The sequence below is a fragment of the Ochotona curzoniae genome, unplaced genomic scaffold (genome assembly GCF_017591425.1).
Source record: "Ochotona curzoniae isolate NIBS_2020 unplaced genomic scaffold, NIBS_Ocur_1.0 contig_43, whole genome shotgun sequence".
Lineage (NCBI taxonomy): Eukaryota > Metazoa > Chordata > Mammalia > Lagomorpha > Ochotonidae > Ochotona > Ochotona curzoniae.
In genome coordinates, this window is record NW_024466218.1 from 31,231,263 (window position 1) to 31,303,351 (window position 72,089).

The following is a 72,089-nucleotide window of genomic DNA, read 5'->3' on the forward strand; positions in this document are numbered from 1 at the left end:
TCTCTAGACTCATGAGGTTAAAACTTGTTCCTCTAAACAAGCCCTCATTACCCATATTAGAGCCACCATTTCTTCTTCAGAGATCTCGTATTGAAGATCATGTGAAGATCCAATGAGAACAACAAAGCCATTGACCCTGGATAGTGCTGATCTGTTGTGGCCTCCTCACACCTTGACCAGCATATAAAAGTGTTTCCCTGATGGAGCTGTCAATTTTTGTTTTATAGTCCTTTTGGAAGTAATCATGCTTTCCCTTTAATTTCTGATTCCTGAAAACTTAAGTTCCTTACCAAGAACTCTTATCACTCTAAGTAGTTTATTGCTGATACCTTTTAAGGAGCAGTCCCTCTGTCTCTTAGGTTGGGCGCAAGTTCACAGGGAATGGATTTTGTGATGTCTGCACAGTGACCTTTCTTGAGCTGAGCTCAAAAATCTCGATCCTCAGCTTTTATTCTCAGGTCCACATTTCACCCTGAATTTGAGTGACTCTGCTAAATGCTTCTCAGCCACACCTACAAGTATATTTTTAGCAAACTTGCCCTATATTGTTTAAGTTATAAAATAGTCGAATGCTTCTAGTTTAAGAAGTTATATGGTTGTGTGGTTCATTTTGATATTCCACTGTGCTCAATGTTCATGTGATTTTCTACTTTGCTCTTCTCAAAAGGTATTTGTGAGTAGGGAACGCTTTCTGCAGCCACCCCAGGATATGGTGTCAGGCTAAAGATCAGTTCCGAGTCAATCTGTTGGGCCATTTGTGACATTAACCTTTGAAAAAAGGGTTAATTTCAGTGTTGGAGAAGTGTGGGTAAAACACACAATAAGTCCAGATAGCCAGCAGGTTCTTGAACGCCGTCAAAATGTTTCAGGGTGTTTATTCAAATATGCCATTTTCTCGATGCATACACAGGCACTTAGAGTCAGTGTGCCCTGGGAGAACTGGCATTCAGCAAGGTTTCCAAGCCATTACTTTTCCTATGGACCCTGGCTGATGTTTACTTCAAAAAATGTGAAAACCTGCTAATTTCTTCAAATGAGGGAGCAACAGAGACACGAGAGTTGAAATGAGAAAGATCTTTGGGCACAACATATGGGAAGTGCAACCCTGAAAAATGAGACAATGAGAACAAATTCATCAGGTCCTAATTTTCTACTAATAGATAAGTATGAATATTTATCTCCCATCTGAAATGAATTTTTTAAATTCAGTATTTGCTTTTAATATATTAAAATGCTTAGATCCCTTCTTTTAAAAAAATGTTACTTAAAAAATGATAAACTATATGTCATGAAAAAAATCTTTATTATTGAATCCCTTGAAGATGAAGAAAAAGCACATCTTCTTATGGGTCTGAGAGGGTCCAGTAGAGAGAGTTTAGTGGCTTCTCCCTGCCAGACTGAAACATAAGCAGAGGCTGTGGAATGGGCATTTGGAACTCAGGAAGCCAGAATGAGCAACCTAAAGTGGTTTGTGCCATTTACCCTGCTTTTAAAGCTTCTGTATATGCATGGCTGGGAAGGTGTAACATGAAATATTCTTTATCTAGTGGAGATAAGAAAGCATGAAGTTAAAGATAAGATCTACACTAACTTCACTGCACAATGTAGAGACTTTCAAAGCAACCTGTTCCGTTTAGTTAAGTTACCATAGAAGCAGTCCTCAGAAAAAATAATTTCATAATATATTATCAATTCACCATGTTTACAAGACTTTCTGTATTTGTCGGTCAGATATTTTGCAAGGGTGGGCTTAGAAGACCCTCAGTGTCAATTTGTTTAGACAGTGAGTAGCTGCTTAAACTTGAGATGTAGATCTACTCTCTTCCTGAAAAACTGCCCAGACAGCTCTGCGCCGAGATTAGTCTAAGTCGCGGCTAGAGAGTTGCAGTTTTCATTTTTGAAAACACAGTTATTACATGCATTCTGTGATGGGAATGATGCTCTTAAACTGTTAACAATGCATTCCTTTCATTCTTGATGGACCCTGATCCGTTGTTACCACTGCTGATGCTGGCTTGGATTCCCTTATCCTTCTGCTCATAAATTATGTGCATGTCAAGTACTGGTTGATCTGGAGAGGATGTGGAGGCCTTCAGCGAACAAGTCTTATGAGTTGGTACTGATAGGGTTTGATTTAGTTTCTAAAGCTACAGTAAAATCAAGTAAAAATATTGTTTCTTTTCTTTAAAAGTATAGAAATGTCAGTTGTCATGAGATTTAAAATAAATTTTAAATAAAGATGTTTTCCAGCCTTTATTCCCTCTGACGTTTCTAGGGAAATATCCTTCCTCAAGGATCTGATGGTCCAGGAACTGATATTCCTGGAAATCCTGGCATGCCTTTCTCTTTTTTTCCCTTTTGTTATTTTAACTTATCTTTATTATTTTGGGGATAGCACTTTTAAAAGATTTATTTATGTATTTGGAGTCAGATTTATTTCCAAGTTCACAAATTTTATTGGAACTTTTGATATCGGCAGTGATTTGACTGAGATGTTTTGTGGAGAAGTATGTGGCTCTCTGGGAGGAAAACCACACTGATCCCCTGTCCATGCCACCACTGACACTGGCACAGCGTCTCTAGTCAGTTGGTTCAAGGAACCCTCCAGCAGCCCCGTGGCCGACCTTATCCTCCAGTGCCAATCCTCAGGGAGGCAGGCATGGAGAATGTCGCCAGCCACTCTTTAGGAAACTACTAGGTTCTCTATTTCGCTTTTCTTTCCCTTTCAAATCTCATGTTTCCTGTTGGGGAGACATTGTCCTTTGCCCAATGCAGACACCAAGTCGCAATGAAAGGCACAGCTGCTGAGATGACTCCAAGAAAGTCTGGATCAGTGTTTTTCAAATTACAGACAGTGACATGAACTTTTCCTTTCTGTGGGTTACAAGGAAACCAGATTTCCCCAGTTGTCCGCCAAGGGTGAGGGCAGAGCTGAACCTGCTGCTGCCCTACTCTCCTTCATGCCCAGCTCTGCCGCCATCTTCACAGGACTTTTCCCCTAATGTGTCCTCTTCCCCTTCTTTTAAGAACACCAGCTATTGGACTGATGGATTTTGCTAAGTTAGAATATCTTCTGACACCACAAAACCAATTATGTCTGCATATCATCCATGCAAACGAGATCACATTTCAAGTTTCTGGGTGGACACAAAGTCTTAAACATTGTAACTCACTGCAATGTATGATGGCTGGGATTGGAACCTAGGTGCCAGCCACAAAATAAGACAAACAAGCATTAAATCAACTCAGAGCCCACAAACTGGAATACTACAAGCTACTAATCCAGAAGGAGGTCTTTGCGAAGTCCTTGCATAACTGGGGTTCTACTTCCACTTGCACAGGTTCCACAGTAAGAGCGTCTGTGCATGGAACAGTAAGTCATAAATATTCTTTGGGTCACACACAGCATCTCCAGAACATCCCAGAACATTCACTTCTCTGGACTTCATCCTTCCTCTGGGAACTGCTAATGACAATTGGTAAGAAAAGTTTAAAAAGACCTATGTGAGAGGGAAACATGCAATGGCAGAAGAGCAAGACAGGAAGCTGCAAGCCATAGGATTAGATGATATACATCCGCATCAACTTGTTAACATGTGACGTGAAGAAGCTTTGATGTTTAGGCTTTCTGGACAAATCCACCTTTTATCTAAAACATTTACAAAGGAAGTTCAAAACAACCACAGTTTGCAAGGCATTTATGGGAAACTTGAGACAGATGTAGAGTGCCTAAGTTGTTTTGACAATGGTATTAGTTCTCCACAAGTTCTTTGTGGCAGGAAATTTTTTGATCTATTTGATAATTGTTAATCTCAGTTTCTCAGCATTTCATTCCTGCAACCACTCAAGAAAGTCTTATGAAGGCTGGGCAGCAGGTGGTTTTGAGGTGAAAAAGTACATGTTTTGTTTGTGCTAATTATTTAATTGCAGCATATGGAGAGAGACAGTTAATTAGGCAGCTAGAATACTATCCACCAAGATCTTTACAGAGTCACATTCTTCTAGCATCCTGATGGAACACAAACAGGAAGCTACTTATTTAAGAGATCCTAGCAGCTTAACTGCCACCAAAATCTAGTCCTTTCTAGAGTGAAAACAAAGAACCGTCTACTAGCCCCTCGCATCACTAAGCAACAAAAATAGGAAGCAAAGAGCATGGGGTCCAATTTTGACTCCAAAGGTATTAATTCATGGAAAGCAAGGGACACTGCTTGTAATTTGTTTGGTTTTGAGGGGCTGACATCCTTTGCTCGCTGCACAGTTCTTTGTTGCATTGCACAGCTTTGACATGCTAAATGCTTACTAGCAGAATTGTAAAATTTCATACAGCAAGGGTCAGCAGGCTAATCCTCTGCCTGTGCCATCGGCATCCTATATGGGCACTGGCTCAACTCCCAACTGCTCTACTTCAGAAACAGCGCCCTGAGAATGGCCTGGGAAGGTAGTAGAGGATGGCACAAAGCCTTCGTCCTCTGTACCTATGTGGGAGACTGAGAGGAAGCTCCTGGCTCTCAGCTTCAGACCAGCCCTGCTCTGGCTATTGCAGCCACTTGGGGAGTGAGCCAGCAGACAGAAGATCTCTCTTTCTGCCCTCTCTGTCTTTTCTCTCTGGCTCTTTTCTCTTCATAACTCTGATTTTCAAGTAAAAACAAATTGTTTTTAAAATTTACATAAAATAAAAAAGCCAGTTTTCAATCAAGGAGGTGTAATTTCCTATGAAACATTTCATAAGTAGAAATGATTGATTTGAAAAACATGTGTAATTGAGGAGCAACAGGATAATTTGGGGGTGAGGTTTAGCACTGATATTTGAAGTGCTATTTGCATGGCAAGGCTATACTGGGATTTACACATGTTGGACAACCATGGTCATGTCAGTGGGTCAATATGCTCCACCATGTGCATTTGCACGTGAATTGAGGCTCTCAAGGATCCAAGGGAGACCTGACATCCTGCTCCAGCTGCGAAAACCTCTTGGGTTGAACAGACCTGACCTGAGCCCTGATACAAGCAGTATCACCTTGATTAAAGAAGTAATGATTAAATGATTGTCAACATCTCAGGTGTGCAGGGATGTGACTCTTCTTCATGGGTTATCTCTGGAACATCTAGAAACTTCCATTACTTGCTCTTGTCACTCAGTAGGCTTTTCCTTGCAGCTACCTCTTAGAAAGTGTTTTGAATTTACTTCAAAGAGTAGAATAAAATTGGGATTGAAAAACAGCTTGTTAAAATTTAGGCGTAAGTTTTGCAATTGAAGCAGAGGCCATGGGTGCCTGACCATACATCACCCATGGACCGCCCAGCTTGGAGCACCTCTAACTCGTGAATTCAGACTTGCTCTGGACGCAGCTTTTCTTGTCCTCACCCAGGGCCAATTCACATGCCACGCGATGAACTCCCACAGCAGCTCTCAACAACTGAGTACCCGGAGCCAGGGATCACAGGCTTCAATTCCGTCCTGGGAATGATTCTTGAATGCATGAACTCAGACTTGAACTCTCCAGAGAGTATTAACCAGTGATTTCCCATTAAGGCAATGTAGCCAAGGATATGAACTTCGTTGTGTACCATCCATTCTTGCCTATCTCCCCTGTTCCTTTTTTCTGACTTTTAAAGTATACACAGCTCATAGCTATGCCAGGCAATGCTTTTAGGAGAATTTGGGGAAGTCCAATATCAGGTGGTGGTGAGTCATCTTTCCTTCTCTTTTTCCTTGCCAGATTCATAAAGCTAATTTATCACGCATCAGAGCTGCACTGCTTCTGTGTCCTGGGAGTCTTTCACGTGCCCAGATTATGTTGGGAATTGCACATAGTGGATTGATTAGCTTCAAAACTTCTCCCTGATAGATTCGGCCCTCTGAAAAGCCAGGTTTCCAACACAAACCTTAAGCCAGTCACTGTGAATTCCAGTCTCTAAAGTTAAATATTTATATGAGGCATATTCTGAGCAATGATAAACAGCGTGTCTGTACCACGTGCAGGACTTTCTTCGCTGTCATCAAATGTCTGTGCCCAGGCAAAAAGAGGCTGTCTGCGTGAAGCTCACTTGAGGCCCGCAGTCATTCGCTAAAGAGGCAGTTAGGAATCAGAGAGCACAGGAAACCTCAGGCGAGGCTGGTTCATTAGTGCCTCTGCTGATTAATCCAGACCTGGCTGCCACGTTGTTAGATGCCTCGAGGTAGAGTTGGAGGCAATCAGCCCTGTGGAAAGTGCTTGATTGCTTCTCAGAGTGGCGGTTGGCTTTTGGGCACTGTGCTTGCTTCTGTCAGATCTGTACTGTGACCTTCAGCGAGGACAATGACCCTTTTCCGATTGCAGAGTCTATGGGTGCACTATCCACAAGTCCATTCTACAAACACATAAGGAAACAGTCACCAATTCCGGGGTGCAATTATATTTTAATTTCGTAAACACACTCCAATTATTGCATTTTCGTCCTTTTTTATTTTGCTTGGAACAGCCACTCCTCCTAAATGTGCCACTTGCTTTGTTTTCATCTCCAGTTGCACAGGGTCCAGCAGGGAAATGAAGTGAGAGTTCCCTCTCCGCCACAGTAAACAGCCAGATACTGTAATAGGAAGCGTTTTGAATAATTTATAATTTGCAAACAAAAATTCATCTGATTATGGTGAGATGACAGACACTTTGCATAACAGCTTGCGTTATCAAAGAGCTTTTTTTCTTTTTTCCATTTTGGGTTACTGATTAGTTTCACAAATTGAAGAGAAATAGCTATGCACACTATTACCTTTAAATTATTTTTTAATCTACCTTTTAATCTCTGGGAACTATGCAAAAACAATATCTTTACTCTCTGCCAATCACGGATGATGATGCATTCAGAAACATCTTCCTATGTGTCTGAGCAAAACAGACATTTATGAAAGCATGCGTCTTTCTTCCCAGGCAGTGGGTGCCTAAGGATTCTATAGCATTGGTGACTCATGACTATGTGATGATCCGTTTTCTTTTGTTACATGGGATAAAGCGTACTAGACATGTGTTTTCCTCTGTACTCACACCCCCTTGCCTGTCTCCTCTTGGCTTGGTGTTATTTGTGAAAGTGATGGAACTCTTGTTGTGTCAAGGTAAAAGTCCTATTATAACTGAGGGCTTGATTGTAACAAGTTTAGGGACTAGCCAGAAGAAGGGCGAGAATACTTCCCTTAAGTATTGATACAGGAAGACTGTCCTGTTTGGAAGGTTAGAGGACGTGTGGCTTAAAGTTGTGGTGCTGCTCCTGAACCTCTTAAGGGGCCCTCTGCTTACAACAAAATGATGAAGTTTCATATTACGTGATTGGTCTAGAAGTGCAACCGACGTTAGATGAAGGCTTACATTCTGTTACATTTTCTCAAGATGGTTACTTTTCTAAAGAATTTATTTGTTTTCTCAAATGACTATGAGTAGTACTCTGCCTTTCCATATTACTGGTTACCGCTCAGTTTCTCTTTAGGCTGTTTGTTGTAGATTTCATTCTTGCGTTGAAACTTGATCATCAGGTTAAATAGATATGGATAGCGTATATTTATGTTTCAGATATCTGTTTCCTCAGAACACTGTGCCAAACATTATGAGGTCTTAAGAAAGTTCAAAACTGTACAGCAAAATTCATTTACTTGTAAACAACAGAGCATTTACACTATCTGCTGCCGTGTTTTCAAAGGAATTGGGCATGGAGGCAAAAAGCATTTGTGAATGCACTGATTCTGAAGGGTGTGTATCTTGTGTTTCTCTGCAAGGCGACCTCTGCAATAGCACAGTCCATCTAAAAATGCTGCTACCACAATAATAACCACTTCTTTCCTAGTGAAATCAAAAGTGGGTGTGGTTAGAGGAAGAGCATGGAAGCCATGACATCAACACCAGTTAAAACCTGCTGGTTTCTGTAAGGTGAGGATGCTGTTGACCTCTCTCGATGCCTTTACGCTGTCTGTGATTAGCCACAGTCGTAGCACACCAGGCCGAACTACAATTCAGTTTGATTGACAGCATACATAGGAGCCTCCCGTTATTCCACTACCAGGAATAAGTTCTTTTGCACTGCAACCATTCTGACCAGTATTATATTTATAGATTATGCTAGGTTGGTATCTCTGTGTGTAAATTTCCACTATATTTTAGTTGGAAAGTAGCCACTATCTCTTTGCAAATTCTCTTTGCAGTTGTCATATGATGAAACTTTTTCAATCCTTAATAACCTAGGGTGGATTGAAGCCATGCCATATTTCCTAGTTTTAAAATCATCCAGTCTCTCCTATATTAGCATATTTCTTGATGGTTGAGAGTCGTCAGACAGCCCACTAAGGACTTTCGAAATAAAAATGTCAAGAGAAAAGACACCTCCACCATATTTAGAGATGGCTAATGCCACCTCTCTGAGTTTGAGGAATTTTATAATAAGCAGAAAACTTTTCTACACTGGTGAAAACTACCTAAATAGTAAATTTATATAATTTATTTGCCTTTACTCTGTCAAGGTATTTAATTTGAATGGAAAGGAATCTTTTTCAGGTGTATCTTAAGTGATGAAATATGTCAAAAGATTTAACATTCTCCCATCATAAGAGAATGCTGAAGAAGGCAGACTCAGAGATAGGAGAATGTCCCTTGTCCTGTGGTTTTGAGCATTCATCCCCAAATCAGGCATGTAGGGAGGCTGATGTTGGCATGTTGGCAATTTTCCAGGGCAACAGATAGTCCCGCAAAGAAGAATATGCTTATAATTTTGATCCTTCTATTACTGTCTATGTCTTTTTGATATAAATAAATGTCCTGTGAAGGCCAACAGTAAGCAGAATGGGAACAAGTCAAATTGTTGAATACAGATATTACATTCCAAAAACATGGTTCTTGAGTGTGCATCGATTTTTGCTAATGTAAGCACTGACTTCATATGCACAAGTGGTAGCAGTTTTCTTGATGTTTTTTACTCTAAGCCAGGAAAGATTTTTATATTTTGTATTTCTATTGGCCACCAATAAAAGAAGTCATGACAAGTCTAACAGTGCCAGAGTTAACAGGAATCCAGATTTTCTAACATTTGTTCAGTCATTTATTTGGATGTAATTTAAAGAAAAAGGAACAAAGCATCTTGTATTCCCATGAAGTTGAAGGTAGGTAAGAAAATAACATGTTTCTGTAGTGATAAGAATTGAAATTTGCAAATTATTTCAAAGTTAGTTTTTCCTTTTTGCATTTGAAACATAAATCATTGCTTCCGGGAAAGGGAACAAAACCGTATTTTTAGCCCTTGGTCATTTAAGGGAGCTGTATGAGTGAAGGGGGTTGAGAAGGACAGGGCGGGCTGGGTGGGTTGTGAGAATAAAATAAGATCTTAAAGGAATGGCCTCCAGCAAAGCACCTGACACAGGGCAGAAATTAAGGCGCGCTGTCTTTCTCTATAAGAAAAGAGAAGAGAGCCGTCCGCAGGGTCAGGCAGTTCTCTCCTTCCCCATAGAGCGCTGGTAAAAAAGATCTTTTGCTCTGGTAATTTAATATTTGTCTTTCCCTGCAAGGGCAAAGTTCTTTCTGATCAGAGAAGTCTTCTTGAATCGTGTCTGTTGCAATTTCAAAGAATAAATAAATTGAAACCGAGTTTTGTTGTTGACCTTCTCATGTTTTCTTCAGATAATAGTGGTGATGCATGAAAGAATGGAAAACACAGAAAACGGCGAGAGCAAGCAGATTCTTACTCATTAAAATAGAGATGGCAAGTGTCACTGGCGGGGCTCCTCCATCACACCACAAATGTTTTAAACAATGTTTTACCTAACACACTGCAAAGAGAGCCTTATTTTTCTTTGTTTCCAGATGAATGAAATGAAGCCACAGACACGGGGAAGCTGGGATTTGAACTGGAGACTTGAATACTAAGGCAGTATTGTGTCCACGGTGCTTCATCAGTCCTTGTTTGTTAGGCAGAAAAAGGTCTTCAGCCTTTGAAACAAACTAGAACACTCGGTGGAGAAAGGGGTCACGTTCTCTGAATCAGTGTGTCCCAGAGCTCTTTAGCTGTCGTTGTTAACAAATGGTTATAAGCACTGGCGTACTAGTTTGCCAAATATCTCTAATGTATCCCCTATTGATATCTGCCTAATAGATGTTCCACATTTTTTCGTTTTATTATTGACATTATTTTTGATTCTTAAATCATTAGTTGTATATATGGACAATGATCTGGCTTATATATCATGTATATAAATACATGTGTGCATATTCACATACACACAATGTGAAGTAATTAAGTCAAGCTGGTTAACATTCACAGCACCCTGGTGAACATTTGAGATATTATGTTATTACTGATTACCATTATCCTGCTATACAACAGATCTCCTGAACTTTTCCCACCTTCCTAGACGAAACTAGGAACTCTGAACACTTTATCAACATCTCCACACTGCCTCCCTTCCTGTAACCCGGATAACGACCTTTCTACTCTCCTATGGGTTCGCTGTTTTTAGACTCCATAAATAAGGGAGTGAAGTATTAGCATTCTGGTGTTTCTATTTCACTTACTGTAATGTCTCTGGATTCATTTGCTTTTTCTAAATGATAAAATCTCATTTTTTAAAAAATCCTTGGTACTCCACTGTGCATATCTCCTTTTCTTAATCCATTCATCTTGCTTATGTGGAAGGAACAGTATCTAATAATTGCCTCATTGACACTGTTTTATCGGAGGCACATGACTACCCAGTGTCTTTGATTTCTTAAGTGTTGCCCCTACCTTGGTAGCACTCAGAAAATGCCCTGGAGCATAACACCAAAAAGTCGGTGCTCAGGGCAGTACCACCTGCCAAGGGAAACAGCTCACGGTGCACCTGCCCTTTGCAAGCCTACGTGTCATTCATTTTCTGGTCTCATATTTGTTTTTTCCTGCAATTTGAATAAGGTTTCATCAGGAATTCATAAGGCGTCCCATAAGGAATTTCTTGTGGTGTCACGGGTGCTTTTAAAGAGTGGAATTGTACAATCCCAACACTGCAAGTGAGGACAATCTTGGGAAGGTTGGAGTGTTGACAGCGTGCTCTTCTTTGCCTTGGATAGTATTTCAAGTCCTCGTGCTGGACAGAGGAGTAGTAGCAGAAATGGGCATCTGGGAAACAGTTTGGAAAGGCTTGTGGAAGACAAGTGAGGGAGGTGATTTCTAAGCTCTGCTACTGAGCCAGCAGTGCCTCACAGCAAGGCACGGTGCTTCTGGGGGCACACCACACTGTTGTCTGTTTTGGATTCCAAGTAGCTATTCCGAGGAAATAAGCAACCCCAGCAGAAAGTGTGAATACTAAGAGCATGCAACTCAACATTGGTTATTCCCAACTCAATGGAATCTTGTCACAAAACAATTTTGAAGTAGTCACTGGCTTGAAAATCAAGGATAGAGAAAGTCAGAAATACACTTTAGGGTCAGGGTATCAATTTGTTTACAGATACAATTATGAGCCAGTAAATTTATGTAGTCATATGGAGTTAGACAATGTACAGTTCACACATATACATTCACATTTGGATTGTCAATCTGTGCTTGAACAAAGTATTTTCTAAGCTCCATTGTTGCTTGTAATATGATCACATTTAATTTAACACAATATGTAAGGCATTTTAAATTGCATTAGTTCCAAATCCCTCTTCACTTCAGTTTATTATGGGGCTGGGAATTGTACTTGAGAGTATTTTTCAGGAGGACTAAATTTCAGAAGGCAGCAGTGCCTGTTGCAGGGTATCCCGTTATTTGATTCCAGGGCTTAAAAAAAAAAGCACGGTATTACAGGGATCAGGGAAGAGGATCCATTTCATTTACAGATAACAGCTTTAAGTCGCAAGAAAAAGGAGAAATAATCATAGCCGCCTCCAAGGACTTGCTCTGTCTTGGTCTTCCAGTTGGTAAGTAATCTGTAGAGCATCTCTAGAGCTGAAACCAGAAGAAATTGGGTGAAGGACAAAAGGAGTGTTTGCTTTTAGAAAATCTGTGTGTTGAGGAGCAGAAAAATAATTAATTTACAAAGTCAGCTTTGTTTAACGAGTTGTCCAGGAAGGGCAGTCTGGTGTGGAATGGAGGGACATTTTGGGTTCCCACACTGACCGCTGTCTGATTGGATCTTGAGTAGGAAGAAGGCCTTTTGATTTTCAGAAATGTGGTATTTTTCCTCTGTGACATGCAGTGTTATCTGCAAAACTATGAACTGATCATTTAAGGAGCCTCCATCATCCATATGTTGGTTCACACCCCAAAAGGCCACAGTGGCTGGAACTGAGCTGACGTAAAGCTGGGAGCCAGGAGCTACTTCTAGGTAACCCTCGTGGGTGCAGGAGCTCAAGGACCTGAGCCATCCTTCACTGCTTTCCCAGGCCATAAGCAGGGAGTTGGGACTTGAAGCAGCATCCATATGTGATGCTCGTGCCACAGACAGAAGGCATCGTGCCTCTCCAAGAAGTCCCTGTTTACTCTGTATTGATTTAGGGCCTCTCTCCCATCACAAGTGAAATTACTCCCCAGATGAACTGGAAATCACCTTGAATTTTAGCAAAATAATTATAAAGAGAAAACTGATGATTTTAACAGGGAAATGATGCTCAGTCATGTTTTTATTTCTGTAGTACAAAACCAAGCAGGAAAAAAAAATCTGAATCTTGATAAGGACCAGGGCTTAGCTTTCAATGCTCTTTATTCCAGGGGCTTAAGAAATATACACCTGTAGAAAATAGGAAATGCAAACTGCTCCATTATGTAGAACTATAACTATGATGTTTTGCAACATTATCTGCTGCAAATTTATGTAATGTGCTTTATAGAAAATAAAAACAAATTCACTGTAGACCCTGATTCTCCTTAGTATAACATACATACACCAGCCCTGCAGCTTTGAGCAAGTTTTACCTTGTGTAAAGGAAGTACATTTGTTAGTTTGCAGAGAAGAGAGGGCTTATGGTAAATGGATATTAATATGCAAATATTCATTACATTGCCTGTCGTACTACTTGTATCTGTGAAAATGATGAATGGCTGTGACTCAAGGTCATTGGCCACTGACCTACCGTATTTGCTCACTGTTTTATTTTATTTTTTTTTTAATAATTAGAATATTTACCATGAGTGGGGCCAGGAATACTGGTCTGGGGATAGGGTTTCTCTTCTGGAAAGTTTGTAACTAATCTGCCTTTGCAATACGTTAACATTTTATTTGTACTTATCTGGAAGTAGGTTATGTATCTTCCACTTTGTTTTTATTTGCTTTGAGACATAAAATGGGGTTTTCTTTCCCTGAGGGCATTTTTAAAGCTAGAAATATCCTTGAAATATTTTCTGTCTTTATGATTTTGTAGAAATTTCCTTACCAGCCTGTCGCTGTGGTGACCTTTACCATAGCTTGTTGGGAAAAAAAAAAAAAAAACAGAAATATTGTGGGCCAGGCACAGTGGCCTAGCGGCTAAAGCCCTCATCTTGAACACGCCCAGGATCCCATATGGGCGCCTGTTCTAATCCCGGCAGCCCCACTTCCCATCCAGCTCCCTGCTTGTGGCTTGGGAAAGCAGTCGAGGACGGACCAAAGCCATGGGTTCCTGCACTCACGTGGGAGAGTCGGAACAGCTCCTGGCTCCTGGCTTTGGATTGGCACGGCACCTGCTGTAGGAGCCACTTGGGGAGTGAACCATCGGACGGAAGATCTTCTTCTCTGTCTCTCCTCCTCTATGTATATCTCACTTTGCAATAAAAATAAATATTTAAAGAAAGAAAAGAAATATTTTACACATATTGTACATTTTCACTGGTGCCTATGTGTCTGATTATTACACATTTTTAAAAGATTTATTTATTTTTATTGGAAAGGCAAATATACAGAGAGGAGGAGAGACAGAGAGGAAGATCTTCAGTCCACTGATTCACTGCCCCAGCTGCCGCAACAGCTGAAGCTGAGCCAATCCGAAACCAGGAGCCAGGAGCTTCCTCCAGGTCTCCAACATGGGTGCAGGGTCCCAAAGTTTTGGGCCGTCCTCGATTGCATTCCCAGGCCACAAGCAGGGAGTTGGATGGGAAGCAGAGCTTCCGGGATTAGAATCGGCACCCATATGGGATTCTGGCACATTCAAGGCAAGACCTTTAATTGGTATGTTATCGCGCCAAGCCGTATGTGTCTGATTATTAAATTACAGTCCAGATGCTGTGAATTTAGGTAATTGTTGGGTATAATTGTTATGCCCATAATTATGCTAGAGTTACCTAGGGTCTTTGTTTTTTATTTCATAACATTTGCATTTATTAGATAGAGTTTCTGAACATAAAATATGTCCATTATGTGTCCATTAACTATCACAAATTAGAGAAAATACAAAATATTTACTTTTTTGTCTGAATTATCTCACTAAGCATAATTGTCTTTAGTTAACAATTTATTTTGCTCCAAAATACAGGTTTCATTCAACTTTTATGACCGAGTAACATTCTATTGTGTACATGCACCATATTTTCATTATCTAGGCATTAACGATAAGCATCTTGGCTGAAAAAAATTAAAACCATATAAATCATTAGATAGGGCCCAAGCCCAAGTGCTCTGATATTAATTGCTGAGAATAATATAAAAATGCTCATAAATGCAATGGCAATTAATGATAACTTACCTCCAAGGTGAAGGAGAAAAACAGGAAAAGGGAGATAGAGCAAGGTTGGGATGGAGAGAATGGAGATGACCATATCCTTAGAATTGCATCAATGCAATTGAATCATGTTGAACCCATTGAAAACTGTGAGCCTCCATTAGCAGAAGCTGAACAGCATTTATTTTAACCCTAAGGAGATAATGCAGTTTTGGTCCCATTGTAGGAATGCATTCAATATTTTATGTAGAAATAAATGCATGCACAAATATTAAAACTTTTTTTGTCAGACATTTTATAAGTAGATAATTTATAAGGTGAATGATTAATAACTACATGACACAAAACAGTGGTCTATGGACAACAGTGCAATTTGTGTTATTTCTTCCAATTAATTCTCCCCGACCCATGCGACAGGCTGTCAGAGATCAGCTTCAGCAGGATTCCCTCTCCGCCCATTCTCCACTGTAGGCTTTGCCATACTTCTTCTTTCATCCGGAGACTACAGAATTAACGATGCTGGGTTGCTTCTGGAGCAGACCATAGCTGGCCTGGTAAGTCCTACTTCAGGCCTCCTGGAAGCTGTTGCCAGGTCCACAGAGGAACGGCCTGAGGTCAGCATGCTGCGAGACGATTAAGCCCATGGGAAGGCTCTGTTGTAAGAAATCCCCGGTGGAGAGACAGACCGAGGAACATGGAGCCATCAGACACATGGGTGAAGGAAGTGTTTGGAAGTGGATCCTCTTGCCCCAGCTATCCCAGATGACCCCACATGGACCAAAGATCTACCCCCCAGCTGATCACTCCCTAAATTCCTGATCCAGAAATCACTAGGAAACATAGTTTTAAGTCAATAAGGTTTACAACATAGTATGTTCCATAATAATAAATGATCAGCATGTGTTGTTTGACTTGTTAAATATCACTCACTAGAAATTTTGCAAAATACATTTGAAAACAGAGCTTTAAAAAATGAAACGCAGTGTGAGAACTGCCGGAGTGCTGCACTGTGACTGCCCCATGGCAAGGGGCAGACACGGCAGAAGGAGCTCAGTCCAGACCTGCCACACGAGTAGCAGAGACTTCATCACGTGAACCATCACTGGTTGCTTCCCTCTGCATACACAAGTCCAATACATGTGGAAAAAGCACTAATTTGTCTAGTGGCAGTCTTAAGCTAGGAAAATTATCATGATTGCTGTTTCCCCAGAAACATTGGCAGGAAGCTGGATTAGAAGTGGAGCACCTTTAACATAAACCAGCTCTCATATGGGATTTGGGTACTATAGGCAGCAGCTTAACTTGCTGTGCTACAATGCCAGGCCCTGGAAAATACACACTTAATCTCTGAATTTTGCTCCATGGCTTGAAAACCTGAAGCTACAAAGCAAACATGAACAGACCTGGTAAGCAAAGGATCGGAGAAGGCGGGGATGAAGTGATGCAGATCCAATGAAACAAATTGGCAGGCTAACAAGGGGAGGAAGAAGGGCTAGACTTAAAGCATTAGGGAAAAAAGATCCAGGAATTAGAGTGGTTTCCGGAGGGACAAGAGAAGCATTGCTAAAAAACATGTAGACACACACATGGCTGCCATAGTAAAATGTCACAGACCTGGTGACTTAAACAATGGATACCTATTTGAAACAGCTCTGGATATTATAGTCCAAGTAAGGTGTCAGTGTGTTTTAGCTAGTGCTTCTCTTCTTGGCTTGCAAATGTTCTAACAGACCCCTTGCTCTGTGGATGAGGAGCCAGATACTGCTTCCAACAAGAACATCGGCTCTCTCATGCTAAGGTCACACCCTTAGGACCTTATTTACCTTTCATTACCCCCTTTAATGCTATAACTTCTGCGAGTTAAGACTTCAGGCTATGAATTCTCAGGGAACACAGTTCAGTCTACTGTGGGTCCAAGCAGTCTGATTGACTGGTGACTGCAGTGCTAATGCATTTGTCAGCAACCTAATCAGGCAGCTTTCTTTTAGAAGACTGACTCTTAAATGCAGGCATTTCTCTGATATACAGGGGGTGATCAGAAGCAGAAGTGTGTCAGCATTTGTTGCTCCTACTCAGCCCTGCAGGACTCAAATTTCCTACTGCTGTCTTTTAAAATAATTCACTCTAACTAGGAGAATGAGACAAGTAGCCACGGGATCTGGTCAATTATTTGTTCCTAACAAGAACTTCCCAGTATCTGACAGGTGGATTTTTACTTCCTTAGAATCTTCATTATATAAGAGGGACGCTGCGTGTGGGAACAGAGATTTGACATACTTAAATAGTATTTGTCTGCTAGGTAGAACCCTAGAGGAAGGTGCATAGCATGAAGTATGTGTAAGCTATTTTTACATACACAAAAACAATCACTTTTTCAATGGCAATACTGTGGAATTCTCTTTCATGAACTATGATTTTCTTTTCAGTCCAAAAATTAGATTAGCTTGCCATCACCTTCTAGAACTTACTGAAATCCCGCCAGCAAGTAGACCCAGAATCCCACAAGCCGGTTAACCTCAGGCCTTACATTGCCATCCCGTGTGCCTTCTGTCCTTGGACCAGCCTCTACCAGACATTGTGAGACTCGGTATCCTGGCTGTCTGTTCCTGACACATGAGTTCCATGAGATGGATACTACCTGCTGCCAACAACGGGTACAGGAGGAATCCAGAACCAGGCACAGAAAACATTTCCTCTGCTAGTTTACGTTTTTTAAGGTGCATCGACATCAAGAAGAAAGCTTCTACTGTAGGAACTACAGTCCTTTTTCCTCTGTGAATTTTGGAATGAGGACTAAGATCCCCGCGCTGCATTTGTTCAGAAATGTAAACGAAAAAAATGAGTCTCCCAAGGTGTTCCCTTGCGCGGAAGTTCCAGAGCGCCCCTCCCCCACACTCCCTGTGCTATCCGTTCACTAACCGGAAGACTTTCTGCACAGAGGTTATTGCTTTCCATGACTACTTCTCAATTCTTCAGGTGCAAGTCACCAGAAAACTAGACATGGGAGAAACCATTCAGGTGTGATGAATGACGGAGAAATGTCCTGAGCTACAGGAACCCGAAACAGAAGAGTTCATCCCATTGGAGAGGGTAGGGACTCTGTCCTACTTCTATTCTTGGAGTGTTTCTTTTCTGGAATGTGATGGAGAAACTGTCCCATTTATACACAAGAGGATGGAGTGGGGCTTCTTTTCTCTTCTTGAATCGTACGTTCTGGGTAGAGTGTTTCACAGAAAAAAAGTTTGTACTTTGTTCCATTCAGTTATGAAACCCAATTGAAGACTACAAAGAATCCCCATTACCTTATTTAGGCTGTCCTCCTTCGCTTTCAGCTCACACAACGCAGACTCAAAAACTCCCTTCTGCGTGCTTGAATGCAAAGATCTAAGACTCCCCACCATCCTGCTTCTGAGAGACTTCCTGGCCCAGTGGAGCCCAAGTGGCTGAATCCTCGTGTGGAAGATTTTCTCAAAGTGCTGCTTGTCCATAGCGGGTTCCAGGGCTTTCCAGGGTATGGCCTTTCCTAGTTTCTGCTGGTTCCTGCAATCCACAGTGCTACAGAAATAGTAACCTGCTTCTTTTTAATAACTGTGTTCTTTTCAAATAATATTAAAGTCCAGATGAATGTGTATAAGTGCAACTTTCCAAGAAACGAAGACTTCACAGAAACATATCTAAAACCTGAATCCATCTGCAGGTTATTTTGTGGGGAAAAAAAATACATGAAATTTTATTTCCTTCTCAACCAGAATCTCTCAATCTTCTGGTAATCTCTCCTGTCATGTCACAAAGTTATAGAAAACTGTTAGTAAAAAAATTATGAAAAATAATACACAGAAAATGATATACACAGAGGATATACTTCTCTTTTTGCTTATCACCGAGTTCTTACTCGAGAAAAGTAGAGAGGAGAAATTTCTCACCCACCAGGTAGGAGCAGAAAGTACGGCTTCTGGGTCAGGTGTGGGGCTAACAGTTGAGGAAGACAGCAGGAGCTAGCGTCAAGGTACAGATGAAACTCATGGCGCTTCCTACTGACCAAAGAGTAGTCCTGTCTAATCAAATGTATATCTACATTGCAGACTTTGAAACATGTATTTCTCCATGAATTCCAAGCTTCCGTTGTGGTTCAAATACATGCAATTGAATGAATAGTGGGGTATCAAGTTTAACATCCAAATAAGCTTTTGATTCCTATACATTCCTCAAACATGCTCTGTCCTCAAATCGTTCCAACATCTCTCCCCTAAAGTTACATGAAAATGAAAGAGTCCATTTTTGCTTACTAGTTTTTTATTGTATTCAGCTCATCTGACAGATGAGTTTGCTCCACTCTTCCATATATCCCTAAGCTAACCATTCCTCACCAGCACACAGCCCCCTAGGCAGACCACCATTTATGTCCACTGACGTAATTCCATTATCCCATTATATTAAGCAGTACAAGTCATCTATTCAAACTCTAAGTTATATTTCGTTCCATTTTTTCCTAGAAACAAAACCCCTGTAATTTCCTTCACACCCATCACGATTCATAGGACCTCTCTGCCTCAATTCCATCCTCCGGTAGTCTTATTCCCACTGAGTCTGGCCTCATGCTCTTCCTGCAGTGGGCCACTTCAGTGTTAGGTCAAGGCTGGGGCACTTGCCTTCCTCTAGGGCGCCAGAACGCAGTCCTCCACATCACAGAGGCTCTGAGGCCTTCGGAGTAATTGCGGTGCCTAACACATCTAGCACTTCATCCTAGCTCACACTGCTTTACCGAATTCATCACTTCAGAATACCATACTGTGAAATTACTTGCTTTTGCCTGCTTTTTTCCCCCATGGGAATTAACTCCCACGAATCAAGGATATTTATTTGCTCCATTCACTGCTATATTCCCGAGGTGAGAACTGCATTTCAAAATCACTTTTCCTTAAATATTTGTTTAATGTAGCATAAACTATTCAAATCCTTAGGCATGGTACACTTTTTCTCCAGTATACAAATATTCTTAACTTCATACTCAAGATCCTTACGATTTACTTTTTTATTCCACAGAAATTTTTAAATTTAATAAATGATCCTTTCTTGGAAGCTTTGCTGCATTTGGATGCATTATTATTTTTCTTAAAATTCTATCACATGTTTGTGTTGCTTTTCACCAAATGAATTCAAGAAAAAATTCCAGGATGAACAATGATAAGAAATAAATTCCAAGATGTAAATTTTAGGAAATAAAATAACTTCTTAGAGATGGCCTTCCGTGGTTTTTTTTTTATAAAAACTAACATATTTTCACTGAAGAGACACCTATGATGAACTAAATGTTTCTTAGATTGAAGTCACTCCTAGATGATTTACAGTGTGAAATTCATAGGACTTTTCAAAGAGAAGCACTTATCTAATTGTCCCTATTGGAAGAAATACAGTTATGATTAATGTGAATGTAAAATGATTGAGTAAATTTCATTGCTAATGGGTGATGTGTTTATCAACTTAATAGAAAAGACCAAGTTTCGAAAATGTTAAGCCAGTTACACTTGCTTGCAAGTATTGAACTTAATTTTCCCTGTCCACTTCATTCCCTTAAAGCAACTGTTTATAAACATTTCACCTGTGAGAGTTGGTCTCCTCCTGGTGCTAAGAATGCGATGATCCTCCCTGGAGATAAATAAGGCGGTTTGCTCTGTAATGATACACAATGCTTTCTCAAGGCTGTGGTTCTGCAACCACTGGAGTGCTTTATAGACATACTGCTAAGCCCTCCAAGGCAATTTCAGTTCTGTAGGTGCTATAGTCTCAAAGTTCATCTTGTCCTGCAAAATTCATCTGTTCAAATTATAATCCCAAAGGTGATAACATTCGGATGCACATTAGGGTCTTTGGGAAGACTCAATGCAAACCCACAAAGGAAGCAGTCGCCAAATCTTTCAGCACTCTGATCTTGAACTTGTTCATGTGTATAAATATGAGAAATAATTCACTGATGGTGATACGCCATGCAGTCTATAGAATCTATTACTTTTCAGCAGTGAGGAAGAAATGAAAGGAGGGAAGACTGCTCTGAGAGAGATAGAGAGAGGGAGACATAGTATTTCAATATTTAGGTTCCATCCAGAAATATCCATATAGTTTGAGGGCCAAAGCTAGATGCAAAAACTAACCCAGTTTTATGAGGTGCATGGCAGGGATTCATCTTGAATCGTCACGAATGATTTGCAGAGTCTATAGCAGCAAGGATCTAGATTCAGCAGCCAGAATATGGAATGAATCCTTGATCCTCTGATATGAGGTGCACACATCTTAACCACTAGGCTGAGCACTTGCCTTATCCATAACATAATTGTGAAACTGACCTGAGTGGGTTAAAGCCACAGATCCAGTTCACTCACCATTTCCTTGGTGTTGCTGCTTCTGCTAGCTGAGGGTCACACCTTAAGAAAAACAATCCTAGGCTATCTTAAAACCAGCTTGATGCGGTAACTATTACTCCAGGTAGTCAATTCTCCTTTCATTTCTTTGTGAATGCTCACGATTCCTCGGAAAAACCTCACAGACCCTTTGTCAACTCAGTGTTTATGATGGTGAGTAAACCAAGACTGATGCAAGGGCATCCTTTCCTGTTCTGGTAACTTCAGCTTTGAAACAAAAGCCTGGATAAACTACCTTGAACGCGCACAAGACATTTTGATACAAATGTCAGTGACATTTCACTGTGCAATAGTCAGGAGCCAAAAATAAAAACTCAGAAGAAACCAATTTTTTTCCTTATTCTGCGGCCATAAAGAGTGGAAAATCAGGAATTTTACTAGCACAAATTACCCTTGATGGCTTTGGGAATAGAGAGTCACTCACTCATCATGGCATTTTTTCTTGTGAAGGGGCAGATACAGAAAGGAGTTGGGGTCAGTACATGACATCACAGATCTTTTAAGCTCACCTGGGTATGCTAAGGCTTTTAGTCACAGAGAATTGACCGAAAAGTGGGACAGCTCTCAAACTCTAACTGGGCCATCGCCCTAGCATCTACTGCTCGTGAAGAAAGGTGTGTAAATGTGGACATCATCTGTCTCTTGTGTATGCTTCTACTGAGCCTACTGAGGAAAAATTCAGGCCATGTGTGCCTTAAGGGGGACATAAAGAGACCAATAAAATAACCCCCATTTTAGGAACATGAGTTAAATACATCCACCTAATGAGACATGGTTAGAAATAGAAGGTGGAATGAGGCTCATCTTGACACAACTGGCTTGGCATGGAGCACCTTTGCGAAGACACACAGAGGTGACACCTTTGTATCCCCTGGAGATGGCGCGATGACTCAGATCAGAGCCACTTTGGGGTTTGGGAAAGTGGCTTTCAGGCAGATTACATGTTCCTGCATTAAACATTTGAAACCTAGACAATCTCATATAATCAGGAGAGGCATTTAATCAAGTGCATAACCATCACCAAACTAAATGATTCATGAGTCACATGGTCTCTTTCTGCACTGGGGGAGGATAGAGGAGAGAGATGCTATGATGGTTACCTACATTTGCAGATAAGACTTTTTAGACTTTTATTTACTAATTACACCAGCAATACCTGGTTATTTCCTGCTGCAAAGACCTTGCACGTGCTGCACTTGTTTGAGGTAAATGTAATCCTTTTGAACTGCCTCGTTTTTAAAGTAAAAATGTGTTCACATTACAAAGTCACCGTAGCAAAGCATTTCTATTAAGATAGCCCTGCTGCTGGTGTTTAATGCTCGCTAGACTGCAGCTTGGCTCAGAGGGGCTTTGTGAAGCACATGAAGGCGTCAGATCCAGTGTTAAACATCAAGGCTTTCCAATTATCAAGTCACAGTTAGGAGACAATAGGCTGAGAGAAATGAAGCATGGCTTGGCCGCTTCATACTTGGAATCACGTATTTTCAGGAGAACAAGGAGAACATGGCTACATCTTATGAAAGACACAGACCTTCGTCAAAGCAATTGAGAAAGATGTTCAACAAAACCCTCTGGTAGTTCCCTAAGTGTTTCCCAGCCTTGAGCAGTTAATAGCGAGTGTTACATAAAATCACTTCCTGTGATGAAGAATCTAGGGAGACATTTGAAGACCATTTCCCACATTCCTATCCCAAAGCAACTATTCCAAAATGAGACACATTATGACCCCATTAATGGAAATCCAATAAAGCTTAAATTAAATAGGACTGTGTCTCTTCTGTGTCTAATTTTAGTAAAGAGAAGTTCATAAGAAAAGAAGCTGGAGGAAAGGATGTTTTTACCTAAAAAAAAAAAAAAAAGACTTTCACAGTATGTCCTGGGGTCCGAATAGACATAGAGCAATCTCCTTTCTTCCTTATATTTACAGTACAACACTGTATCACGATCCTGGCGATGCCACCTCCCCCAAGGCAGTGCAGAATGCTTGAGCATCACAGAAAGATTCAATTATATTTGCTGGACAGTATTTTCTACGGCAAACAGGGAGCTAATGTACTTTAGACATATTTCTGATGGCACAAGAAGAAAAGGGGTGTAGCTGTACAATCTCATTGTAACATTGCACATCTGGGTCATTGCGGAGTACTACACAGCTTTCGGCAATTTTTAAGAATACATATAGTATTTTGAATTAAAATACTGCGTACTACCAATTGATTGGATTCAGATCACCTTGGAAACTGCTGTAGTTTTGTCTTTGTAATGGTGTCATCCAACATTGGAATGATTTCCTTTCTCAGAGAATAAACAAGAGGAACTTGATGCAAAATTTCTGGAAAATCCTTGGATTCTTACCTAGCTTTTAAATTCATTCTTTTAAAAAATGTCAATACAGTGGTATTCCAAATATCTTTTATCCTTACCAACTTTCACAGACACAACCAGCAATGCTTATATTTCCTATGTTGCCGAGCAATCATAAACATTAAGTTAACCCTTCTCAAGAATTATCTAATAAAATAAGATTTGATCTAGAAAAATCAGTTTTTGAAAGTAAATGATTTGTTCTCAACCACTTCTAAGTAAAAAACAAGGTTTTTGCTAGTAGCTACATTTTTGTATCTGTCTTTCTGTAACACTAACTTAAATATGGCAGCGGGGAATGTTGGCCCAAGCTTCTCTCTTCAACCAGATGCTCGAGCCTGCTGTGGGCCCCAGCTGTTGCTCAGTTTCATTCAGAACATGCTTCTCCCAGACCAGGCAGTGCCGTTCTGTCCTTCTGGTCATATCCATACTGTGTCGTGATTTCTCTGGTTCCCATTTACCCAACAGGAACATGATGGCAGAAAGATGTTTATCTTTTAGTCCTTTGGTCTCTGATGAAGAGTGTTAGAATATTAGAATATTGATTCAATATCACTGAGAATCTTCTACGAACTGAAATAATTCTTAGAGATCGTGCCAGGGAACTGGTTAGATATCCTGGCTTCCAAAGAGTCATAAGAAGTACAAACTCATCCTTTTAGTAGAGGGTTGTGTTTAATAGAGCAAGGAACATCTCATGACGCAATGAATTTCAGATAAAGAAACTTCAGAGAACATGTCAGAAAAAAAAATAGCGAATGGTTTAAGCCTTGAAGGGTCAGCCGGGTTTGTCAGGTTGGACACTGGACAGGGCTGCGTGGGAGCAAGAGATGACATGAACAAGCGTGAGATGAACTGAGTGTTGCCTTCCGGATTGCTTTCCAGGATCCAGCATTTCCCTCTGCTCGATGGCAACTCCGAGCATACTTGTGGGAAAATTCCCCAGTGCTGTCTTGAACAGTCCCTGTGCTTGAACAGCTTCTGAGTGCCTTTGGAAGACACGTCCTTGGAGAAGCTGCGGGTTCTTTGTGTACCCAGGACTGTCTCTGCCTTGTGGACTGTTCTATATGCACAGCCCACACAGTGTTTGTCACAGGATAGCACTAAGTGAGCATTTATTAAAATAATTAGCATGCAAATGCAACTAAATTGTTAGGATGACCTTGGGAATAGCTTGCAGATTGCATCCTTTCCCATCCTTTTTTTTTTTTTTTTACATATTTCAGTTGATCACAGCCAACTTTTCCCTGGTTTCTGAAGAGGTTTGGGGAGTTTGTATGTAATATGTCTTTTGCACTTCATATTGTGAGCAACCACCCATACATTTCAGTCTGTTAAACGCAGAATTTATCATGTAATCCCCTCTCTGCATCAGAGATGTCCAGCTTTATTTATCAACTGAGGTCACATTGAAAACAATTTTTTTTCTTTTCTCAGTACACATAATTACTAGAACTATGCATCACTGGGAGCAAATGATGACATATTGCTTATTGGAAGTAGTTAATTGTAAATACCACATGTCTTAGTCAATTAGGAATGTCCTGATGGACTGGGCTACTCATAAACAACATGCAAGTTTCATGGTTCTGAAAACCTGAAAGTTGGGCTGAGTTCTGGTGAAAGTTCTGGATTGCAGGCTGTAGACTTCTCATTGTATCTTTTGCCATAAAGAAGGCAAGACAGCATTAATGCCACTCACGAGGGCTCCACTCCCATGGACCAATGACCTCTCCAAAGCCCTGCTTTGTGTCACCCTTAACTTGTGTGTTAGGATTTCAAAATAGGACTTTGGAGGCATACAAACATTCAATCCTGTACCATGAGAATGTTTATAGTCAAAATACTTATAAATGGGGATTTCTTTAAAAAACATGTTCCACTTCCTTTAGCATTATCTTCATCAGAACACAGTAAGACTTCACAGAGAGAGCTTCTGCTCCAAAACAAAGTTTCCAGAGAGCTCAGTGTGCCTGTTAGAAACACTGCTGGTGGCCTTGGTGTGGTAGCCTAACAGCTAAAGTCCTTGCCTTGAACTCACCAGGATCCCATATGGGCACAGGTTCTAATCCCGGCCACTCCACTTTTCATCCTTCTCCCTGCTTGTGGCCTGGCAAAGTAGTTGAGGACGGCCCAAAGCCTTGGGACCCTGCACCCACATCGAGACCGGGAAGAAGCTCCTGGCTTCGGATTGGCTCAGCTCTAGCCGTTGCGGCTACTTGGGGAGTCAATCAACAGATGGAAAATCTTCTCTGTTTCTCCTCCTCTCTGTTTATCTGTATTTCCAATAGAAATAAAATACGCCTTTGGAAAAAAAAAAGAAACACTTCTGGTTATTTTTTCAAACATTGTATATTAAAAAAAAACGAAAAAAACCAAAAAAAGCTGCAAAAAATGTATCATAAACACTGTTTTTAGAGTCTTGCTCATAGTCACACTTTCTTTATTTGACTCTGACTGTTCTGGGTAGAAATTTTTACCCAGTTCAATGAAAATATTCATTGTCATTGTTAAATAGTCCTGTCTTAAAGTCATTATTTCAGATGGCTATGGTTGATGATTTTATATTTAGTCTCTCTTTTAACTCTGTAATTTGCCAATTTCTATCAGCTAAAATTTTATTTCAATTAAACTGAAAGAGAGGTGAGAACTTGGAACAGCAGTTCAGATAAATTTTGGGAAGACTGCAGCCCACAGTGCAGTCCCTGGGAGCAGGAGCTGGTTTTGCTCCCAAGTTAAGCTTCCTGCTGGCACACACGTCAGGAGGCAGGAGCTGATGTTCCAGTAGTTATCTGTGTGCCACCCAGGTGGGCGACCCAGGCTGAATTTCTGGTTCATGGTGTCAGTCTGGCTTAGCCATAGTTTTTGTGTGAATTCTGGGAGTGAGTGAGAGGATGGGATTTTCATTCTCTCCATCCACTCTCTTTTTCTCTCTCCTCTTCAATTACATAAAATAAATGATACTTGTTTAACAGATATTTAATGAATGCTCATTATATTTCAGTTACTGTGTCAGAGGCTAAGAGTTGCAAGAATGAATACAAAATCTTAGCGATTCCTGTCCTCTGTGACCTTGCACAATTATATTATTAGACATGAGACATTATGTTGTTAACTACTTAGAATCTCCTTGTCTGAAATGAACTTCAGTTTATCTTGGGAGCAAATTCATTGTTTCACAATAGCTGTTATTTTTCAAATGTACCTTTTTCCAATTCTTCTGAGTTCAAAATGTCATCTTATGTAAGTCAAGTGTTACTATTTTAAATCACTCCTGTCTAAGTGCAGCTTCGTGTCATGGTTATTGCCACAGAGCAAGAGGTGGACAAGAGACCCAGTCCTTCTTCAGTTTGTGGTGCTGGGACGTTGTCTCATCCTCAGTGAGTTTCCACCAACATCCTGACAACAACCTGCTGGGAAGAAGGTAGGTGAGGACGAAGAGGTGGTAGAAACACTGATCAGAGTAGCATTTGCAGAAGCAGTGGTAGGTATCATTTGTAATAGACGACCTCACCATTGTATATAAAACTATGAAATTTTCCAGTTCCATTTATCTGTTGTTCTTTTCCCATTACTGGCATCACAGAGCGCTCCTATAGGTAGCACTCTCTCAGGGCATAAATTAATCTAAAAACAATTGAAATACACAATTTCAATAAGGAATCTCCAGGAGGAGATAAATAACTGAATAAGTGCCCTTCACACAATCTGTGACAGCTCTGGGAGAACAAGGAAGCATCTTGCCATGTGTGGGTAGAGAGGGCTTAGGGGGCACACCTGCCATCTTGAGTTGCCTGGTTTCTGCAGAATGGGGGGCTGATTTACAGAAATGCCCCCTGTGCTTTCCAGTTCCTCTACCCTATCTCTCAACTGTAGATATGCACAAAACAGGAAAAAAAAATACAGATGAGAATTCTGGCTTCACAAGCAGCAAGAGGCACACAGACATGTGCCTAAGAAACAAAGAACACAGAAAAAAATGAGGTGGTGATAGACTTTTCTTAGAGTTATTTTTAAGAGCATGGAAGTTCACAGACTGTGCAGCTTGTGGAACCAACTTTAGTAAACAGTTGATTCTTGAGAACCACCTATGCTGAGGAGAGTCAACAGAGCTCGCCCAGGTCAATGTGTGTGTGCACACAGGCAGGAGCAGACAGACAGGCATTCTCCCGAGAGCAGCAATGACAAATTGTTTGTGTTAAGTCAATAGTACACAAAACTCAGCCAGCTCAGTAAGCCAACAGTAGAGGTTATGACTGGTGGCAAGACTAGGTGGGGGAAGGTACTTCTTCATGAAGAGTAGTGAGATCTAAGGCCAGCACTTGGACCAGAGACATTTCTTTCAATGCTGTGATGCTGAATAATGTCGCCCCAAATGCATCGTTTTGGAAACCAGCACAGTAGACAAGGAAAGATGATTGGTGAGGCAAGAATAACGATGCAACTGAGTTCAAACTCAGAAGTAATGTTAGATTGAAAGCATGGGTAACATTGAGTTGTTGACGGCATTGGTTTTGTCTTGCCAAATATTGGTTAGAATATAGTCATGAATGTGAGGTTCAGTGGACACAGAAAATACATAGTAATATGGACACTTACTGTGGAATTCCCTAATTGCTTTTGAAGATTCACCGGGGTGATTGGAACCTTGGATTTTCTTGCCTCACGTCCGATGTACCCTCAGCACAGGGGCGGGCAACCTTTTGTGCATGTGCACAGAGACGCTGAGGAGAGTTTGCTGAATTTCATGGTATTTGTGGGCATCCATGGTGGGATTCATCTGTAGCAAAAATAGATGGAGCAAAGCTGTTTACATGTGTGATTTATTCTAGCATGTCAGTGAGTGAAACATGGGCAAGATGCAGATGGAGCCTCACCTGCCAGCTAGCTCAAATGATCATGTATTTTCAGGAGGCATCAGGGCTACTTTGATCCAGCAATAAATTACTAGTATTTTCTAAAAATGTCTAATGGGTCCTGACTAGATTTCTAGCCCTTTTATTTTGCTTAATAATTGGGAACAGTTTATTTTATTTTTTAGAGATATACTTCTAGTACTTGAAAATCAGAGTTACAGCGAGGGAAAGGCAGAGGGAGAGAGAGCGATTTCATCCACAGGTTCATTCTACAAAGCTGGGGATGGGGCAGGCTAAAGCTGTGGTCCAGGAGCTTCTGCCAAGTCTCCTTCACTCGCATCATCTTCTACTGCTTTGCCAGGACACTGAATAGGAAGTAAAATATCTGGGATATGACCTGGCACTCACATGGGATGCCAGCTTCCCAGGTGGCAGCTAAACATGCTATACCACTATGCCAAATCCAAAATACTCCATTTTTAATACTATGCAATCGTGTGTTTTCCCTTTTACATTTGTAAAGCAAACATTTTATTTTTTCACTCTTTGTACATGTAAACCACATTGTGCTATTTTTTCATCTTAAAAGATAAAATGCAGTGGTATGATGTTGATGGAGATAAATTTTCTCACTCTTACAGATAGTGGGAGAGTTTTCCTGTTTTATTTTCTTTGTTTTATTTTTGTAGGATATGAGAAACTTATGATAGATCATATGGTTTCATTGAGCTATAACTTTTATAACCTAAAGTAATTTATCATTTACAACGTCATAATTCAACACAAGTATTTTGGTACGCTAAAACACTGCTTAGGCTGCCCACACCATGGCTGAATCGAAGCCCTGATCCTACTTGCAGTTGCTTGGTAGTGCAAGCGGAAGATGACCAAGTACCTAGTCCCTGCTACCCCAGTGGGAGACCCTATGGAGCTCTGGGCTTGTGGCTCTGGTCTAGCCCAGTCCTGACTACTGCAGACATCTGGGAACTGAACTGACAAACTAATATTGACAGATGGAAGACTCTCTCACTCTCTCCCTTTTTTCACTGTCTGCCCTTCAGATAGAGTGAAAAGAAGTAAATAATTTTTAAAGGAAATGTACGTATTAAAGACCTCTCTTTTCCTGCTTCTTCTGTGTAATTGTTCAAGGATATACTTGTTCATTTGTTTTTCAGGATAAAAATCAAAACATGCACCATGTCCCAGAAGGCCGTTCATGCTACCGTCCCTGTCTCTGAATCTATGGCTATGCAGAACTAACCCAGTGCTTGATTTACAATCTCTATGCAATAAATACACGGAATGAATAAAAAATGAATATCCTCAGAACGGCTTACTTTCAAAGCTGGGCTACAGTTATGTAACATGCAGGAAAAATAAGCCTTAGCACCCCAGAAAGACTTTCTGTTGTAAAGAGGAAATGACTTCTGTTTTTTTTTCTCCCACAAAATCACCCTCCTTCCGCTGAGAGGGTTGTCGCTGATGAGGGCAGCACAGCAACCTTGATCAGACCCTGCCTAATTCTTGGCCTTCTCCTATGAAGCAATTGGAGAAATTTGCTTTAAACGCTGCTGTTTCTTTGTGTTCTAATACTTGAAAATCTTACTTCACTTTCTTGTTTAGATTTTGATTTGTGGAAAAAGTGCATGACTGAGCCTTAGAGCAAAGTAGGAAATGGAAGATGAAAATTACAAAATTACTGAAAGAAGTATATTTCTGGAAGTAAATGTGGAATTGATTTTGATGTTATTTTTATTGAAAATTAAAAGTGAAATTTAGCCTTAAATTGCACTCCTTGTGATAAGTAGTTTTTGTTGAACTTGCAGAATGAGCTAAAACGGGAAATTGTTATATAATGGTTTTTAATAACATATAGAAGTACTTCTGAAAGTCTCTGTGAAATAGAATTCAAAGACATGCTTATTTTGGTGTGAAAAAAAAAACCTTAATTCAAGCGTAGGCATTTAATAATAAACATTCCTAGTAAAATTTATAATGCATAAGATACAAAACATGGGCTATAGATTAAAATTAACAGCAGATTAAAAATAAAAAAAAACAACCAGACAAGTGCTGTCTGTTGGTCCATGTTAGCAGGAAACCCAAGATAGACTGTGTGTCCATGAAGATGATGTAATGTCTGTCATCTTGGGTGTGTGTCTTAGAGTTCTTGTGGGAACTCTCCGTAGCCCAGGTTCCAGCACATTTCAGAGTGTGTGGGCTGGGGCGCTGTTTGCTGGCAATCATGGTCCATCCCATGTTTTTCTAGCCTTCTAAAGCTGGGGGAGTATTTCAGGATGGCCTACTGATGGTGACTGATGGCCAGTCACTTTTTAAATGGAAATTGGGTCCCCTGTGCAACGGGTTACCCCCATTAACATTTCACAGTCCTCGGCTGGATGGATTACTAACTCTTTTCATAAGCTTTCTGACCTTGTCTTAAGCTTTACAATCCATGGTGATGAATTTATAGAGTGATTGTGACTATGTATGAGTAGTGTAACAGAGACAAATGGGTGTTATATGATGACAAAGCAGAGACAAAAATATTGTTCCTGCACCTTTTGTTGGCAAACACATAATTCACTGTAACACTTCCTTAGTGATTTAGCTATAAATCTTCCTTTCTCACTTAATAAAACGCCACCCCTCCCACCCGCAGCCATTGTTTCTCTTCGGCCAATGCAGTGTTTTTGTACTACATTATTAAAGCTAGCAGGCTCAAGATGCAGTGTGCTCGAGCCTTGCAGCTGTGCATGCTTCCTTCTACTTCTAAAGAAATGCTCGAAGGGTTCCAAGGACACATTAGTTCTAGGCTTTTCCATATGCAACTAACTTGGTAAGCAGTTCCAACTAGCTTGAGCTTTGGAGGTAAGCATACTTCCTTTGCAAAATCCTTATTTGTTTTAAATGAACTTGGGGGAATTATTAAAAATGAACTGTGGAGCCAGAGAAAAGGGAGATTTGTTTTCCTTAAAATTATATTTGGAGAAATTATTCAAGAGGCCTGGACCTAAAATTTTCCAATGTGATTTTTATCTTATAGCTCCTTTTCTAACTTGCTCTAAAGAGATTTTTTTTTTCATTCTCAAGGGAGAGGTATATTATCTTATCTTTTATTTCTTTTAAGGCCAAGTTACTGAAGTTTGTTGACGGTAATACCTTGCAATGAAATTGTTTGTTAGTTGTGCCCACTAGAAACAGTCAAAACAAGATGGCCAACACTCTTCCAGGAGTCCATTGCCTAGCTTAGTGTCTTTTGCTATACTTCATGACTGCTCTTCTATCTTTTAGGATGAAATTCAGAGTAAGAACACCAAAGTCAGTGTACTTCCAACCGTGACAGGGTATGCAATTAAGCTGTTATCACGCAGTGTTCTGGGTCAGAGAATCAATACTTTCAGAGATGCTCAGGGGATTCTTACGTACAGGTAAGTCAGGACCACTGTCCAACACTCCAGAGTGACATATAGACTTGTAGCATGTGGAGAGGTGCAGAGAAAGGAACAAGGGGGCAGTCAGGAGCAACATGCTCAGTCACACTTGACAATGGAGAGTCAGTCAGCTTAGCCTGCCCTCTGGGAAGAGGACAAGTAGAAGCCAAGGCTGGGGAGAGTTAAAGGCACATCCGCTAAATGAAAAGGTCCTATTAACAATTTTGATTTTCTGCTGTAGAAGCAGCACACACATGATGTGTTTTTACACTGGATAGGTGACATAATTAGAGCAGTTACTCGGGAAGATAAACTTGACAGTAATGAGTTGAATGGATTGGGGAGAAAATAGCCTGGAAGAAAGACCATCAGCTGGAAGACTGTGCAAGTTCAAGCAAGTATAATGAGGGCCTAACCTAAGGAAATAAGGGATTCATTAGTCAAAAGGAGGCAGGAACATGAGAACTTGTAGTTAAATGGGGTTGAATAATTCCAGGCAAGTTAAGAAGTGTCATACAGAAAATATTGGAGAAACTCAAGCAGTTCTGTTGTGCAATGTAAACATGCCACTCACTCAAAGCCCGTTATCCTAATATCACACGACAGTATTCTGTGGGTTATTTTCTCTTACAAGAAGTTTCAGAAGCTATAAGCCTGTGACTAATTTAAAATATAATTGTTGTCTGCCTTCCTGCAACATAGTTCATGTTTCATTTACTTTAGGTAAACAGCATAAAAATTGCAGTCAAGTTCGATATTAGGGACCTGAGTCCTAGCCACAGTGAGTGCCGTGCGTAAGGCCTCTATTTAAAGTGAATTTGATCTTCAAGTCCTCATGCAGCCTGGACAGCAGAATGCTGCTGCTGGGGTGATGGTCTTCCCTGGTTTACACAGGCCTGAAACAAGCGGCTTTTCAGATGCTGACAACAAGCGCGGGGCATAAACTCAACAAAGAAGACACACATCTTCAAAGGGGACTGCTGGATTAATAGGCCAGTAAAGATTCATTTGAAGAAGAGATACCACAAATCACTGAATGTTAAGCACGAGGAGGTATTTTATAGCTTCCGGTGGCGAGAATGTTAGAGTCAGACCAGAGTTAACTGAAAGAAGAACTGGAAGGATGGTATATAAGGCTGATGCTTGGCCAGTGGCACTGGTTTCCCATAAGGGCACCATTTAAGACCCAACTGCTCCACCTCTGATACAGTTTCCTGCCAATGGTCTGGGAAAGCAGTGGATGGTGTTCCAGGGCTTGGGCTATTGCATGTGTGTGTGAGACTTGCAAGAAGCTCCTGGCTCCTGACTTCAGATCAGTGCAGCTCTGGCTGTTGCAGCCATTTGGGAAATATCTAGTGCAAGATCTGTCTCTCTCAACCTCTCTCTCTCAATCTCTCTCTCATTCTCTCTCTCTCTCTCTAATCCCTTCTGCCTCCCTCTCTCTCTTTCTCTAGCTCTGACTTCAAATACATTAAATCTTAAAAACTAATAAAAAATATAATCTAACTAGAATTGGCTATGAATATTAATTTCCTTTAATATTATATACATATACTTTAAATATTTTTATTTATTTGAAAAAGTTACTGATAAAGAGTGAAACAGAGCAAGAGAGAATCTTCCATCTGCTTTTTTACTCCCAAATGACAGCAATGGACTAAAATCAGGAACCTCTCCCACATGGATGGCAGGGGCTCAGTTAGTTGGGTCATTTTCTGATGCTCTCCCCGGCCCATCTGAAAGGTGCTGATTTGGAAGTGGAGCAATTGGACACTATCCAGCTCTCATATGGTAGTGTTGGAATCATGTACTTAATGTTGGTCCCCCACACAATACTTTCCTCTTTTGACATATTAATTAATTAATTAATTACTTGAAAGAAGAGGGGGAAGAAAGAGTGAGATCTTCCATCCTCTGGTTCAGTTCACAGATGGTCACAGTGGCTAGAGCTTGGCCGATCTGAAGCTGGGAGCCAGGAGCTTCCTCTCAGGCTCCCACTTGGGAGCAGGGGCCATTCTTTGTCTCTTTCTTGTGCCATAATAAGGAAGTTGGGTTGGAAGCAGAATAACCAAGACAACAAACTGATGCACATATGGGTAGTTGGTGCCACAGTTAGGAGATTAGCCTAATAAGCCATGTCCACATGATCCTAGTGAAAGAAAATGGACTTCTTGGAGAGATGACTGGCTGCTCATATTAGAAAGAAATGTGCTGGAGAAAGATGCAGTTTAACAAACTAGACATTCGCCCTGCCTAAACTGCCATTTGCTTCTTGCACCTTTTATATTTTTATTTCTATATTTGAGATGCAGAAGCAGAGAAAGACAAGAAGCAAAAGTTGCCGTTCTGCCTCAGCTGATTTAGTGCTCAAGCCCACAGTGGCTGGGAGGGGAGTTAGGACAGCTGGGAGCAGGAAGCTCTACCCAAGTCTTGTATAAATATAGCAGGAACCCAAGTATTCCTGGGGTCTACACTGGCTGGAAGCAGGAGCCAGATCCTGAGCTGCAAATGCCCTCCCGTGTGGGAGGTGAGTGCCCTAACCAACACCTGTGAACCACAGACCAAGTGCCCACCCTGTGTTTAAATGTCCATCCTCTTTTTAAAAGTGGAGCTGTTTTTTCCTTTGCGTCAGTTCTATTTGACTCTTTCTAACCTTAGTAAAATACAAGAAAGGAAGGAAGCAAATAGAATGAAGAAAGGAAATACAGCATATGGAAACTGTATTGTGTAAAATATAGATTTAACTGAGCCATCTCTTTTTATTTGTCCAGGATAAATGTAGAGGAAAGATAAAGTTAGAACGATTCTGCTTGTAGGGTGTCATACAACTAGTTGTAGCAATTACAGAATGCAGTGTCTAAGAACTGCTAGAACAGCGACTAGGGCATGCTCAGAAGGCAAGGAACCATGATAAAAAAGCTTTCTCAAACACTGACTTTGAACATGCTGTGGTTTGATTTTTTTTTTTTCACGCAGCTATGTGCAGAAAATAGCATCTTCTCACTCCATGAAGTCACACTTCTCTTTGTCAATGAAATAGTTGATAAATCAGTGAAAACAAAATTAAATGTAAATTGAGCTTTCCATCTGGCCACTGTGACAATCTGATTCAAGCCAAACAACTTCTCTTTAAGAGACTGTTTCTCTGAAATACACTGACTCGTAAACATTTTGAGGGTCTTTCCATAGTTAAGGGGAGTAGTTTAGCACATTGGAGAAAAAAAATCTGAAAATAACAAAAGAAGAATATAAATGGTTGAAGTGGAGGTGCGTGTGTCTTGGTACCTTTGCCTCGAAACATAAGGTGTTTGTTTTAGCTGATCTGAAAATTCTGTTAGATAGCCACAATGTGAATTTTATGGTAAATTTAACTTCTGTTTGATTTTTTTTTTTGGTTAGACAGATTCTTCTCTCCCCATCCTTATTAAAGTATAAATGACAAGTAAAATTTTGATATGTTAGAGGTATTCAATATAATAGCTTGATGAACTTAAACTTTGTGTAATTAATGCTACAAATGAATGATCACATCCTTCTTCACGCATACTTGTGTGTGTTTGTGTATGTGTGTGTGGATGTCACACGCTAAGGACACCGCAATCTGCTGTCCCAGAAAATTTCATGTAAACAAGCCAGTATTTGTACTAATAGCTACAGTCACCAGGCTACCCAACAGATCCCCAGAAAGTATTCATCTTACGATTGAGAGCTCGTATCCCCTGACCAAAATCTCTTCATCCCGGTGGGACCTCTTTTTATTTTCTCTTCTTTTACTGTTTCTGCTTCATTGATTTTTTTTAAGGAACCCATGGGATAAAGAACAAGAAAATCAAAAATAAATCCAGAAACTTGGGGGAGATGCAGTGAAGGGACCCCACTATGGAGTGCACCAGGATTGTTACGTGTAGTTGGTCCATTTATTACCTGGGTAGACATGAGCAAGTTCTTAGACTCCCTGGTCTTTAAAAGCGGAAGTCATATGATGGGAATGTATTTTCATATTTTACTCACTCATTAAAAGAATAGTTACGTTTTGATCAACATGTAGTTTGAGCCATTTTCTTTCCTTTGGCAGGAACATAGTTTGAATTTTAATGTATTTATTATGGTGATCATATAATGTGTGGACTTATAATCGGTTGATTTCATGATACTGAATGGCATATATAATGGTGTAAAATTAACAGTAGCAAGTCATTTGGAGCAGACACACCATGTGTAGACAGTCCAAGGTTAGCATAAAGGTGCCTAAGGGCAAGAATAAAATGCAACATTTGCAATTTATTAAAATGTCCCCAAGACAACAATCATTGCTACATGCAAGCATAGAGAATTGGCTTGACATGTTTTCTCAGAAAGAACACAGACCTAGCACAGATCTAGAGATGCAGCAGAGATGCAAGCTTGGTAATGGGAAGGAAGCAGTGGGAAGTGGAAGGCTTGCATCCTTAATGACAGACAGTTCATCTCTTCAGCTCACTGGGGAGATCTGGACCAAATATCCGCCCCTCATCCTGACATCTGAAATAGCCTGACCTTTACACTTCTGCTCCTCTTTGTTCCTGAGTGGAAGCAGTTACAATGAGTTGAGCCACTGGTCCAGGGAGCTCTCTGCAGTAAAGGAAGCTCCTGAAGGAGGTGAGGCTGGAGGCTGTCTGCTGCTTACATTCCTGTGGTGGGAAACAGGCCCCTCCTCCAAAGGGGATGTGGCTAGCAACTCTTGGTTGCCAAGGAGACACTCACGTTGCACCACATGGAATCTGAACATTACACTTTTCCCGATCTGGTAGACCTGGTTGAATAGATGCTAAACAAATTTGCTTATAGCAAGGAAGGGCTTTGGGGAAAAACACATAAGAAATCACAGGAGAAAGTTTACTAAGGAAAAAAGAGAACCAAGATCGGGCTGACGGTACCACAAGTAAGTAGATTTGTTGTTCTTGTTTGGTTTAGAATAAACAACTTTTCATTACACTTACTGGCACAAAATTATAAACACTAATGTCAGCATTTTAATAGTATTATTATTGCTCTGTTTTATTTTTACCTGATATTTAAGATAAATGCATGTCAGTATAAGTTTTTCCTAATGCTAAAAGGAATATTTAGAAATATTCTTTTGCCATCTTTTATACTCACACTATGATATTCATGTTTATTCTTGCCTTTTCAATGCAAAATCTATTGTAACTATGCAAAAATATAGCAAGCATTGTGTGAAGAAGCAAAGCACAGTGACACCATTGGTTTTATTGAGCCAACGACAGTTGAATAAACCTAAGAATATTTTGGACCTTGTGGAGCCAGGGCTTGGAGAACTAGCTAAGAGTGCAGCCATCTCAGGGAGTGATGGGAGGAAGCATCTTTTTGCCAGATGTGCATGGAACGTATCCCGCAGTGGGTGAGCACCAGTGGAAGAGCAATGCTGTTTGACCAAGAGGGCAAAAGCAAAAAGGGGCACCCCTGCTGATGCTTCCTTATCCCTATAATTGAAAAGAATGGTTCTCCCTCAGATTTAGCAAACCTCCCCACGCCCCCAAAAAATTAATGAACAATTAAAGTGGTATGGAGGTTGGGTAGAGATCATCCCGTAAAAAATAGATATTTTACCATTAGGAGAGTTCTCCACCTTTGCAGTTGATTAGGAAATTTAAAGAAATACTCATCTATCCATATTTATGCAATGAGACTGTGAATGCATAAGGAAGGGAGCAGAAATACAGTAAAAGCACAGTTTTCTGAGCGAAGATGCTCACATTTTGGTTTACTTTTTACTGCTTTCATTGGGTGTAATATTGGAATAATCCTTTCGTCATTCCAGAGCTGCATATTTTCTTTGCTGAAACAAAACCAAAAAGCCCTAAGACAACACTAAAATCAACAAAAATAGAAGCAGTTGAATTTTATCTCATGAGTTCTTTCAACACGAATGCTCCTAGTTTCTAAATACTTTTACCATTGATATACATGTATAACTAGTTTTATGAATGGTGAGAAAATTCACATTTTGTGTCTCTGAAACTCCTAGGAATGTATAGATCCTCTAGAAGTCTGCCCTCACTTCTAGAATACTGAGCTCCAGTGTTTGTTAAGAAGACTATCTATTTGCTTATTCCATTTTTTTCCCTTAATATCATGAGAACAAATCTGAAGGGACAGTGAGACAATGGCGTCGAACTCCAAAACAGCCAGCTAGAACAGGCAAACTCACAGACACTTGTGGAAATCAGACAAAGCTGCCTTCAAATTCAGGCAATCTTCAAGTGTTTTGAATGGAATATTTAATAAAACAAGCTGCACAGAATTTATAGCTGACATTTCTTTCAGTGAATTTATTGGCATATTCTGGTGCTCAATATTTCACTATTAGAAAAGCTCCTAGTATCAAATTCCCTTCACTTTCTTCCCTTCATAAGTGATTATTGTTTTCCTGAATTCCTCAAATTATTTTGACTTTTATCCCATATTTCAATGTCATTCCTCTCCCAAATGTGACTGAGATGTTCTCTTCTATTACATTTTGACGGACAGGGCGATCCATTTGGTTGTCTTACCTCTATATCAAAGTGACAGACGGTTCTGTGGTTTAACAGCTGGAGAAATTTTCATTACACGAATGAGATTTAGATCATACTTCCATTAACAGTACTTAACATCGATGTCCCTAAATACACCATTTCCGAGTCAACAGTTTATTGTGTGTTTTAACACTTCAGAGTAAATCACAAGTGTTGCTTGCTCTAGTGCTTCAAACATAATTCAATCGAAAGTTACTTAAATAAATGCTCAGATTATGTATCAAAAACATCCAGAAAATTGATGATTCCACTTTAATCTCCCGGGGAATCAAAAGAAATAAAGATCTGTAAAGGGACCTTATTGTGCAACTACCCTTGTCCGCAGGATGTCTATGGAGTTCACTGTTAGCTTGGAAAGTTAACTGTGCACTTTAATCAGTTTTAATAATTGTTCTACCAGTAAAATTTTGCTGTACGCTCATAATCCTTTCAAATGAGTGGAAATGAGCCAACAGGAATATTCTGTCTTAAAATTCTACCTTCTGACATGAGTGGTCAGGATGTGACTTCTCTACATGAAGGAATCCCTTTAATTTGAGGATGAATATGTCTTCTAATAGATTATAAAGCAGCAATAAATGTGTATATTTTTCTGTGTCTTCCCAAATTCCAACATATTATGGTTACCCCTTGTGTATATATATATGAAACTGATTATCGTTATATTAAATTGATATTCAATATAACTATGCTTATAATAAATACTTCCAAATTATTCATCTGAAGATATTTGCTTCCTATGTAATTCTCTCAGTTTGTTTTTGTTAATATAATTTAGGAAACGTTTAAATTTTTGGTTAATTTAATGAAAAATTTCTGTGCCAAAATAATTATTGGTTTCATGAAATCATTTATTTCTCTAACTCACATAAAAACACAGTACCTGATAAGTTTGGGAGTAACCCAGCGGATGGAAGCTATTTCTCTCAACTTCTCTCTGTGGATCTACTTTTCCAATGGAAATAATCATTTGTTTGTTACAAAAAATTATCTAGGGTCAACCCATCTAAAATACTTTCATGAAATGTATGGAGTTCTTATTTCAAGGGAAAAAAGCAATTTCTAGATTTCTTGCATCTGCTGTAGGACACAGAACACACTTCCCAGTCGTCGTGAGAGGTTGGCTTGGAGATCTCGGGCTGATCAACCGAGCAGTGCAGGGCACAGAAATTCGAATCCTTTAAAATGCACTAAAAAAAAAAAATCAGTAGTTTTGAGAGTTTGAGTACCTGATGGATTCCGAGAAGAAAAGTAGAAGGGCCTGTGAAAATCACACGCTCTGAAAAGCGGTCTGCAGGAATCTAAGAACACGCTGGGAAAGAGGACGCGTTTCTTAATTTGGCTGACTTGCTTTGCAAAACAGACGATGTGATCTTTCTGAAACAAATGTAGGTAGCCTTGCATGGTGAATAGAAAGTCAGTTATATTCCTCACTTACTCCTGGTACATTATTCCAGACTCACTATTTTTAGTACCTGCTTGGTGAAGCGCACCTTCTCTGTGGAATCTGACACCATGTGGGGAGAGGCTGATCTCTCGTTGATCTGTGCAGTAATTCCCTGTGTCTATTGAAGAGTGTGTAAAGTTCTGTGCTAATTGTTACACATTGCTTTTAGCCCTTTCTCTTCTTCGGTTGGAAAATTAAACTATTGTCAGTTTACTCAATAGAAAGACCAGTCCAAGAAGTTCAAGCCAGATAAAACCAATAATTGAGATTTGTTTATGATCTCATTACTGTCCTAATGAGACTATTTTCGATGATCAATTTATATTGGAGCATATATTTCTTGTTTTGCTCTTGTACCATAGTAAAAAATAATGGGTTATAGTCCTTATTTACATCTTTTACTTTTGTGCATGAAGAGGCTCCATTTAGCAGGGGTTTTAGTTTTACCCATTACACACTCATGCGCAGTCCCTTACTTGTACGTTGAATGTTCAGACAGCTGTGACCCACGGAAGACAATCTGATCAAAAACACTGCTCCTTGCTACTGAAAATCAGCTGAAAAGTACTGACTTCTCTAGACTTCTTATTGTATCAATTATCCAATATATTTAATTAATCTCAAATACTGTAATCTAATTCCAACCAAGGGGTTTAAGAGATTTTTTTAGTGAGTGCCCATTTAAGTGAAACTGACAGAGGGATTTGCCTGCCCATACCAGGCAAAGTTATTCCAAATGTGTCCAGTTAATCCGCAAATCCCACTTTCCTGCTTTGACAGGATATATCAGGTTTGAAGTGTGTTTGCACCTGTTTATTGGAAGCTGAAAATTAGCAGCTTAGGTTTGGGCCAATATTTACAATAACAGTGATTCAGAAAGCTTATTCTTAATTCAGAAAGTCACTTAAATAATTAAAACAAAGAAAATAAGAATAAAACTGTTACTAATTTATAAGAAAAAAACAGAAATAAATAAATAAAATAAATATAAATAAATAAAATCAAAATAAGAATCATCAAATAATGTTTTTTGGAAATACCAAAGGCTCTATCCTTACTCAGTAACATGCAGCCACAACAAGATGCCAGTCTAACATGCGCTAGTTTCTCCACTTTAAAAAAATGGAGGGAAAGCATATGTTTTTCCATTTTTGGCACCGGGAGGTGATGCTGGAATGTGTTGGTTTTTAGATGTTTTCCAAGCTTCTGTGCGGCTTCCAGTCTGCGTGTTTCCTCTGCCTGTCTCTCCCTGGCGTGAAACTGATCAGCAGCAGCGTGAATCTGCCACTGAGCGCCACACGCGCTGGCACTTGGAGGACTCCAGCGTGTGTGTGCTGGTGCTTGATTGCGACCAAACATCTCTTCAATGTGACCCAGTCTGGAAAAGATGCGGTTGATGTGCCAAGGTCTCCAGGAACAGATAATTGTTTTTGTGGAAACATAAGCACGATTTCTACCTCTTGTCTTCAAAGAATGGACGGTTTGAGGGATTAAAATGCCTCTTGATGTGATGCTGAGCGTGGGTCTTTCTGAAGGCCTAACAGCACTGGTAAAAAATCACCTGTCAACAGCTTAAGTGGTCATTGCCCTTTCGTTTATTTACAAAGCTATAATCCTTTTTCCTTTTGTTGTACAGGGCATTATACTGCACAGTGCATGCATTTAGGAGCCTGAACATTTTTCTTTCATCATGCATGACTTTTTATTTGGAAAAAAACGCATGATTCCTAACTAGTGAATTAGTTATATGAGATTGCAAAACACTGCATCCGGTTTTGGAAAACGGGGTAATTTGCCACAGAAGGTTAAGTTCCTGCACCTGCGGTACGTGTATTCCACATGGGTACCTGCTCACTTTCTGGTTGATCCTCTTCCGACACGCTTCCTATCAATGTGCTTGGACAGACAGCTGCTCATGATCAAGGTGCGCAGGCCTCTACAACCCACAGGAAGACCGAGAAAGAGTTGTTGTCTCCTGTTTGGCTTTGTCCTGACCCATCCCTGGTGTTGAAGCCATGTGTCATTGAAGAAATAAGAAAAACTATCTTTTGAAGAAATGAAAATAAAAACAAAAGTATCAAAACCCATGAGATGTAACAACATACTGAAAGGGCATTTATAATATCAAAAGCTTACAAAAAATAGAAATAGCTCACTTAAATGATCTAATATTGAATCTCAAGAACTTATTAAAAAGAAAGAAGTGGGACCCAGCACAGTAGCCTAGTGACTAAAGTTCTAGTCTTGCACAAATCATGATCACATATGGATGCTGGCTCATGTCGTGGCAGCCAGGCTTCCCATCCAGCTCCCTCCTTGTGGCCTGGGTAAGAAGTCCAGGCCGGTCCAAAGCCTTGAGACCCTGCACCCTATTGGGAGACCTGCTCCTGCCTTCTGATCGGCTCAGTTGTGGAGTTGCGGCCACTTGGAGAGTGAATCATCAGAGGAAAGATTTTCCCCTTTGTGTCTCCTCCTCTGCATATCTGACTTTCCAACAAATAAATAAATATTTAAAAAAGGAACAGGAAATGAGAAATGACATAAATCACAGCAAAAATAAATGAAATTGAAACTAAAAAAAAGCTACAAATTACAACAAAATGGAGACAGTTTTTAAGAAGATGAGCAAAATAAGCTTTTAGCCAGATGAGCGAAAAAAAATAGAGAGAAAAAAGTAAAATTAGGAAAGACAAAGGAAGCACCCTTAGACACTGGTGAGGTGATATCTTCTTGCCCAATGGATCCTTTCATCATTATGTGGGTGTTCTTCATCACTTTTAATGTCTTTTTGGGTCAAACTCTGTATTACCTGATGTAAGAATGGCGGAACCAGCTCATTTTTCTTTTCCATTAGCCTGCAGTATCTTTACCTGCCGTTCACTTGCACTTTCTGTATATTTTGTTGGCGTGATGTCTGCTATAGCCAACAGATAGATGGATTTTGTTTTCTGATTTAGTCTAATAGATGATTATTGATTGATGAATTTAAACCATTTATATTCAGGGGTTAATATTGATAGGCAGTAATTTGGTTGTGTCCGTTTAGCAATGGGTTGTTCATTCCTTGCATTAATCTTTTATTGTTTTATCGTGACATTCTCCACGTTTGTCTGGTTTTGACAGTTTCTATTCCTTTTCTCTGCCATTCGAGCACCTTTAAATATCATTTGAAGGGCAAGTCTGGTAGAGGTGAATTCTTTGAGCTTTTCTTTACTATGGAAAATTTTAATTTATTTTTTAAACACAAAGAAAATCTTTTCTGGGTACATTATTGTAGGTTAACAATTTTTTTTTCTTTTAGGAAATGAAATATGTTATTCCATTCTCTTCTAGGCTGTAGAATTTCCTCTGAGAGGTCAGCAGTGTGTCTAATTGGGGCGCCTCTCTATGTGTTCATCTGAGGAGAGCTTGATTATCATGTGTCATGGTGAAGATCACTTCTGGTCGAACTACTGGCGGTCTGTATCTCTTCTATATTTTGTCTCCTGATTCTTTCTACAGATTAGGAAAGCTTTCCTTTATTATTTCATTAAATACATTTTTAAACTCAGCTTCTCTGTCTGTGCCTTGTGATCGCCCATAGCTCTTACGTTCGGCCTTTCAATAGTCTCTTAGTTCTCTAACTTTTTTCTTAGCTTGACTCAGTTCCTCTTCCAGCTTTATTTTTTTTAAGCTTTGTTTATTTTTTATTGGAAAGTCAAATATACAGAGAGGAGGAGAGACAGAATGTGTGATCTTATTTTATGGCTTTTTATGTAAGAGGATGTATAGTGACCGTAACAGACTATCATATTCAGATGTGATAATACAATGCAGTATGCATCTGTACTTCCAATTCAAAGATGGACTTTCTTTTTTATAAAACTTTAAAAAAAGATTTATTTTATTTTTATTGCCAAGTCAGATATACAGAGAGAGGGAGAAACAGAGAGGAAAGATCTTCCGTCCGATGATTCACTCCCCAAGTGACCGCAACGGCTGGTGCTGCGCTGATCTGAAGCCAAGATCCAGCAACTTCTTCCATGTCTCCCACATGAGTGCAGGGTCCCAAGGCCCTGGGACATGCTCGACTGCTTTCCCAGGCCACAAACAGGGAGCTGGATGGGAAACAGGGTTGCCTGGATTAGAACTGGTGTCCATATGGGATCCTGGCGCTTTGAGGACTATGGCCACTAGGCCATGGCATGGGACCTCATAGATGCACTTTCAATGTGAGTATTAAAGGTATGTTGATAATAGGAAGCCAGGCTCTCTGCCATTGTCTATACCTACAATGTCAGGGCACACTTAAATATTAGAGTGACGGACTTATGACTATTTAGGAAGAACTGTACTATTTTAATAAAATAGCAAAATCAGTGCTGATGGTAGAGAACTGACGAGGAGAATCCCAGAGTTACGGAACTGCATCATAACATAATGAAAGGAGGGGCCAGGTGCGATAACCTAGTGGCTGAATTCTCACCTTACATGTGCCAGGATTGCTATATGGACACAGGTTTGTGTCTTAGCCTCTCCAGTTCCCATCCAGCTCCCTGCTTGTGGCCTGAGAATGCGGTAGAGATGGCCCAAAGCCTTGGGACCCTGTACCTGTTTGGGAGACCCGGAAGAAGCTCCTGGCTACCAGCTTCAGATAGGTTCAGTTCCAGCTATGGCAGACACGTGGTGAGTGAACTAGTGGATGGTTGATCTGTCTATATCTACTTCTCTCTGTATATATCTGCCTTTCCAACATAAAATTAAATAAAATAAATAATGAAAGAAGTAAGTTTTAAAAAGCAGCCTTATCCTTTGCCCTTGTAGTAGGCTGCTGTTAATGGTTTAATTGCTATGATGTTGTTTGCCACAACGGAGTTCATGTTATTCTCTCTAACCCCAATCCTTCAGTCCCTAGTTGTCATTTAGCATTTGTATGCAGCCTTAGGGTGGTAGAGGGTGGTAATTCAAGGCAATCTATCCTCCCCTATGAAGTAAAACAACCCGATGTTGAATTGGGAATCCAGAGAAAGAGACTGGCAGAGAAGAATCCAAAGTATCGTGCCTGTTTATGGTAAGAAATAAGGACTTGGCAGAAGTAGTTTTCGATTAGAGAAAGTTCTCTTCTGGTAACCATTTAGTCTACAAAGCAGTGTATTTGAAGAAGGTGAGAAAGCTTTACACGTATGTGTAAGCTCTTTCATTTTTGTGGTGAGAAAATTATAAGCACATATATGTGTGTATATCTCTTCTTCTCTTTAGATAAGAGATAGTACATTCCATAAGAAAACGCAGGCAGATGTTTCATTGATTTAGGTGTAAAGTACACGATGATTAATTCACTGTGTCTGTACGGCCTCGTTTCCTGATTTCTGTCTCTCCTCTACCATTTCAGTAAAAAGGAGAATTTATCATAAGTGATAATGTGATGCTTGTTGCAGTTCCATAGCTAACTTCTCTATCCCAAATCTAACTTTTATGGCCTTCCTTGAGCAATGACTTTTAACTACTAAGGAGGTTTTAGCTATGGATCAGAATTTAATTTTTCCCTCATATTTAACTTCTATAGATAGACCCAGAGAGATTTAAAACATGGAGGATAATACTCCTCCACTTCAGCTTTAGATTCTACATCTTCTGAGTATAATTCAGACAGCTATATTACCGTGAACCAACTACAAAGTCGCTTCAATTAAATGTTCCATTTTCAGATTAAACTACTAGAAATCCTTCCCCACATCAGTGTCTTATGAATAATTTGATGTTCACGCTCGAAATGAGATTTCTGTGATTTCTTTTGCTTCCTCACCTCCTCAGTCGCTTGAGTCTAACTGTTAAACAAGGTCGAAGTACTTCCAGTGCCTGTCCCATCCTTCCTGTTCTTTTCTGGAACTCATGGATTTTCCTCTGTGTTCCCCATTGCTCTGACCCTGTTTCAGGCCAGTTCCTCCATTACCTGTCATGTCCTTTCCGAAATATGTAATGGTCAACTTTTCAGCTCAAAATGTTTAGAAAGCATTCAAATTGGAGCATGATCTCGGATCTCAGTCTCCCTTTTTTTTGCAGGTAATTTTAGGATTTAGTTATTTTCTCCCTAAATGTCAACAACATACAGCTAGTTAGGCAAATGATGCTGAAGTATTCTTCATAAAGAAGTGAAAGGTGTGTATTTTACTTTGAAAAAAAAAATGTCTGCCTTTTGTAAATTATTTGTCTTGAATCCATTTACTAGGGTTATGATAAAGGATGGAAACAGAAATACCAAGGTTCGAGTCTATCTTCACGGAGTATCTGAGAGTGCCAAAGGCTGCCCTCCGAGGACAATGGGAGCATGGCATGCCCTTTGTGCTGCACCGCTGCTCCAGCCACGCACAGTGTGAAGGCAAATGAAGACTCTGTGCTGTCCCCTGCCCCCACTGCTCACCTGCCACTGCAAAGGAAAGAAGGCCTCAAGACAAAAGTCTGCTGCTCCTCGGTAGACACCACCGAAGCAGCACAGTATCGAAGGGCGAGACTCTCATCCAGACGTTTTCGGAGGTTACGCTCTTTGCTTGCCACTCTCCTTGACTGTCCTCTCTCCTCTCATTCACTCCCACATCTGAATTCTGCTCCTCTGAAGCAAACAAGTGATTGAGCTCCCTTCTTAATGCCTTGGCCGCAACAGCGGGGGTGTTCTTCATTTCCTTTCCTGCTGTCAGAGCGCTCGTCGCAATCACAAATGCCTTTGACGTCACTTTGGCTAAGGAATATATGTTCACTTACTGAGAATCTTGGAATTTAGACATGAGCCTGTTTTATCCACATAACTTTCCATTTCCTGTTTTAGCATATAGGAATATGATAGCCTTAAGATGCTTCCTTTTTCTCTTTATTTAAAATGTAAAATTTTGGACATTGCTTTGAGAAAACTAACTTTTTAAAAGAGAATAAAGTTTATACAAAAGAATTTTTCAGATTTTGTTTTTGCTTTTATTTCAGTCAAATTTCATTTAGTTTAGGAATCCATATCTGTATATAATGCAGAGTTCTTTTGCTAATATTCATAAAATTGTATTTTAAATGGCCAAGTCACAGATTTTTTTTTTTTGCCTTATATCCCTATTCCTTCCTTTTGCACATTTAATCTCAGACTATTCCTTCTAAAGGCTTAGATTTCATGCTTGCCCAGATTTTTTTAGCATGGTGTAAAGCCCCAGCCTCACACTGGCTCTGGCTCAATGTCATCTACAGGATTCTGGATTAATACGTGTACTTTTCCCATATTGATTCTTGGCATTTTCTTGGCTTAAATTTTGGAACATTTGACAATAGTGTATCTGCCAAATTAAAGAAAAAAAAAACAAAGAAGCAGAAGATCGAAATGTTCACTTCTTAAATGCTGCTGGGCAAAAAGATAATACAGGTAAGCTTGCAAGCTTTATGCAGTGGTCAGAATGGATTCTTTTCGTTTTTGTTTTGCCATCCTTAGCACTTCTTCAAGGTTGCCACCTGTTCTACGATGTCTTCCTGGACTCCCATCATCACATCAGCCTTCCTGAAAACAGGTAAGGAACAACAAGACTGTCAAAGGATATTTGTGTTGGCTAAGTCATATCTTTTTAATGCAACCTACCTGGTATTCTGTCAGATATCCAGGTAGCTAGCTTTGGAAGGTAGGTGCAGTCTCTTGTTGGGATGCATTATTGGTGTGGTTCATTATTAGGAGAAAAAAAGAAAAATTAAGTAATTGGTGATAGAGAAGAGTCCTCTAACACAGTGAGTCTTTGTTTCAGTGCTGACCCAATGTAGAGCACAGAAGTAAAAGAAGAGGGCTCAGTGATTGAAGTGATTCAAAATCTGCTTATTCCCGAAGGCTGCGGGCTTAGGAGGCACCTCCGCTCTGCTGCCATCAAAGCTGTCTTGTGTGCACTTCCCTGCTGTGAGAAACAGACCACAGGGTTTTAAGTCTCTTTGAGAAAAAGTTAGTCCCCACAAAGCATTTCTTCAGAGACCAAGTCTGTCTGAAGTAGAGTTTCATTTCCCTTAAAAGTCTTTATGTTACAGATTTTTTCCATTTTCTTTTTAATAGAGATTCTTTGTATTTCATTCCATTTTAATGACTTAGCAAGCTCACTCCCAAGTCTCTTGTGTTCAGTAAAAGGGCAGACATAACTCAGACCAATCTGAGAAGTATGGGCTCTACTGTTTCAGGAAGCTTCCTACTGAAGGTTTTTTTTTTTTTCCCTACTGATGAGGCTTTGCAAGTGGCCAAAGGGTGAGTATCCAAGAACCATTTATTGCTTAATCAAGCCAGTCTGAAATAGAGCTTCTGAGGGTCGCACATGGAGAGTTAAACAGAGGGAGGTTGGAAACTCCTGAAAGTCTACAGAAAGTCTGTCCCAGGCGGCAGAATCCCTGAGAGCTGTGCTACCAGCACGCTACACAATGAGATGACCGGCTCTCTTACTGCACCTGCCCCATGTGAAGCAGCTATCCTGAAGTCCGTGTGACTGCTGATGCTAGTCACACCTTTGCTCATCCTCGCCATTCTCTCTCCCTTTGTAGAACTCTTGTAACCAATCAGGAGGGGGAACCTAGAACATAAGTTCTACTGCTGAAAAATGTTCTCATAATGTTCAAATACTCTCTTGTTTTTAGCGGTTCTTCATTTCTGCTCAAGGGTCTGTGAGATAAATCCTGGAGCGACTGGTTTTCATATCCCTTCCCCAGACTTGGCTGCCTTCAGCCCCTTCAGACTCATAGGCTTGCAAGAGCATTCTATGAGTTCATAGCAGGAATCAAAGTCGGTAGAGGGTGGCATGTGTTGGCAATGTCAGGTGTATTCACACAGATTCATTCTGAAACACCCCCCCACCCCTATATTTAGTCTTTCAGATTTTGTTCTCAATCTTAGAGTACTGATGTGGAAATGTTCTTGTGCTACAAACCTTGATCCTGCCCTGTTGAATTTAATGAATTATTTTTGTTTTCCAGTTGCCTGGTGGCACTGTGTACTGCTGGATACAGTTCTTTTAGGATGAACTTGTTCTAAATGACAGCAAAAATGTTGGTGATTGTGGGTGATTTTCTTTAAAAATCGACAAAATGATATTAAATCCGTATGCTCAATTTCAGGTTTTAGGGGCTTCTAGTTCTGGCCAAATGAAATGAGAATAACTAGAATTATCCTACTGTCTCAAACTATGAACAAAGCAGTATATGAACATATATAAAAATGGCTCACAACAAACTGTCAGGCAGGAGAGGACAGTATGCCCGGGTAAAATAACAGCAGGGAACAGAGACGAGCAAAGGAGCTGACCCAAGCAGCTGTTGACATTACCACCCGGGCAGTGTCTAGGTTACAGCACACAGACTGGGCATCCAGGTGCAGAGTATTCTCAACAGCCAAAGAGAAGTTTTCATGGCACCCTAGACACTGAGAAATGAATCAGCTTTCAATCTTTTTAAATGGAGTCTTAATGTTTTTTTCTAAAAATTGTAACCAAAAGTATATACTCTTGTGAGATAGGTACAACGAGACAATATTCACATCTCATTTTGTTCCACTGTTCTGTGCTTTTAAATAGATGGCTTAGTTAAGAATCCCCTGGCCATATCATTACATATTTATGTTATCAATGGCATTACATTCATTATGCTATATCTTCTTGATTGACATGCAAAATTGCAAATGTCATTGACCATTTCCAATCATTCATTTCTAATATTTATATACTTTACCTTTGCTTTGAGTTATCACTGTAACACTGCCTAGCGATCATGTATTACCCCAGAAACCGTCTCCTAAAACGCACAATGAACACACTCATTCTTCCAGCTTGAGTTACTACGGCACTTATCTTTTATAGATGGATCACTGCAAAAATGCCTCCTTGAGTTATCTTCACAAACTTTAATACCGTGATTTTCAGAAAGGGAATCTAGCATAATATTTTAATATTTGCAGCCTAGGTCTTTGAGTTGAGACTGGTAATGTGTCAGTATTGACTGATTCCATAACTGTTTGCTACATTTTTTTCTGCTATTTATTTCCCCATTTCCTGAAAGTTAATAAGAATTAATAGGGGCAGTCATGGAAAATGGCGATATTGGACATTTATTTAAACCTTGTCATATCTAAACATTTTTGATAGATTCTCTGATGTTATTATATATTGAAATGATGAAATCTGAAAATAATAGTTTTTCTTGAAATCCAGATATTCATATGGTCACATGGTATTCATTCAGAAACAAAAATGTTGATATTTTATTTTTCTAGGAGCCACTGAAAGGAGGAATTTATTGTGTAAATACCATACAACTACAAGACATGTATTTGTAGTGAAAACAACTAAAAGAAACAAAAATAAGGAAGGGGATGGTTTCTTGCCAGTATATGTTAAAAAGAAAGTGATGGCAAATTTGGAAATTGATTTGAGCTCTCTGTGTCTATGAGCATACATCATCACCAGGATCCATCGGATATTGATTGTGTCGATTCAGTGTAACATGAGCATGGAGGTTTGGGCTGTCTTAGTAGGAGTGGGAAGCACAGAGAGCTTCCAGGAAGAGTGCACTGTGTTCCATCGCCCAGGTAACCAATTCACTGACCACTTGGGGTGAGTCAGAGGGAGCACAAAACAAAAAGGCTTAGATTGTAATCATCTCATCTAGTACTAACATCTCTAAGTGGCATGGGGTATCAGTATTATCTTGAGGTCAGTCTCTTCTCAGTTTTCTGTCTGACCAAGTCTGTTTAAAACACTAAGTTCACCTTTCACAAAATCATGAATGTGTAAGTGTGTGTGTGTGTGTGTGTGTGTGTGTAAATCAGGTACAGAAAATCTCCAGAAATGGATGGAATTCTTTAAACCCTTTCAGAGGGGTCATTTATATATTCAGTGGCAATTTAAAAAAGTTATTATTTCTATTGGAAAGACAAATATACAGAGAAAATGAGACGCAAAGAAAAAGATCTTCCCTTTGCTGGTTTACTCCCTAAGTGGTCACAATGGCCAGAGCTTAGTCGATCTGAAGCCAGGAGCCAAGAGCTTCTTCCAGGTCTCTCATGTGGGTGCAGCGTCCCAAGGCTTTGAGCCAACCTCTACTGCTTTCTCAGGTCACAAGTGGGGAAGGGAAGTGTAGCAACCTGGATTCAAATTGGCTCGCATAATATGGATCCTGGTGGATGCAAGGTGAGGTTTTAATCACTAGGCCATCACACTGGGACCCAGTGGCTACCTTTGAGTTAGCTACGAAGTGCTTGGCCAGAGAACCTAGAAGGGGATAGTGCAGCCTTCCAGGACTTTATGGACAATTGCTTCGTTACCCTTTCTACTGAGGCACTGAGTTCACACATCGGCTAGCCTGGCTCGGTCACCCTCAGTTTTGGTATTCTGTTTTCCTAGTACAGCATACAGAAAGAGGCTGTAAAAAGAATGAACTCATAAATGCTCCTTCACCTGTCCAGGATTTTGAAGACATTGAACAAACACCAACTTTTTCCTTAACTATTTCTGTGCTTGCATTTCAAGCTACATTTCCTGAACTTAGACATGCATATGTATATCATCTGCTGCTTTAAAAAGTAAAAATGAAAGATGTTTTTCCCTCCTATCTGTTGTGTAGCCTTAACTCAATGACTCTTATTTCCCTAACGACTGAAAGTGATTGGTTTCTCCATGATTTTTAATATATTTTTCCATCTCCCTCGAGGACTATGAGAATTACCTTCTTTTGTGTCTGATTCTGTGAAAGGCACCTTCAAGGTCCGAGGAGGCAAGGTGCTGCACGGAACACAAGTAATCTCATCACGACGCACCCCAGGAATATTGCAAGGAATATTTAATACTGTCTGTGAAATATGGAGACGTCCTCAGAGGACAGGTGTTACCGCAGTTTTCCTTCTGTATAACCAAGCTTTCTGGCTCATAAACAAACAGGCCATATATATATTTTACTTAGTCATTTTTTTTTCCTTTGCAAGTAACGTGTCTGGGCCTTGAAAGATGTCTGAAGTAAGAAAGCAAAAGGGAAAATGTTTATTTAAAATGCGGTTGAATAAATTTGACCATTATTTCTCCAGCACAAAGGGAACTGACATGAAGTTAGGAGCCATAGTTCATCTATGACCCCAGGTTATTGTGGACTGTTAGGAGAGTGGCAAAGCTTGATGAACTTGAAGAATGTCTGTGCTAGGCCAGAGACAAAGGCAGTGAGCCTCTATTTCTACATAAAGCATTAAATTCTGATTACTGGAGTTCCTTGTGGATTGCATGATTGCATTGTTTTTTGTTATTTTCTGATTTCTGCACATAAAATCCTCCACAAAAGTTTGCTGAATGAAAATGAAACCACTTGTATTTGTGTCACACTAGTCAGATCCAGGGCTTGACATCCGACAGGTGCTTATGTTCAAAAGACAACTACAAAGTTGATAGCATTAAGAACTTGGGAAAACAATAAAACTGTCAAACTATGTCCTGTGGACCAGTTCTGAATGGCTGCTGTGCTGAAGGGCCTGGGGAAGCGCCCCATGAGGTATATTCTAAAACTAAGTGCGTGAGATTGTACTTCTGCCTGTCAAGTAGAAATGGGTTCACATCGCGGGTCCTGCTGTCTTTGAGGGAACACAACAGGTAGCCCTGTGAGTCACCAGCTGACCTGAGGCTGAAGGCCACATAAGTCTAGTTCCACCCTGCTCAGGCGGGTGTTAGCCAAGCTTGCCATTTCAGAAATCTCCGCCCAAGATGGCCACTCCCTAGAGGCTGAACAGCACCTGCGGCATTACTTTGAGAGGCCTTGTGTGAGAAGTCATCTACGCCTGTTATAGACAACTTCAGGACTTGGGTGATGACATTTGATTTATTCCTCTAGATACAAAATAAAAGTAAGCTGCAGCAACAGGAAGCAAGGAGAGGCAGTTTCACAGTGGAGAGGCTGGCTGCTTTTGCTCCTCCTTTGCTGCTCATTTCTTGCTATTGTAATCTCCTAAAGAAAATCAACATTTAGGAAGTTATGAACGCAATAGAGAACATTCTCAGAAAATCCAAAAACAAAAAGACTTACAGATTTGAGGAGATTCACAGCTGAGTGTCCTAGGCATGTAGCAAAGCTTTCCCAGCAAAAGCATCTGTGCTGGTAGAAAGTGTAAGAGTCTGACAAGTATGGTGTTTACGGGGATGGATAAACTCAGGTACAACTGCAAAAAGACAGGCCTGAGAGGTAAATGCCTGGACATTGTCCTTTAAAAATTGGAAGTAGAAAATCTATGTCGTTTGATTTCCTTTCTTTAGCAGTTGTTCAACAGCCAAAGCAAACACGTTTAGGTAAAGTTGACTTGGCTCTCAAGTTATCTTCTCAGGCGTAAGTGGACGGTACTTGTGATAAACCCCACAAGCATCCTACACGCTCTGCCTGCCTGCTGGAAGGCTGCGGAGGCTGGAGCAGTGATTGAGTCAACGGGCACTGAGCACAGAGATCATGCAGGCCATTGGCTCTGACTCATTGCGTCAGCTGTGGCCTCTATTCTTGCTAATTTCTCTCTGTGCATCTACAGTTCTCCAATCGTGAAAGTACATTATGCTTTGTATTTCTCTCATTTAAAAAATAACCATGGTAGTTTTAATACCATTATTTTTAAAATCCACTTTGAGTGAATGCGAACATCTTTTCATTTATTTTTTATTTTCCTGCTTGATTGTGGTTCTTTAACTTTTTCTTTGTTAAACTCCTTATTTAGTGTAACAATTAAGGCTCTGATTCTAATATAAATTAAAAATACTACACCATAAAGACCTCAAAATATTAAATTTGGAAAAAAAACGACCCTATTAATCATCTTGGAGTAAACCACATCTGAGAAGTTATTTTATTTTTAGGATTTTTTGTAAGAATGATTTAGTATTCATACACATGACTGTTGTGCGATGACAGAACAAATTTAAACAGGTAAAAACTTTAATGAATAAGGGAGAAGCATGAAATATCAGTTATTGACTGAGTAAATGAAAGGACAAGGTAAAGGATATATGCTGTTTTATGACTTGAATCAATTTTTAATATTGCAAAAGAGTAATGAATTTTGCTGCTGGTTTGTCTACAAAATACTAGAGAATTGTCCCCGTATATCATTGGAAGCTACAGTATAATAAAGCTGCATAAAACCTAGGCCAGAGCAAAGATGCTAAGAAGAATCATTTGTTTTCCTAATAGCTCTATTTCAGCAGACCATGGCCTTACCCAGAAGTGCCCCGTTAGCAAAGCTGTCATTCTGCAATTGTCTTGGTGTAAGAGCGATGACAGAGCAAAGAGTTCTGCATGTACTGTAGAATATAATTTTTCTTTTATTTTTGAAAGGACTCATAATTTGTATTCCATTTTCCCTTGGCTATAATGGACTGAAGTTTGATTCAAGGTAAAAACTCATCCGAGTATGGAATTATACACGGGAGAAATATTTACAAGAAGCACTATAATCTTTACAGCTAGAGAACATTAGATTTTCTTCTCATTTCCAGACCCTTGAAATTGACACACTGAATATTTCTTTTTCCCCAGGTCACAGTATAAGAATAATATCATTTGGCTTACAAATTATACCATGGGAATTAAACTTTGTGTGGCACCCAACCAAAGACACAGCCCAAACATCTTCAATGCCTTTGGGTTAGCAGGACCAATGAGAGGGGCATATACGAAATTTCGCTCCCTGTTGGAAATCATTTGCAGGTTCTCAAGGCCTTGGAGTTCATTCAGGTTCCTGGCTCTGGCTCATGAGGCCCTACAGGATCCTGCTCTGGACTCTGTCTGAGACCTGATCCTGCATTACATATTTCTTTCCACCACTTTCCATGTATGTTTTGCTTTTTAAGTGTCCTTGGTACACATCCATCTTGTGCCCTTCTTGGTGGTCAATCAACAGCTTAAAAATACTCATTTTTGATTGACTCTGTATCTTCCCTTCCAAAGGTTCTCACAGACACTCCATTACAGTGCCATAATTACTTCTTTTGCTAAAAATGCTTGCAGGCACTAGAGCTTTGGGGTAGTAGGCAAAACCTCCACCTGCAGCACCAGCACCAGCATTCCAGATGAGTGTCCCGGCTGCCTCACTTCCAATTCAATTCCCTGATTAATGCATGTGAAAAGCAACAGAAGATGGCTCAAATCCTTGAGTTCTTGCACCCATGTGGGAGATCCAAAAGAAGCTCCTGGATCCTGGCTTCAGATTGGCTCATGACAATTCAGGGAGTGAATAAAGAACAATTCAAAAGCAATTACAAGTAATTTTAACATTATTTTTTAATGACACTCATCTCCTGGTTAGATGGGGCACCTGTGGGGTTAGGGTTCTTGCAGGTCTCCTGATTTCTATTTGGTGTGGGCATTGGTTCATCCTTGCCGTACAGATGAGCCAATGACCAAACTCACTGTAGTCCCAGTCTAACAATGAAATGAAGCAAAGAAAGTTCAGTCCTATTGTTTCTAACTCATTCATGATTTAATTTACCATGAAAAGCAGTATCAAAGAGTAGCTTAATCTCTTTGAAACAAAGAATTCAGATAGGGAAAGCAAAATTTGGATTTTTTCCTTTCCTTTTTGTACCATTAGAGCCAGAACCCAGGGACTGGGATGTTTTTACTGTAAACATTGATTACATCTCCCAGAGTGGATCATTTAACATGAACTTCCACACTGAGCCTATAGGTCTACTGATTTGTGAAGTCTTTGAAGTTTCTTGTGAATGCTTCCAGGCTGTCAAAACATCAAAAACATGAGATAAATATGTCATTCAAGGAGTTCAGCAATATCATCTTTGTCATTAGCTTTTCTAAAATATACACTGATTTGCTTGAGATTCAAAGATTATTCAAATCCTTCTAATTGTTAGTGCTGCCTTATTGGCATACTGATTCCATAATAAAATAGTACATTAGGTGAAATAAAACAATGAAAGACCCAGAAATTTCTTAATGAAAAATACTTTTTGAGGATGGACAGCATATTTTTAAAACGCAATTTTCTGCTGCTAGTTTCTCTTCTCCTCATGCTTAACATTTCCATAGCTTAATTGATTTTAGGGTGGAAAAGGAAACAATAAAAGAAAATGAGACATGTTTATGTTTTTGAGATAATTTATTGTATCCCAATTGTAAACCAAAAGATTTGGAGGAAAACTCATGATTTAGAATGTTGGATTAGAACATCTGAGTTTTCATGAAGACTTAGAGAATCTGTCATAGAATATGTAGAGGTGAAATAAAAGAATTAAAAAGGAATGGAAGAACGTCCAATTGAAAATGAGTTTATGAAATATTAACAGCAAAGATCTGGTAGGATTAATTTAAAATTAAAAGTATGGAAAGACTTGAATATAAAATATTGTAGAAAATGAGAACACATAATGACAGATAATTTAAAATATAAAAGGATAGAAAATATTATGAAATATCAATTTGTGGAAGCTTACTCAAGATTTTACAAAAAAAATGTTTTATTACAGTTCAGTTACAGTGTTTGTGTGGTTTCTACACTAATGAAATGCTTTGCCCAATTAGATGGGAGAAAAGTCTCTTTAGGAAGTTGAAAATCCAAGATCAAGCAATCCCTGGTCTAATCAGGGTCCATGTTGGGTCACATTATCATGAAAGGCACCAAACGGAGAGGCAGGAAGTCAGACTGACTCTGGAATCCCATAATCCCTTTTAAGGGTGTACTCTCCGATGGAATAGACCTAATCGTTGGGCTGCACCGCGTTAAAGCTCTGTAAGACTTTTCCTGGGCTCCGCACGGTGGCCTGGTGGCCTGGTGGCTGAAGTCCTGCCTTGAAAACATGCTGGGATCACAGCTGGGCGCTGGTGTTAGTCCCGGTGGCCCCACTTCCCATCCAGCTCCCTGCTTGTGGCCTGGGAAAGCAGTCAAGGAAAGACCAAAACTTTGGGACCCTGCACTTCCTTGGGAGACCCAGAAGAGCTCCTGGCTTCGGATTGGCCCAAGCTGTTGCGGCCGCTTGGGAAATGAACCATGGGAAGGAAGATCTTCCTCTCTGTCTCTCCTCCTTTCTCTATATTTGCCTTTCCAATAAAAATAAGTAAATCTTTACAAACAAACAAACAAACAAACAAAGCTCTGTAAAACTTCTCAACACCACTATTCAGGAATCACACTCTTGATATGCAAACATAGACAAACCCATAAGGGACAAACTCAAGCAGTCTTCAAATTACAGCAAGTACTCCATTCAAATTTATTCTTCCAAGATTCTGAGCTCAATATTCATCTCATCTTGTTCCACTTTTGGGAGAACATAAGAAGTGGTCAAACAACAGTAAATAACATGCTTTTGATGGCTCCCTGAATCACCTGTGCCAAAGACATCTTTAGCATTTCTGTGTTCCAAGGGTTGAATTGTCCTTATAGAACGAAATAAATTTATCGTTAGTAAGCCCATTAAAATAGATGCATTTATTGAAACTGTGTTTAGTGTACATATCTTCCTATTAATGATAGGTAATATCTAAAGAGAAATGTTGACAGAGGAAAATTCTATGGGTGAAAACATGGATGTGCTGTATGAAGGAACACTTGGTAATGAGAAGAGCAGATGTGAAGCAAGGGAGGAACAAAAGACTTGTGTCAACATCACAGCCCTTTGGATGCCTGGCAGTTTAAGGGAGGAAACAAAACTAAAGAAGGAATGAGATGCACAATGCTGAAAGAACAGCAAATGGAAGAAAATTCCCTCTGTACTTTGTTTAGGGTAGGTTTAATTCTTGTGTGTTTTACTGGAAGAGGGACTAAACTAGTAGTAACAAGAGTTGAGTGGCTTTTGATTGCTGTTGGATCTATGTAAGGACTTGACCTCTCAACAAACTAAAGATGTTTATGAAGACTCCCAAAGGATTCTTAACATTCTTAACATCCTAACATTCTGTTTCTATACATTTTAATTCACACACTGGCATAAAGCTGCCGGTTTCTTGTTCTCTCCTCAATAACCAAAGCTCTTAGGTTCCAGATTTCTCTGTTATTTCATTGACTTTGCACTCATGCAAATTTCTATCCCTTAAATTCTGCAAGTGACGAATGTCACCTGGTCAGTTTCTCTTTTTTTGCTGTCTCTTTGAGTTACTAGTTAAATGTATGTATTTTCATTAGTGCTTTAAGAGTCAGCAACTGACCCCAAAGCAGCTCTTCCACAGAGAGGCTCAAAAACTTTTTAAAACCTAGTGAAATTCATGCGTGCTTCTGTAGGAGAATATGCAAATGATTTTCCTATTGAATAAATATGGTTCCATATCCAATTTCAGCTTATAAATAGGGCGCTGTCAATAGCGCAAGTACTAATTAAGCTTCTGTTCCTTACTCTCATGGCGACAGGTAATTGTTTATTACCCTCAATATGTTGCCCTGCCAGGTTGAATTCTGTCTATTTTGCAAAATTTATTGACTAAGGCTTAGCAGGTGTGTGAGAAAAGTAAGAGTGAAATAGACCCAACAGATATTTGTAATATTTAAGCACATTATCTCCCATTCTCAGGCACTAATGGAAGGTGGAAATTAAGTGGAATTCAGTTTATGAAAGAATGGCTCCACCTGATAATGGTAATAAAACACGATCCGAGTGGATGCACAGGTGAATCTTTCCTTGAAATGCCATCATTCACACACAGATGAGATCAGAGTACCAATGACAGCACATGCTTACATGCTGGCTCATTTGTGAACGTGACTTATGAACACATCAAAGACACACTGCTTCTGAGGGCCTCCCATGAAAACGTTACAAATGCCACCAGATATTTCTTGCTGTTTTCTGTGATTCGGCTCTTAAAGCGTGATGCCACTGTGCCCCTCACATGTCTCCCCCTCTTTACCTCTGGGAAGATCCTTAGAGCAACACACATTGTGGAGTGGTGTATTGTGAAGTCATGGGGCAGAAAATGAGGAAATGGAAACAAGTGTCCCCCTGTCTCATTCTCCTGCTCTTGAACTGTAACTGTAGTATAAAGTTGGGCTCTTCTCTGTGCAAGAACCTCACTGTGAAACCATTTCTTAACCTGTTCAATTTAAGAAAATTGGAAAAAATTTTTTCTTTCACCAGGTCAGTGTGAGAATTTGAAACGCACAAGAAGGTGCACATCAGATCGGGAGACGTGTCTGCTGGAATGATCAGTCTGGATGTCAGTGTAAACACCTCCTAAAACTTCTTCCATTGCTCAAATGTAACCACACGCATGAAACTGCAAAGAAATTCAGCAATAGACATCGTAACGCTACAAGTGCGGCCAATTCTTTATAGATCTATGAAGTGGTTCCGAGCTGGGCCAGCTGCTGTGCCAATCATGAGGTCAAGCTGACCTAGATTGTCATGAGGCATCGTGGTTGTCCTGGGTGACATATGATAGGCTTTCCCAACATTCCACTCTTAAATCTATCACACATACTTGCCTGAGAACTGGTCGTGCAAAACGTCAGTGCAAACACTGTAAAAGTTTGATTTGGTACTAAATTCATCATTGGGCACAGGCATTATGTCCTGGCTGGACTATGGCTATTCGGAGAGTGAGACTGTGAGCAAATTCTCTTCATACCCTCCCCCTTGTATGTCTCCTTCTTTCCATTTCTGTTGAATGTTGCTGTTCTCCATTGCAGATATGCAGTCCTCTAAGCATTCTTTGAAAGTGTGCTTGTATGTTCTGTTGATTGGTAATATTCTGCTCTCCTACCCTGCTCACTCCTGAACTCCTACCTTGCTTTTCCCTAATGTGGATGATTGGCTGGCACAGAGATAATAAGGTGGAAATATTATTAAAAGAGATTATTTCAAACAATAGATGATATGTCTTATCGTGGAACCTTCAGAAAACAAAGACTCTCTTGTTTTAATCTACTTTAATTTACCTCTTTTTGCTGAAACTGTTTTTTTTTTTCACCCTAAGGAGCTCTAGTATATCATAAAGATTAGTAATTAATTAAAATCAAAACACAAATGATAGAAAGAAAAGATAATTTCAAAAGTCCATAAACACACCAGATTATAGAATTCTGTACAAATAGGAGGGATGCTACCTTAAGTATTTGGGAAACTCCACAAGGCACAGTGGCGTTAAGTCGGAAAGAGCAGCGTTAGTTTGTTCCAAGAAATATATGTAATAGCTTTCAGCTGGTGTCTGGAACATTGTGTACCTGTGTTTATAGAAAAATCTCTGACTGAAATTTAAGAAAAATAACCCAAGCCCATCTGAGTCTATAGGTGATCCAAGATTTCACTCGGGGTTGTGGAAGATTTTTATGTCTTAGATTGTCAACAAAAGTGACTGTGGTTTATTACAGACATCATAGTTGGAAGGCATCTTTCCCTAGATTGTTTTGTGTTCAAACAGCAATATTTCTGACCCTCTAGGAGTGACATGCACTTTGGATTACTGAACTAGAGAAGCCTCTGGTCTTGGATAGAAGGTTGAGATTTAGTGGGCAATATATTTGCTAGCTTTTTGAAAATTAGAATGTCATTTTTGAACTTTATCAGAAGGCATGCTGGGTAAGCAGCATAAAATTAATGAACTTATAGTTACACCTCATTTTTAAAATTTGACTTAGCTAGAAGGTTATAAATCTATTTTTAAAATAACACTGATTATAAATTCTTAAATTTTATTCGTATATGCAATGAGAAACACTAAACACACTACATATTTCTATTCAGCTTTGCTTACATAGGTACACACACACACACACACACACACACACACACACACACTGGCTGGCTATGTTTGTCCAACAAGGAAAAAAATACCACAAGTAAGTTTGGTGTGCTGTAACCATAGAATTGCTTACTAGTATTAATTAAGATACTTTAATTAAAGTTATTAATGGTTCCAGCCAATAGAAAATGGATTGAATTTACAAAGGATTCGTTTTATATGCTGCATATCTTGCATTCTATAGTGCATACCTATCTTTTGTCCTGCTTAGGGAGCTGTGCTAACAAGATCATTGATCCTTTTTCATGTAGGACAATTAGTGACATTCTGCTGGAAATTGAGATTGCAATCTTGATCTTCACCTGTCTTGGAAATGTTTGTCACTTGTCATACGAATCTAGAGGTGAAAGCCACTGCATAAACACAATAAACTGATAAGAAAAGTCACAGAAAGACATCCTGCCAATAATTAGCTTGAAACAGATAGTGTGGAAACAGGAAGGGATGTTAATTTCTCCCAACCTTCCCAGACATCTTCTAGAAAATGAAGATTATCTCTTAGCATACAGCATGTGATATGCAGAGACAATATCACGGTGAGCACATGAGAGCTCCTCTTGGCACTTAATCTGCTACTTTTCAAACACCTTTCACTGGAGTGCGACAGCTTCCACTTGGCTTACCTGTAGGAAAGTTTGGAGTGTTTGTAGGTTTCCTATTTTTAGGATGCATTAAAACTTTAAATTATTACTCTGTTTTCAACTTTGTGGTTCTTGTCGAGTCATACATCTGATTTTTAGAAAGCTACAACAACATCTAACCCAAATAATCATAATTGGCTACAATAGTAACATAATGTAAATATTCTACAAAGCCAATGCTGAATGCATATGAACAATAACTAAAATCTTTTGCATTTTTATTGAAGAAATCATTCATACCAAATACAGTAGATAATATTTTAGGAAATGCATGTATTTTATATTCTGCAAAAACCTTTTGATTTTACTTTTTTCAGTAGACACCTGTGTATGGTGAACATATTTTATATTATTTCTCTCCTTTTCCCCCAAAAGTTATTTTGGTACCTGTAGTAAAATGCAATAACATTTAAAAAAATCAGTTACTCTTATATATTGTACATAAGAAGGGCCCCTCTAGACAATGTGGAACTATATATTGTTGGCTTCAAACTGTTCAAATAGTTAGCATATATTGTGCCTATCATAGACTTAGTAATGTGTAAAATGCTGAAAGTCAGAGATACATTTAGTAAGTTTATTACCTGCAGTAACAAGCAAAATATGTAGGCTTTATCTGTGGAGATGGTAAAATATTTAAGAAACATCACTTGGAGTGGACGGTGGGAACCCCCAAATTGTGTCCACTTGTATAGCATTTGTGAATGTGAAAGATTCACAAAATCATCTTATAAAAATAAGTAAGTTAAAGAGAGAGAGTGTGTGTGTGTGTGTGTGTGTATGTGTGTGTGTGAGTTTCCTTGAGGGGCAGGGATTGAGAAAGAAAAAATAGAGGGAGAGATAGATGGATAGGTACCTTGATGATAAATAGATAGATAGATAGATAGATAGATAGATAGATAGATAGATAGATAATAGATAGCAGACAGACGGTTAGAGTGTTCCTATCTATTGGTTTTTTCCCCTAATATCTGAAGTGCCTGGGGCTGGGCAGGGCCAAATGCAAAAGCTGGAAAATCAACCCAGGTCTACCTATGTGGCAGGAATTCAGTTTTCTGAGGCATCACTGCGGCCTCTGATTCTGTACTGGTGGAAACTGGAGCAGAAGTTGGGGTTTGAAGCCAGGTACTGGGAAGTGGCACGTGGTCATCTTAACCATGAGGCTAACCACAAGCTCCTAAGTTTAAGGTCTTGAGTGTTGAGCCTACATTATGCAAGTCAGTCCTAAGTCCGTGACAGTGTACTCATAAGAGAAAGGAAGGTACCCATCACCCAAAGAAAGAGATGAAGATGGGGAAAATCTGCACAAGCAGAAACCGTGGGCATCTGGAACCGCCCCAGGATTCCTCCCCTGGGGATCCAAGGCAGTGGAGCCTTACCACACCTTAATTTATAGCTTTGATCTTCAAGATTTTGAAAAAGTAAATTTCTGTTTTTTTTTTTAAGTAATTGCATTTTTGGAATATTTAGGGAACCAATCTTAATTGTTCATATTTTATTTTAATTGAGCCCTTCCTACAACTAAACCTTTTTAAACTCATAGGTGATGAATATTTGCTTAAATCAATTTTAAAACACCTTTTCTTCCACAACAACTCAACTATGTCTTAAGTTCTTATCTCACTTTATCTTTTCTCATCTTTTTTTTATGCATTTATTCTATGGATTTCATTATCCCTTATAATATGAGTGTTTTTAAACCTCTACCTAGAAATGTCTTCTAAGTTCAGGTGCTACTTGCTGTTGGATATTGTTTTGTAGGCACAGGCTGCTCAACTCAAAAACACGATTTTATTCATGTTCTATACTGTGTTGCAACTTGATTTTTTTTTATTTCCCGACTTGATGGAAACGCTATAGAAAGGTCATGTACACAAGAATGAAATCACAGACCCATTTTCCCAACTTGCACTTGGTTCTCTCCTTGCACACAATTGTTCTCACTTCGCTCTGGACTCACTGTCCTGTAGTCTTTCCTTGCCTCCGTCCCCAACAGCTGCTGTCCAGTCCTCTGCCATAGTCAATTGACTGATATTTCCTGCATAACGGAGGGTCTGTCATGGAAAGCTCAACTAGAAAGCTTATCAGAGGGGCAGCTTGAACTGTCTGAGACAATTGGTTTCTGATGGGATCTCATCTCCCAAGGGCCTCTTGATATTCACTTAATATTTGTTAATAACACATCATCTCCTGTTTTGTTTGGCTAATGTAAAATACCCTTAAAAACATTATTGCTTTTAAAAGGAGGGAGGCAAAACTTGTTCCATTTTGCAATCAATTTAGAGGTGGGCTATAATTGGCTATAAGTTTAAGGAAATAGAGAAGTTTCATTGTTTATATTTGCTTGCTATATACTGAACTGTAGAAATGGGAATAAAATAACGTTTTCTTGACTCATAAGAAGATTTTCTACTCACACTACCTCCATGTCTTTCAAGAAAGGTCGTCATCTTCCTATTATCTCTGTCCCAAAAGCTCATTCCTGATTTAGCTCCTCAAGCTTTATTAACAAAAGGCACTTTTATAGTCCCACTGGTATTATTGCTCACTTTCAATTAGGTGCCACATCAGGAACCAAAGGGTCACCTACTCCTCATATCAAACCCTGGAAGCTCTCAGGAGTTCGTTGACAAGAGGATCCTTCTTCTAGGGTGTTGTGAGAAACATTCCTGATTCTTGAGGCATGTCCAGCATCACTGTCGACGTTTGTTGGCAGGTGACTCGAGAGCGGAATTGCACATCCTTTGCTAACTCATAGCACATCTATGTCACTAGGGTGTTTGCCATCATTTCAACTCTTCAGAATCGTGTTTCTTTACTACTTCCTGATAGTCCTTCTCCAGATCTGTTGGATTAGTTTGTTTCCACTAAATGTGTGTGTTACAACCCGGGCTTGATTTCTTAGAGTTCAAGAATAGGCTCATTGTATTTTAAAAATGGATTTTATTAAACAATATAGTGGTATTGAAACATTTAACAATTATTTTAGCATCCTTTAGATTTCATAGAAAGAACAATGCATGCATAATTAATGTATATGTAGTGAATTATATAGGATTACAGAAACAGAAACACCACACAGTGAGCATTTTCCCAATACAGGAAGGCTAGAGGAGGTGGTGTTGTCGTGGGGCAGACATCACATATAGGTGCTGGTTCTAATTGTGCATATTCTACTCTTGATCTAGTTTCCTCCTAATGACCCTGAAAAAACAACAAAAAAATGGCCAAATTGTTTGGGTCCCTACCACCCAAACGGGAGATCAAGATGAAATGGCTTGCTTCTGTTTGGTTCTTGGCTGTTGTGGCCATTTGGGGAGTGATCCAGTGGATAGAAGATCTTTCTCTTCATCTCTCCCTTTTTTAAATCTGATCTGATTCTGGAAAAAAAAGTAAATCTTAAAAAAAAAACTGTTTCAAATGACTGTGATCATGCCTAATACAATAGTGATCAACATAATTCTTCCTTAGTTCCTGGCACATGCATGTACTTACTATACTCATATTCTTACTATACTCATATACTACACTCTTATATTCTTACTATGCTCATAAGAGGCTGGCAAGAATATGAAAAAGTTCAGAAACCAAAGACTTAAACAGTAGCAATCCGGACATCAAATAAGCCCGGCACTTCTAGAGAAGAAACTTCTTACTGGATCCAGCATACTTTTGTAATATATGAGCAGCCAACAGCTAGTTCAAGTAGGGCATTCTATTATCATGGTGGGAAGGGATGCTAGAGAGAATTCCTTCAATTAGTTGTAAAATTATAAAGATGACATTGGAATTTGAAAAGTTTCCTTTTGTGCCTAATATTATTTGCTTTTATAGTGGAGATCCATATTACCTGGGGTGACATTGAACTGTCAGCTACTGATAACACTGTGAGCTGAACAGCTTGTAGAGCCAGCAGAGCGAAAGCATGATCACCATTTGGGGAGAACTCGTTGGAGTAGAGAGATTGTCTGGAGAAACCAACCGGAGGAGGGAGTTTACCACACACCAGAAGAGGGTCTTTATTGCTGAAGTTTGAAAGCCGGCGGGGGTTAAGGTTGCTAAAAATTAACTTCTTTAGCTTTTATTTGCCCGAGTGAAAGTCTGGTAGTCCTGTTGTATTGGAATAGTTAAGTTAGCAATTGTCCTCGAGAAATCTCCAGGTGAGGTTTACCAGTGTTGACTATCTTTTCTCCTCTCTCTCAGTGATACTTAATTTTTTTGTTTGTTTTTGCAGACATGTAATTGTCTAGTTTGAACTATTGTAGAAGCTTAGAGTATCATTAAGTGAGATAATAACACAATAATATATTAACATCACTGATGTTAGTATTTTTGTCACAATTAATGAACCACACCCAGTGTCAACTTTTTAAAATTAAAAACCTTTTATTATTTTCCTTCCACTTGCAAAACTAGAACTCATTTTAAATCTTTCTTACCTCATGAAGTGCAGATGTGGTCCAGGTTGTGCATTTTTATTTCTTTTTTTTAATTATGTATTTTGATACATAAGAGGTAAAGATATTGAGAAGCAGAGAGGTGGTCCATTTCCTGGCCCAAATGGAGATAACAGCCAAAGGAAAATATTTAGCTGAAGCCAGGGACTGGAGCTGAGGCCAGGACTCCCACAAGGACACTAGGCGCTAGGCACCTGAGTGATGGAGATAGCACTTGCTGCCTCCCACTGTGTATGTCGGTAGGAAACTTGAACTGGAAGTGGATCTGACACTTGAACTCTGGTGTCTTACTGGGGGATGCAGGTGTACCAAAACCTTACATGCTTCATCAACACTGACTCCTAGTTGATAAATTTGTAATCACATCCTGACCACAAGGATCCTGCCCGACTGTAAAGCACTTTACATTGTTGTGGTATCTTAAATCTTTCCAATGGAAATTTTTGCTTTGACTACAAGCCATTTTAGGCAATTTAAACTTGTATATGTCTGAGACTTCAGAACTTCCATGGAAAATGCACATTATGAAAACCTAGGAGTTGACTCAGTTTTCATAAACACAAGCTTATTTTTTATTCTGTCTCCATGAACTTTTCAGGTATTCTATGTATCTGGAAGCAAGGTTGATTAATAAAGTTCCCATTTTGGTAAGACCTAAGACAAGGACAGAGCCTGGGTAGACTGATGCGTGAAGTGAGGAAGGGATTGCTGGTGCACAGGGGTAGGTTTAAGTTCCAGGTAGACCGGGAAAGTCTGCTGTGCAATATCATGAGAGAAGCTTAGTGTAGTGTCACTGGCAGGCAGTCTGCAGTGTGTTATCCCATTCAATCCTCACCTGAGCCTTGAGAGTTACACTTCAATCTCGTAAGGAAGAACACCTGTGTGTGTGTGTGTGTGTGTGTGTGTGTTGCGATGAATAGAATCTTATGTTGCAACACGTGGATTTCTATCCCCTTTCTGCCACTTAACATGTGTGTGACCTTAAGAAAACGGATGAACTTCTGTGCCTGTCTTCTCTTGGGAATGATAATTGTTTTATATTAAGCAGATACATGCAGGGGATTTGGAACAGCACCTGCAGTACCTGCTCAATCCACATTCATTGTGGTTATGAAGCCTTTCTTTCTTTCCTTCCTTTCTTACTTGTCATCTTCCTTCCTGTTTTCCTTCCTTCCTCCATTCCTTCTTCTCTCTTTTTTGGTATAGATGTAGAACCTGAAACTTACATCGTAAAACTTTATGAGGATTATGCATTTATTTATTGACAGAATCTGGATATTAGCTTAAAATTTTAGGACTTCACTGGAAAGTATTAGAATTTCATTGCTTCATTGCTTCTCCTAATTAGCAAAGAAAAAGGTTAAGTTAAAAACCCAATTATTGTGAATGAATTTGATTAACTGGTATTTTATTTATTAAATGTTTATTGACCAACTGCTGTGTATCAGACATTATGTTAAGGACATGGAATATTATTTTAGGGTAAGAAAGATAAGGGGATATAGGGGGAAACTAAAATGTAGCAAATAAAATAAATTGTGTAAGAATCAATTTCAGATATGTGAAAAGTGTAAAGACTTAAAAGCATCCTTGGGTTATGCAAGCCTAACAATTTTAAATGGTGGTTGTGATTTATTTCCCCCTGTAACATAAAGATGCATCTGATGTGTTTTGATCTTGTTTCTCTTCCTAACACTTCTTCCCCTCAACTCAACACCCCTTCACTGCTTGAAATAAATTAATTTGCACAATCATTGCTTCTAGTTGCTCAGAGCATTGTTCCTGGTGAGAGGTGGTAAGTGGAGAACAGTAAGAAAGCAAACAATTCTCTATCGCACCCAGATCCTTCGCTTAACTCTTCTAAGACCTGGCGCTGCTTCCTAAGCCAGACAGCACCTAACACTAACTGTGGTGTCCTAGGGCCAATCCCCTAAGCCCCACTTCATCTGTGTTTTCTTTACTAAGCAACAAGCACAGCAGCCTGAAGTGTCTGTGTGATATGTAAATGATGCTCTGAGTCATTTTTTTGTATTCCGTTTGGCACTGGGAGAGCAGATTCAGGGCTGTCATCTCTGCTAAAAGATATCAAGCCTCAGATGTCAAGGTGGATTTTCAATTTAATTCAGAAAAGCTGGATATTTGCTCCCTGGCTTTACTGATTTACATCAGTTTGTCTGATTTATCTATGATGATGCAAAGCCTGTTGTTGATATTTTCACATTACAGAATCTGAGGTTAATCAGTCTTCAAGGACGTAAGTTTGAAGTTCTAGGGGTTGAGCCACGCATGCACAAGTGCATACAATGCTAAGGTAGTGAAGTGAGTAAAGGGGATCTGGCAGGAAGGGAGAGGAGCAAGTCTCTTGTACTGACAGAGTCAGAGCTCTGCTATAAAGACGCAGCTCCAAGGATGCCCTCGCCAGTGAAGAAGCAGCCATTGTGCACAGTAGGACTCCAGCTCTTTTCTTATGCACGTGCTTTCCATGTTCTTTCAGGTTAAATTGCAGGACATAGTGCAGGGATAGTGTGCTGCACAGACACTTCAGTGTGGAGTCCAATTCTGCTCACATAGCTGGAGGTTGCACTTCTGAGATGCTGCAGAGGGGCTCTTGTTGCAGGACACTGGTCTGTCCTTGCCAGGCACAGATGTTCACTGGGGAATACTTAGAAAGCTATTCAGTGGTGCAAGGGCCTAAGAGTGAAAGAATACTAATTCCAGCATGGAATGCCTCAACGAAGGCTAAAAATTGATGGCGTGCACTTATGGAGGCAGGATAGATATACTGTTTTCTCACCGGAGTTCTCTGATATCTGAAAAGCTGATTCTTGGGATTCCAGGCATATAGACGTGGCATGCCCTTACCTGGGTGAAATACTTTCTCAGAACTGTTATTGGGGTGGCAAGACTGCGTGTGAATATTGCCAGGGAGATGTCCACCATGGCAGCTGTTTCCAGTGGTGGCCATGTGCATGGAGAAAAGGGGATGAGAAAGCTTAGAATGTATGTGTTCAATTATTGATGTCTAACATATAGGACATGTCACTTTCATCTATTCCATGTTATTATAGGGAATCCTAGGAATGTAACTGGCAGACAATTCTTTATATTTCTCTTTTGTGTTCCAGAAGGTCCTTGGGAAGAAATTCACAAGACATGTACAACTTTTTGAAATCTGCATTGTTCAACAACTTTGGTAGTTGAGTAATTAATTATTCCCTGCATTCCTCTTGGCTGAGTAGGACGATCTCAGTGCCAGGATTGTAGAAACATGTTTATTTTCTTTCTTAAGGACAGAAATTGTAGTGTACATTTGTGTTGTCTGTATACATGAATGCAGTGTGGTGATGCTTTAGCTGTGCTGTTTTAAAGTCAAGTCCAGGGTCTGGCACAGTGGCTTATGGATAAATGCTTTCCTTGCGAGTGCTATATGGGCACTTGTTCATATCCCAGCTTCCAGGTACTGTTGAGCATCCAGATTATTTTTTAAAAAGTCAAGTTCAAATGGCAGATGGGACTACAGTTTAATTAACTTTCAATGCACACTATAGAACTGAAGTTGATTACATGTGCTCTGCTCTCTTGGCTTGCACATATCTGAGTGTACAGAAATGAAACATTTACTATCAACCTAGAAAAGCAAAGAACAATGTAGCTGAAGTTGTGCTCAGCAGCTCATTGCTGAGTGGGTGTTCGACACAGAGTTTAAGACGCCATTTACATTGCACACAAACCCGTGTTAGAGGGCTTGGATTTCAGGCCCATTTCTGCTACTGATTGTAGGTTTCTGCAAAAGAATATCGAGGGATAGGAGAGCAGGCAATTACTCAAGTACTTGGATCTCTGCCACAGACGTGGGAGACCTGGAATGCATTTCCAGTTCCTGTTATTAGTCTGACATAACCCTGGCTATTGCAGGTATTTGGAGAGTGTCTGGGTAGGAGACCTCTCACTCTGTCACCTCTGCCTTTACAGTCATCATCATTTTAAAATACAGCATGTTAGTATTTAGTTAGCTATGGTTAGACTCAATGTTAACTATGAGACATCATCTTGTACTTTTAGAGGAGAATAAGGAAAAGCACCCTGTTGGCCAAAAGCAAACCTTTCTACTAGCTGCACTCCACTTCTGAGACTCCTGTTTGTACTCTTCGATGCAGAGTAAGCACATATATAAACATAGTGGACCTAGACAAGGTTGGGTGCAAGGCGTTAGAAACTTAGAGAATGGGGAAGTTGTGTTTATGTCCTTGGAGGAAATGAAATGGAACATCCACCTATATTACTTTACATTTGCTGTTTCATGAGTTCAGTTAATCAAAGATTACTGTAGAAATAAGCTAAATAAACTATGTGCCTATTGACCCTTACATGCTCAGGGAGTAAACAAATACTGCCTAATAAGCAAGGACTGGTGAGACTTGGTATGTTCATCTTCACAGAACGCCTTTTATCAGAGCGTTTGTCTTGTAATATAAACACAATGCTTCTTCCCCAAGTGTCAAGCTGATGTCAGCCCTGCTGTCCACTGTGGATAAAATGATGTCTTCTTAAAAAGCGTCCAGAGACCACATTTGGGTTAATTTATCTCCCTGGCATTCCCCACTTCTCCCAAATTCTGATTGCACTCATGGAAAGCAAGGGATTGAAACTAGCTGAGTATTTCATCAATTGAAGAAAACTGTCATCTGAGGCTGAAAAACCACTCTGTACTTAAATACATATGCAAACATTCACCTTTACAGATAGATTCCTCCAAGCAGGACTGCCTTGAGGAATGAAAGGTAATGTATATCACGCATTAATTAGAAAATTGCTGTGCTCTTCTGAGTGGTGCACAATTATCCGGCAAGCAGTACAAATGCGATCACGCCACATGACTGCCCTTCCTGCCCTGAGTTTGAACAACTTATTTCTCAGGCCTTCAGTGCTCCATTAATTATGCATCCATCTCTACACTGTTGGCCTAGGCCCAGTTAATTGAATATATGCCAAAATATGAAAGTTTGAAAGGAACTATGTAGCAGTCAGTGACACAATGACTTCACCTCTCCAGAACCGTCTTTCCCACCTCCACTCCTGCAGCAAGAGGTGAGGATGCAGTCATCCGATGTAGTCACATTGCTCAGTAACACAACCTTACAAGTATTTTTATCTTGCATCACAATAGACTTATCTCTGCTATAAATCAGAAGCTGGTAACTTCAGAACCTCAAATAAACTTGGCTGTTGTAAAGAAAGAAATGTAACTAAGACTATAAAGAAAGAAGGAAAAAGAAAACAACTCTTACAATTCTCTTAGTCCTTCAGATTTTATTATCAGATGTTTTGGTTCTGCTTGTTCCATGTATTAGAAAGCTGGTTACACTGAGAGAATCTGAAAAATTGTCTTAGTAGACAGATGCCTATTTGAAGTGCATCCCCATTGTTGATTTATCATGAGTCTGCAGTCTTAACATGAAACAGATATACCTTCCAGGTCTGCGGCTAACCTTCTCAAATATATTTGCAGTGATTTTTAAAATTTAAATTTATTGTATTTATTTGATGGTGATTACAGGGTTGACCAGAGTGGAAAAGATCAAAGATCAGGGAAAAGTTCATGCTTAATAAGCTTCATGCTGATGGCCACAGACCAGACTTGGAAATCACTGAGCTGTGATGGAAGTGCCCCTATGTTGGAAATACAGCACTGTTGCTTGTGCTAGCGCCATAGTTGGTGCCTGACACACAGCTAATCACAAGTGATGCCACGGAAAGCCACTGACAGGCCTAAACACTTCCAGTGCAAAGAATTTTTATTGGGCCACCTTGAAGTTGGAAATCATGTGTATTTTTAGTTCCAAAACAGACTGAGGTGCTTTCATTAAAGTGAAATACCAGTTCTACCTGATTAGCAATGTTTGTTGTTACTAGAGTTTGTTATCATTATATTTGGGGTATTCCTATGGATTTGGCTACATTTTGTTTTTGCCGTCTATTTTACGGCACCTGCTTTTTTATCCTGCAACAGGAAGGAAAGCACTTGAATTCCTTGCAAATACACATGATTTCAACCTTATTGTTCTTATTTTTCTTTTCTTCATTTTATGACCAATTTGTTTAGGAATTTTCCCTCTGATAAGGCTATTTGAAACATTCCATTGTGTAGCATAAGATGATTTTTAAGAAATCTAGAAGTATGTGAGGCATGACTATAATCTCTATAAAGTGTCATAGTTCCAATAGTTATTGCACAAAGACCTACTAGGTTCTAAATATTGATAACATTTGGAAAGTAAACATTATATATTTAAGAGTCTAATATTAAAAATTCAGGACTAAAAATATCATTTTGCAAATTCACTGAATATCCTCAATTTTCCTGGATTGAACTTGCAGGTATTATTAATCTGCTGCCTTCTCCTTTCTAAGAGTACTTCCAGCAACCAAGTCAGCTAAGAAGGTAGCAAAGAATAACACATTTATCATCCTTCAAATAAGTTTTGTTTGTGATTGGCAGAAAGTTCCAGCTATTCCGTGCCATGTACAATGTGAAGTCCTTTATGTATGGCTTCAATTACTTC